This window comes from Lepisma saccharinum, chromosome 1 (assembly GCF_977018435.1).
Source record: "Lepisma saccharinum chromosome 1, izLepSacc3.1, whole genome shotgun sequence".
NCBI lineage: Eukaryota > Metazoa > Arthropoda > Insecta > Zygentoma > Lepismatidae > Lepisma > Lepisma saccharinum.
In genome coordinates, this window is record NC_139229.1 from 111,999,771 (window position 1) to 112,065,386 (window position 65,616).

Genomic DNA, 65,616 nt, shown 5'->3' on the forward strand with positions numbered 1-65,616 from the left:
GGTGTCCCGGGTTCGATACCCGGTGGGAGCACATAGTGGTTCGGATCCCACTTTAAACTGTAGGCCCAGTCCCGATTAGCCTTACTGTGCATAAAGTGGACTTAAAACACCAAACCAAAATCTTGCACTCCGTCGATCCCTTCAATTTCATTCAATCATCATCATCCTCATCGTCGCAATTAGCCTAAGGAGGCATTTAAAATAGCAACAATTTTTATTAAATATTATATATATATTATATAATAATATATATAATATATTAAATTTTTATCATTAGGAAATACATTATGCGCCCAATTTATTACGTTTTAACGTATTTAAGCCCAGTAAAAATTTACAAAAAAAATATAATTTTCCTGAATATATGTCACCTTAAAATTGTAATTAGTTATTGTATTTCACATATAGGGATTTGGTAATTTAACTAACCTTTACGCCAAATATAAAATAGAATTCCACGTAATATTTAGGAGTAGGCTATAATAAACGCGATTGACTTCGCACATGAACTCGCTACGTCTGTCTCATCTCAACTTCATGCTGCGTATATTGCAAATAAAGCATATTGGCACGAGCTAGAGTATTTATTAAGGACATGGAACATATACATTTCTCCTGCGGATAGTTTCGGAAAGGACAGATTTATGAGATCGGATTTTTTTGTCTGGAACTAACGAGGACTTGTGACCGTAATCGCTTTGTTTCGCATCTCAGAAATTCGCCCACAGATGAATCAATTTTCCTGAGATCTCTCGGTACACATGCACCGAGAACGCACTGGAGAACGAGCAGCCCTATGCTACGCCAAAATCGACTAACTAGCATGTCGACAAGGTCGAAATTCCGCTCTTAACATGCGCAGAAGCAGACCTTAGTGCTGTGCTTGTAACGGTGTTGCACCGAAACAGAGGGAACACTAGCGCCACGGCGGACGTAGTTTCAGGGCACGAGAAAGTGTATCAGCTGAGTGAACGTCAGCTGTCTGCAAAGCTACTTGGAATGTAACGCGTTAGAACTGTAACTCTGTGGTGGTGTCTTTTGTTTTGTGAAAGCTCTTTGTTTTGATGTGTGACGTTTAGACATTAAAAGTGGAAATTGTTCAACAATGGACGTGAAGTGCTGATCAACGCTACAAGATATTATAATCAAGGTAATAGTGCCTTTTTTAAATTTCTGTTATTGTTACTAAAGTAGTTCGTTTTTTTTATTCTTGACAATGACAAAGAAAGCGCATTGCTATGTGTTGAGGTAATACATTGGAAGAATGTTTGCATATTCCAAATAATTTGCTGGCAACATGATATTTGAACTGTAGTAAAATATTGGCTGTTACTCTATGTTTGACAGTTGACAGAACAAGCATATGGAATTACAGCGGTGATTGTTTTTTTTTGTTTCAAGCATTAACTTGAAATTTGAGGGTAGTGGATTCAAGCTTAGGCCAGCTGATTTGTGATTAGGGGTTCTTTTGTTTTATTCAAATTTATCAACCGATAAGAAAAAATGTGAGTAGGAGAGAAGTGTATGCTCGATCCTTGGGGTATAAATGGATATGTGGGGAGATTACTTGCAGACTTCAAATTGTTAACAATGAAACAGGCAGGGGGTGCTTTATGCATATCCCCACACATCGTTTCGAGCACTGACCTAGTAGACGCCATCATAGACGCACCCAGAAAGATTTTAAAGGGGTGGGGAACAGCTGCTGAAAAGCATTTTTGTTTTTGAATGCCATTGTTAAGGTTGTTAGACGTACTGTATTCTTTAATCTAGTTCTATGTCCTGTGAAAGTTTAACTTTATAATATATAATAATTAATGAAACATACTGTGTGTTATAAATATAATCTCCCTGCTGGGGTAGTAGTAGCGTCGTCGCCTTGTAATCAAGGGATCCCGAGTTCGATAACTGGTGGAGACACAAAGTGGTTCGGATCCCACTTTAAACTGCAGGTCTAGTCCCAAACTGCGTAAAGTGGACTTAAAACTAAAACAAACAATATTATATAAAATGTACACCATATATAAAAGCTGTTTTATACAATCCTGTTCATTGTGTCTTGTATCGGCAAAGGAAGAATATGCATCAGTAGCCATTATTGATAGTAAAATTAAACTATCCTGATCTAATATTATCGAGGAAATTAAGTTCACAGAGGGTTCTGATCCCCATAACCTCCCTTCAATGTGGCTATGCTTTCCATTAACATACTTTATTGTCACCCCAGATAACAATACTCATGACAACACAAATTAATAAGTGGTGACGTAATTCTGAACTGTATATACTACAATAGTCATAGCATCCTCTTTTTGGAGAATATTTTTTCATTATTAAAACAGCGCAGTGTGAGCTGCAATGTCGTGCATGCACATGACCCTGCAAATGTCATGATACACGATACCATGGAAACGTTACAGCACGGAAATTTAATAAATTGTTGTATAGCTTTTTGTTTTACTTGTTGGTATTCTCTTGCCTATTTTCACATATTCCGTACTTCATATTCTACGTATTTTATTTTTGCAAAGTCAGGGGCGTAGTCTTCAAGTCTCGAATGTAATTTAGCCCAGGAATTTGTCCACAATTTTCCATTTGGGGTTGTAGTCCAAATTTAGAGGGTGTAAGGGTAAATTGCGAGCCAAAATTACCATAAACTAGGCCTTAGTGAAAAATTTTAGGGATGCGTTGAGGAAATTTGGGGGGGGCGGAGTAATGGAGTGTGTGAATAGATCAATGATTTAGCCTCTTCATGCTCCCCCACCAAACTTCATTTTGTAAAGTTTGGCACATTAAGGGGATGTGGGGTAGGGCCACACACATTCTCGATCTCGGCAATTTTTGGAGTTGATCTGATCAGCACCACGCTTCGACCGCCTTTACCCCCCAAGATTGCCCCCAGGCTGGGTGCCGCTTTATGCGGGGACAAGGCCGGAAAAATTCCTACCTTAGATCACCCATCCAGGAAATCAAACCCGGGTCTCCAGCTTGGCAGTCAGATGATGACCTACCGACTTTTTTATATATATATATATATATATATATATATATATATATATATATATATATATATATATATATATATATATATATATATATATATAAAGGAATACCCGTATACGGTAGTATTCACCGACAAACACAAAACATCCATATCCTAACCGGGATTCGAACCTGGGACCCCTGGCGTCGTAGCGCGCTGAGATAACCACTCCGCCACGGAAGCCGACTCCTACTCTATCCCGAACAAGAGAAACTAGACGAATAAGTGATCTTTCAGCTCATATGCTCGTTTGTTTTGTATTGTTAGGGGTCGCCATTGACTGCTTGCCAGAGGAGATTGCTGGAAGTCGAATAGAATTATTATTTAATACATCGGAACCTTGCACTTCCGCATATTTCTGCGTCGCAGGAAATCCATCTAGCGCCAGCTACGATAAGTTTCTGTTCAGCAAATTGTCCATGATTATTTTCATTATTTTTTTTGTCTTGCACCCTACATGTATCGGTATCGGAAAATATCGGTTGAAATTTATTTACCGATACCTGCTGATACTTCTCCGACATTTTAGTCTTTTACGTACTCCCCAAAAAATGCTGCACGATACTTTCGCGGAGTATCCTGGACGTTATGTAAAAATCAAAGTTCCTTTATATTCTGAATTTTGTGTTAACATAACATGTAATTCAATAGTCTGATGTAATCATTGAATATTTTAAAGTTAAAATCTTGTTAAATTGAGACGAATGATTAGAATGGAATACTAACACACTAATATTAATTAATATTTTGAACAACATTTTAATTATTACAATTTTCAAGCATCGGCATGGGTATCGGAGGGAATCTGTAGAATATCGGCAATGGTTCAAAGTGGTATCGGCTCAATCCTATATAAAACTTAAGCTGTTGCAGAGGTTGCAATTTTTTCCTTGCTTGTTGTTTTGTTTCAGTTCCTGAAGCTATCATTGCGCAAAATATAGAGAATAAACATTGATGGACAATTTGCATGGCAATACTTTTGCATTACACTCTATGTATGCATTATCGGATTTAGCGGGAGGGGTACATGCCCCTCCCAAAAGGTTGACTAAGTATTATCACAACTATTGATAGTATTATATTACAACAAACCAAAACAATATCTGTGAGCAATCCTTTTCCAGAAAATAAAATACTAAAACAAATCTTATCACATATACAGGGTGAGTCAAAAGTCAGGTTACATTGGGATTTATAGTATATCTTCAACGTGTGCACCTTGAACATCAATGCATTTGTGCACGCAACGTTTCCAGTTCTCCAGAACCTTTTGCAGATCGTCCAGCATAACAATGGGTTCCTTCAGATCTGGATGTTCTGAATCTTAAATTGAGTAGACGGGCGCCTTTAAATGATACCAAAAGAAAAAAATCCACTGGTAACAAGTCTGGAGACCGCGATGGCCACTCAGGAAAATCACCTCCACCCTTTCGTCCTTTGTCAGCATTTCCTTCATTCACAGTCAGAAACTTCCTATGTAACCTGACTTTTGACCCACCCTGTATTAACCGAGGCTTACTACACACATAAATAAGCGACACTGGAAATCGAACCCGGAACTTGTTGGTTTTAAGGCAATAACGTTAACTGGCGGAGACAAGCGAGAATATTCGGAGTTAAATATTTCCTATGTTTCATTTCATCCACTCTATGCATTGTTTCTCGCTGTTAAACAGGCAATGGCGAAAGCAGCGTTTGGGGAATTTTAGAGGTAAAGGGGTTTATCCAGAATTTGTCATTTTGGGTATGTAAGTTAGTGTTTAGGGTGCGTAAGGGTATGTTTAGAGCCAAAATGAGAATATATTGGGCCTTTTGGACCTTTGTGAAAAAAATTAGGGGTGTTAAGAAAATTTTGAGACGGGTTGGGGTTGTGTGCGGCTTCATCACTCTGTAGGTGACGGCCCGCACACCTTTGTGCCAATTGTTCTTAAGCAAGTGGGTCAATGTAAACAATTTGTTCTGTTTTCCTGTTCATGTTTGACGCCAGGGACCCAGGTTCGAATCCCGCTCGGGCACGGTTGTTTGTGAATATCCATTCATCACTTTCATCACTATTCCCATCTTCGCAAATTAGCCAAGAGGCACAAAACGCGAAGTAAAATCAAATCAATAAATAAACCTGTTCATGTTTGCATTAAAGCAGCTTTCAGATCGAAGTCATAAGCAACACGCGGGTTCCACACAGAAGTGACAAGCAACACGGAAAGCTCCCAATCTGTAAACAATACATTCACTGCGCAGGACTCCCTGATGGCATAGTGGTAACCTCATCGCCTTGTAATCAAGGGGTCCCGGGTTCGATTCCCGTTGGAGGCACATTACACAGTGATTCGGATCCCACTTTAAGCTGTAGGTCTAGTCTCGATTAGCCTTTGCATAAAGTGAACTTAAAACAAAAACTCAAACATTGACGCCGGCTTCCGTGGCGAAGTGGATAGCACATCGCCCTACGACACCAGGGATCCCGGGTTCGAATCCAAGCCTGGCCATGGGTGTTCCTTCATGAATCTCATTATATCATCACTGTCTCATCTTCGCGATCAGTCAAAAGTGGCAGAAAACCGAAGCAAAATAAACTAAGTCAATCAAACAATTACTGCGCATGCGCGACCATCAAACCAGAGGCGACACGGTGCATTCATTTCTGAAGCCTTGTTTCCAAGTGCAATATGTCGCTTGTTGGTTCGGTTCTGAAGTGTTTTTCAATGGAAGTAATTCCACCTTCTAGGAAATCCTTAGTTCACATATGCGTAGTAATTTCGAATATTTTTGCCTGTTCTGAGATTTGGCAAATCCTTCGGTATTAGCATCCATAAGGACTTGTAAATGTCCCGGAATCGGTCGCAATGAAACTTCTCCAAATTAGTCGTAACCTCGTCTCAGAGAAAATCAATGTAGAGTGAGGGTCTGTGGCGTAGGACGGACCACGAAATCGCACCAGTAATCAAGCAGAAGCCTTTCTGAGGGATTGGGGAGACGATATCCCGTCACGTTCAGTCAACGGATGGTGGGGGCGAATTTGCATCACATACAAGCCGCCCACCGGTGGCGCCAGACGCTCTGGTGTGGGTGGTGAGCCACTGAAGGATTGTCAAAGATTGGATGGGCCACATATTCATCATTGTGGCAAATTGGTGGGCCTTCATCAGCCACCATCCATCCTCTTCGTTGCGATTTGCCGAAAGTGTCAGGAAAGCGACAAAGTGTTCAATGCAGTGTACTCTTTTTAATTCGAAACCCAAGGTGACGCGAAAAAAAATCGAATCAACAAAACAATGCATTATTAAAAACAATCAATGAAACAAAACTATTGTCCTATAGAATAAACAATGTTTATTGTTTTATGTTTTATGATAGGAATTTTTCCGGCTTTGTCCCCGCATAAAGCGACTCGGGGCTCACCCAGCCTCAAATCAATGGGTATCTGGAGGTGACTGGCGATAAGTGATGATTCAATGACACAGACGAGAAATGAAACCAGTTTAGAATTCCTGACTGGAACCCGGGCCAAACAACGAGCTCATCAAGTCCACCTCCCCCCCCCCCCCACCTTCATTATCATATTCAGCCAATCACACTGTTAGAAGTTACCCCCCAAATTTACAGTATTCTACCGTTAAAATTTAACAGCCTGTTTAATTTACAAAACAGGAAGTTGTCGTTGTTTTAACTATTTAAATTTGAATGTTTTATCGTGCATAAAGGTTGATTTCAGTTTCGAGTGCCACTTGCGTACGGAGGGGACAGGCCACAGCCCCTCTCGAAATTTTGAGAAAATAAGAAATATTCAAATAAAAGCAACACAGAGCCCGGGAAAAAACAAATCGGAAAATGGACCCCCCCCTTAAAACGACCCTCATTACCATTTTTGTCTTTAAACAATTTTTAAAGCGACGACTAAAAGTGGTAATTACTAAATATTTTATTATATATCCCGCCCCTCACAGAATTCAGCTACGTAATTTCCACCTTTACAATTCCAACCCCTTAAAAAATTTCCTAGTGGCGACTTCCATAAATATATATTTTTAAAAACAGAATCATTAAAATGACATTAATTTGGTTTTCTATCAATGGCTGTTAATAACTTTTAAAAGTCATTTTTACGGTAGTTGTATTGTAGCGGAAGTTGACGATCTAGACTATCATTTCTCCAGTCAACGTTTTACAGTGTAAATAGATTTTAAATTTGTACCACCCTCCCATCGAAACACACACACACCATCTAACTTGTAACGAAACAAAACTGTTCATAAACTAACGAACATAAAAAGTTGAGGGTAGCAACACTGCATTGACTGGGTGAACCTACGTGAGCGTCTGCATACAAGTGTCCAAAATATTGCTTCTTGTCTTTTTTTTTTAATGGATTGAATTTGTATTGTAAACGATTTCCTGCATTGTGAGAGAGGAACCTAAGAGAAAGTAATTATGCTGATTTCCCCCTCTCGTTCCGGTAATTAAGTATGTTCATTTCCTACCATCCCAAGGTCTTATGCAAGATACACGTTTCACTTCTTTCTTTATTGTCTCCTATTTCCTCTGGAAAAGTTAACACCAACGCTTCGTTGTCTTTTTAATAAAGCACGGTTTCATGTAATGTATTCGTAGGATGTTTGCAGACCCGAAACTGGGGCAGATGAGGCAGTGGAGACTCGTGGCTTTTGCGGAGTGTAGGAATATGTTATGGTAAACCGAGGAAGGTTTAAAAAATGCGTTCTATTACATTCACACGTATTGCTTGTACGTACTATCCATTGCATTTAGAATGTTAGCTGCAGGCCCATGCTCCAGGTAGGGCAAAGGACTCTTGCTCTTCATTATGAACTATGATACATTTAAATGTGAACCTATAAAAACCGACGAAAATAATAAAATAACATTAACAATATTTCAGATTTTGCAAGAATTTCGATTTTTCCCCCCTCCCTGTCGTCGTTGGATTGACGATAATAAAAAGTGCTGCTTAAACTTCTAAATTATGCTAAATGCTTCTAAATTGTGCTAGGATTTATTATTAATTTTTTTTCGGATAATTGTACTTTTGCATCTACTTTTCTAGAGTTTTTAACTTGCGTTACTTATTATTAATACTTATTGTTTACCACCAACTTTCTACCGATTTCTTACTCTAAATCTCCTGACGAACTAAATCGGGCAGGATGAAGAAAAGATGGAGGATGGATCGTGGCATGGTTGTAAAAAAGCTTTCCTCTGGATCGGCATACCCCTTTCGCTTTAAACATGTCCGCTGGTGAAGTAGAAATAAGATTTGGACACAATTTTATTTTTATTTCCTGAAAATTCGATTTCCCTCTCCCAGGGATTAGCGTTTGCAGATTATGCTAGATTTTACCATTATGCCAAAAGCAGGGTGCTAAGTACCAACAGAGATCAAACTGTGCTTGGTTTAGTACCTGGCATCGCTGATTGTGAGGAAAGTCTTGCTGGTTCCTCGGTCCTCGCTGATCTTAGCAACCTTACCCCCTCTCCCTTCACTACCCCTTCCCACTCCTCACCCATCCGTCCATACGAAGACCGCCGAGATTCCTTAGCGAGCAACAGAAAAGCCTGTAACCATACATACTCTTTGAGCTGAGGCTGAGCAAGAGAGAGCAGCCAAATCTTGACAGTACCCAACTTAGGCAATTGTTCGTACATTGCGCTCATAATTTTATAACACGCATTAAACTCCTAAAAAGCAGAGAACTGGAAATAAATACAAAGGAACTGTAGGAAGTTCCTCACGTTTTACATGGAGGAATCGCCCCTGAGATGAGGTATAGTTCCAGCCAAACCTAAGGAAACTCAGTCCTTATCTTATGCACCAGTAGCGTACGCAGGATTTCATCAGGGGGGGTGTTATTTAGAAAACTTTCTACAAATACACATTACCATTGTTTTATTATACTTTAATTAATAATAATAAATTAATTAATAATTATTATAATTAATTAATTAGTTTAATTACTACTAATGTAGCTGCTATTTATGAAAGAAATACAACAAAATTACATTTCTTTTGTTTCTTTGTTACAAAATAATTGTCTAGTCAACGGTTGTATATGATAAGTGAGACATTTTAAGTGTGAAGAAAATCCATAAAAACAAGCAAATATATTAAATTTATTGAAATAATCGAAATATGAAACTCATTCAAGGAGCCGCGCTGGTCTAGTCTGACAACTCTTGGGATATCCGGGTTCGATTCCCGGAATTGGTTGTAATTTATCAAGCCTTGTCTCCGCACCCAGCCTCATAGCAATGGGTACCTGAGAGCAACCCTGGGGGATGAAGGCTGCTGGAGCACGGTGCTGATCACATCACCTGCAAAATAGTTCGAGATCGAGAATCTTTGGGGCCCACCACACCACTACGTGTGCCTTCATGGCACGGTGCTATATGCACGGTGGAATTTACATTACCTTTACCTATGGAACTCGCCCAGGATGATGATGATGATGAAGCGCGAGAATACATGTTGCCAAATTCCACTGAGTCTATGTTTTCGTTGAAAAGTAAGTTTATAGACATTCCAACACATTTATCACTTCTAGGTGATTCACAAAGCACTTCTTCAACATTATTTAATGATGTGGATGTAGACTCAGCATCACTTGAGAGTTCACAAGGGGATGTGAAATGAAGAAATAAGGTCGGCACACTGCGACGAAGCAAGTAATTTTCACAATTCTCGCGAGAGTCACTGCGCGACTTTTTGCAAAAAAAATTGGAAAATTGCAAAATTGAACTTTGCGGCCGCTTAGATTGTGTTTGGAATGTTGTGTTTTTCTTCATGCTGCATGGGAATAATAATTCAGATTATTATTATTATTATTATTTCTGTCGCAGATCTTTGACTGTGATAAATTAGCCATTTTTAATTTTTTCTACAGCATTTTCCATAATATTTCAAAAGCTCAAGGGGGGGTTTAAACCCGGTAACCCCCCTTGCGTACGCCACTGTTATGCACAATCTTGACTAGGCGTAAAGAGCAGTGTGGCCACCACGTGTCTCTTGGATGTTGCCAACTCTTGTAAGGACACCCACGTGGGCATGTGGTGGCCACAATGTTCCTTATGCCTTGGCAAGATTATGAGCAATGTGAAGTTTCTTTAAGTTTGTCCGGAACTATAGCTGCCGTTTTCGCAAACAAAAGTAACAAAATGGATGTTGCTTCCAGTTGCCATGGCCGTAGGCAGGAAAAAATTTCGGGAGGGGTTCATTCATAATTGTTCTCATGGGTGTTGCCAGAAATTTGAATAATAGAAATAATAAAAATTATACAATAATAATTAAAATTTAATAATAAAACAATTATTTTCCATAATAATAATACTAATAATAATAATTATTATATTATTGTTATATCCTTGAGGGGGCTTACTCAATCCAGCAGATGAGTGAATATCCAGCACAAGTTTCTTTTTTTCTCTCTTTTTTTTTTTTACTTTTCATACAGTGTGTACTGAAATGCACAATTATTATACTTCGTCATTAAACTTTAGATACCTTCAAGAGAAAAGCTTTAAAAGTTAGATGGAAATTTTAGTCAATTGGAATTTTGAAAAGTGTGGAACCAATTATTCTTTTTAAAACTTAGCCTGGTGCATGGATTGTATAACCTCAATCTCGAATGTAATGCGCTACGAAACTGGAGATCCTACGTTTGAACTCCTATCAAGGGGGATTTTCGACTTTATCGGACAGGGAATTTAAAAGTTGGAAAGGGAATTTTGGGACAATCGTGAGGAAATTTTCAGTCACTGAAAAAGGACAGCACAAGTAAAAATGGAGGAGTCGCCGGTGGGCTGCGATTTCGAGAATAAATCCTGTTTCACTCAAGTTTCAGAATTCCAAATGTATGAAAATTCTAGATGGATCGTTTCAATATTGTCTCCTTGTATTTTTGTGATGCTTCGAAAAAATTTTGAAAATGAGTTACAGATTTTGGTTTATGAACTTCCATTACTCCAACATGTCAGAAGTTTCGGGGGGGGTTTGAACCCTAGAAACCCCCCCTCTAAATACGGCCATGCCAGTTGCTAACGTATTCGGAGGTTTATAATGTATGTTCTTGTTTTGCGTGATAAAAATGGCACCAATATAATATTGTATTGTTGATTTGTTTTATTTTACTTCGCTTTTCTGACACTTGGCACTAATCACGAAGATGAGCATGAATGGTGATACGATGAAGTTGATGGAAAGACAAACACAAATGGACAGCATATAACACAAACCCCACAGATAAACGCATTATAGTACTTTTATCTGTGATTATACTGGCTGTGAGCCCAGTCGCCAGAGCCTCGTTAGTGTGAAACAATGCAGTCTAGGGTGCATCTGTTTGGATCAAGTGAATCTTGTTGTGGTATGTCTATTGTCTAGATACCTGTGTTAGAAAATAGGCTTCACCAAACCAGTGGCGTAGCAAGGGGTGGGCGAAGTGGGCGATAGCACAGGGCCCCGCACCTGAAATGCAACAATAGAAATCAGAAAAAAGATGGAAAGGGCTAATTTTCGTGGGCACTCAGATGAGAACCTTCTGTTTTTAAATTCTAGTTAAACGTTATAACTTGAATCAATGCCTCAAATCAGGGGCGTAACATGCAGGTGGGTGGACCCTAAGGGACCGAGAGAGTAAACATTATTGCCGTATTTCTCATGTGAAACATTTTACGCAAAAATTCACGATAACTTGCTGGGACATTTTTACTCATTTATTATTTTATTGAATAAAAGCACTTTGTCTTGTCTTTTCTTCTTTCTCTTCACCTTGTACTCCCGATTTTGATATATTAACAACAAAGCAGCACCAACTGCCACGTAGCAAGTGTGAGGCATTTAAATGCTTGCCTTGTTTTCAACACAAAGAGGACATGGATAATATTAGCAGTTCTTCCATCCTTCATACAAATACATATTTCAGCTCCCGGAAAACAAAGAGAGACATCTTTAGTGAGTGAAATGATTAATTATCATTTCGTCAGTAATTTATTATTATTTAAGTATGATAAATTGCCAACGTATCTCTGAAAATTGTGTATCGATTCACATTGAGATTTCAAATTTAAAGAACGGATGTGGGCCTCGCATTCTAATCTCGCCCAGGACCTCGCGATATGTTGCAAAGCCAGTGCACCAAACCATTACATATCATGTTTAGATAACAGCAAGAGCAAACCAAGTGATGATTGACTTCATTTCTGTGGAAGAAATACTAAAAAAATGTATTTTTTTTGTAGAATGTGGAATATAAGTCCAACAGCACGAACAGCGCCATATCGCGTGTGACTCATGTTTCCTTTTCCACGTCTGGCATGAGCTCGTTTCTATCAAGCCAACAGAATGCAGTGGTTGGTGGCACAGTTCTCAGCGTTTTTATTGTAATAAGTTTAAATGAAAGACAGATTTATATTTGTAATTATTGAAGAAAATGGCTCTTATTGGCTTTCTAGTGTTATTTCTGCACCAATTTGGATAATATACGTACAGTCACGGACACTTCTGGGTTGTAACGACCCTATTGAAGAAGCACTGAAGCAAGTCCTCGATGTCTGACCACCAAGCGCCTTGTGACTAGACAACCCAACCAACATTTCAATTCTGCGGCTTGATACCTGTCACGGGTATACATCACTGTAAATTGAACAGTGATGCCAAGGAGAAATACGACATGAAGATTGTCGGAAGTAATGTCTCGTCTTCTCGATATGGAATAATATTCGGTCCACGTCACGTTCCTTTATTTAATGTTGTTTCGAAACATGGGATATCAATCAATAACACTACATTTTATTTTCTCCAGTCAGTCTGTTTATTTCCTCAACTCCTGAAAACACAAGGGCATCTCAATTTCACTGATAATTGTTTCATTGTCTATTGATAGAAACCAGGTATGTCAAAAATACATGCATTCTTTCTGTGAAATATCCCATGTTTCGCGTATTATGCTTCTCCCTCCGTTTGGACATTCACTTGGAAGTTAAAAATTAGCTTTGTCTGTGTGTTTTCACGTGCATATGTATGACAAGAGTGGTGTGAACGTGTGTTGGATGTTATTCTAGGTATAATTTTTTTTCAAAGCATTAATATAATAATATTGTAAAATATAGAACTTACTGTAATGTAAGGAGTGAAAATATAAACCCAGTCCGTCAGGTTCGTTCCCAAACAACATTAAATAAAGGAACGTGACGTGGACCGAGTATTATTCCATATCGAGAACACGAGACATTACTTCCGACAATCTTCATCTCGTATTTCTCCTTGGCATCACTATCGCCGGGTTCAAAAAGAACTAACTGAAGTGTTATGCGATCTGTCATTTCTAGTCTACCTGATGAAAGTTCGATTTTACAGAGATTGTCTGGCTTCATTTATTGCAGTTTTGCATATACTCTGTCCCAACTAACTCTGGAGCAGGCGAATGAAAACAGGTCTCTGCGCAAGTAGTGACGCGAGCGAGACGGCTTCACCAATGAACACGTGAGAGGGAACTGGATTGCTTGAAAGGTTGGGGGAAGCGACTGGAGTTACCAGGCTTCGAGCAGCATGCACTGCTTCCCTCTGGCCACTGGATTTCCCTCGCTTCTCGGACGCTATGTGCGGTCTTCCTCCACAGTTCGCTGTGACAGGGTATAGATATGACTGACAGTGCTTTGACCTCGTCCTGCAAAAGAATTCGCTGCGGGAATCTTCCCAGAAGGGAAGTTTCGTACGAACGGATTGTTGTGGATTGATTGATTGAAATTAAAACTTAGGCTATTTTGCACCCGTCACATTATACAGGCACCAGCCCCTTACCTTAACTAAAATAACTTGTTGTGTCGCGGGGGGGAGGGGGTTAAGTTGTGGGTGTGGGTGCACACAAAACGTTTTTGTGGTCGAAAAAAGATTTTTTGGCATTGTTAGGGAAATTTCAGTCAGAATCACTGAGGCTGCATGGTTTGTGCATCGTCTTCCATTTCCTTTTCCTTCTGAGGTGTACTTCGCAGCATGTCAAAGCCAGCAGTAAATAATTTAGTTTATTTCTGCAAGACTTGATGCTTCAGATGAATTTCGCAACAGGAAGTGTTATGAATACTGTGAACATTTACTACGATATGTGGAAAACCATCAATGTTATTTTAAACTGGAAAAATAATTTAAGAAAACAATTTTTGAAAATGTTATTGTCAGAGTGAAATGTTAGAAATATGATTGTGCTCAAAGATTTGGGTGTTATCCTGCAATAAACATTTCTAGTTTTCCAAATGCAAGAAATCTGGTCATTTCTCACAAAGGCAAGTCTTAAATGTATTTATTTTTGTCATTAAAACTATAATTTGCCTACATTTTCCAGAACCAAAGCAATGTGAAAGTCTTATGCATAGAAAGAAAACAGTAAAAAAGCATGTAAAAGTAACACCGAATTTTGCCATAAACCGCGAGAAGCAACACTAAATTATTGTGAAAAATAACACCGAAATTTAGGGAAATACTGTATAAACGAAAATTTCGTCCCTACCTATCGCTAACCTCTTGCTCACGCTCTAGGCTTTTGCTAGGCTCGCTATCTGGACTCGCTCAGTCAGCTTAAGGTATTTCTAATATAATGTGACTCTACACTTTATATCAGTTTGAAAGTTTCTATATTTTTGAATTTTCTCATATTAATTTCAGGTTCTCTATTTATTGAGATTGGAGCATTCCATCGTGATCTCAAATGGCGGACAAGAGAGGGAGCTTCGTCCGTTTGTCCTGCAATTTGGAAAACGACGTGGTGACTTACACCCCTCCAACCGAAAGTCTCAACAATGGCCTAGTACTTAGGTAAGTTAAATTCATTGTTATCGGAGCTGCAGCGGCTTGGCCGTTCCTTGCCTGTTATATCGTACCTACGGCTGTTTCTAAGCCGAAAATAAAACTAATGATAGTTTGCATTAACTAAATAAATGTAGATAGATTATTACAGATTTCTTGCATACGGTGTGCACTTAATTTGAAATGAAGGGATCAAATATTGCTCTACTTAGATGAGCTTAAATGGCTTCTAATATGACACGTGGCATCTGGCGTGCACGATATTGTAAATTCTAGACAAAATCATTGAAATATTTATGCGACAGTCTGCAGGTTAGAAACGAAATGCACGAACACACAAGTCGATAGTCTAGAAAATTTCATCTGGGCAACTTTTCAAAATCTGTATGCCTGTCATCTTTCAAAGCTGACTATTGTTGGAATGCTACATACAACAGCTTTAAAAAGGCAGTAACAAGAAACAGTATCTCTGTATAAAGTCGACGCGCTAGCTTCGTTAACGACCGGCTGGCTTTGGAGTCCACAGAGCGTGCGCTCACCTGCTTCAACAATCACATTCAACGCACAATGTTGCCACATCTACTCTCCATCGGCAAAAGGAGAGAAAAATGAATCACGGTCTTCACATTGAAGTTGCAAACAACAAATTGACATTACGGCAACAGCGTATCCGCGATCATGTGACAGACTCCACGTGGAGTAGACGAGAAGAATGACAGCTGCGCCCATTGGCTGAATGTTGAGTGTGATTGGACGAAAACAACTCGCCCGCTGTTTAACCCCACCCATGTTCATGGCGGCGGCTTCCTTCAGTTCTTGGACGTTAACGAAGTAAACACGCGGACTTCATATACGACTAGGTTCAGCATGCTTCGTTTGGAATCGAAACATTCCAGATATGACCTTGAATATTTTTTAAAATATATTTTTATGTTAGTTACTGAAATATTTAGTAGGGATAAATGTAATTTAATATTTGTATCTATAGAGCGACCACAAGGAAAAAAACCTTTGACGAAAAGTCCCCGCACAGCTTTCCCTTCTTCTGTTCAGCTCGGGCCGTAAGGAAGCATGGTCCACTCTCCGCCTCCCCTCCGCGCGGGAGTATTGTGCACAGGAGTCGCGGGTCTGCGCAAGTTTCTTTGCTTGTGGTTCCACTATATCAGGATCCTATTTATTTTGTTTCATTGTACAAGTTTTGCGGTTTAAGTGGTAGAGCAGCAACAGGCTGGGCTTCGCCTTTGAGTAACTAATTTCTAATTCTATTTTTTAGTGGCAAATGACCATATATGAATATGTACTGCAGAATTTTCAGTAGCTGTTACGATTGACGTATCATTTCTGTCACCGTATCAAACCGGCTTTTATAAGGAGTACGGGAACATCTTTTTCCAAAAAACTATGTACAGTCACCGGCAATACAAATGGGACACCTAGATCCTGAAATACTAGCTTCCCTGTAATGAGTTATGTGTGTTGCCTAACTCTACGGCGATAATTCTACTTCAGTAGCAACTTTTAAAATAGGAAGTTCTATCGCCGTAGAGCTGGGTAATACACACACAATGCATTGCGGGGAAGCCAGTATTTCAGAATCTGAGTGTCCCATTTTTTATCGCCGGTGACTGTACATATTCTAAATTATACGTTGTGCACAAACGTATTTTTATTTTGAGTCTAATATACTGTTATCTTAATTCACCATCCATATTATGATAATAAAACACCTTAGAGCCCACCGATAATGCAGTGGTAGGTAGTACTGTATTGGCACCAGTGGTGTTGAATTTTGTTCCATGGATGAAAGCTTTTATAAGTGATAGTGAAAGGGTGCAAATGCTCAATGTCACAGGAGGGTCATCAACCGACTTTTCCCCTTATAGAAAGTTGCGTGTGAGGACATCTGGTGAACATCGTGTGAACTTCCAGCGTAAGCGTTACACGGAAGTGTGCGAAAAATCCAAACAGGAAGCATGCTTTATTGTAGGCTTTGTTCCCACCAAAAACGAAAGAAATATTTCGACACTGGGGTTTTCTGCTCTTCCTTAACCCCCCCCCCCCATTTTGGGGTTAAAATTGCTACGTGCATTCTATTTTTCACGATGAACTGCAGGGTGAGGCAAAGGCGACGACTTCAAGGAAATTCTGGGATGACAAGATCAGTGGCGTCCAGGCACGTAGGGTAAAAGAAGGGATGTTCGCCATGCTGGGAATTTCGCCGTACTTGTGGTCTTTGTAATCGTAGATATAAACTATATGTTGGAAACACTTACTGATGCCTGTAAAAAATCTAGTAACATATTTCCACTGAAAACTACAGTGTGGTGACCGAACTAGCAAGCAAGCAGTGCAGTTTAGAATGCCCAGTTGCGTCTACGCAGAAGACAAAGAAAGGTGCCGAATTTCAATACTACGTTGGAAATTGTCATTTCGTGGCAGATAAGAATTATTTTTCTTCCATTTAATTATTGATATCGTAACCTCAAACCTTAAGAATGTCGTGAAAAGATTTGCTTTGGAAAGCGTGCATGTACAAGTAAACATAAGTTGTTTTCTTTCGACTATGCACTTGCTGGTAAATTCGCCAAAGTAATTCGCAAGTCGAATTTCCCTTGTTACAGGCGATCTTTCACAAACAACTTGTTCACAATGCATATGAATATTTAGGCCTATGTTTCTTGGTATCTTTTTAAGCAGTTTTGTATTGTCATTTGTAGGTCTTTTACACTTTGTTGTCTAACTTATTGACAACAACTTGGTATTTCTTACACTTAAACTGACGATAAAATGATAATAAGTTATATGGCGAATTTCCCAGCATGTGGCGAATTTCGCCCCTTTTTCTCATTTTAGTAATTTTAATATTACGTCATACGTGTAAGTAACACAGTATTTATGTTATATGTTATATTTCTCATAATTCACTACTTTTTGTATTGTATAAATTTTGTCCTTCTCTCCCAATTCGTTTAGAAGGAAAGAAATGAAAAGCATTTTGGTGGCGAACTTCCCCTCCTTTACCCTATCTAAAAACACATTTCGGTGGGGTTGGGGTCCGACCAAGTGTCTCAGTAATAATAACAAATTAGAATAATTGTATTAAATTAAATAATATTATTTAAAGATTTAAATTCAATAATGTTTTAGTGGTGTTCGTTATCTAACTTGCGTGTAGTTAAGATCGACAAAATTTGCATAAAACGTCTGCCCTGGCAAGGAAATTTATGTCAAATAGATTAAGAATTGAATATTTATTGAATACCAAGAAAGGAGTTAGATCCAATTGACGAAAATTAAAGTTCCTGATTAATATTTTATGCATGTTAAAATAAGTAGTAGTGTGCATATATATCTTTGGAGCTGTCCTTCAAAGCCGTATGATCCCAATTCCTTGCCTTCCAATATGTTCGGCGGAAATATATAACCATCGATTATGTACTTGGTTAGTCTTACGGGGGGAAGGACTACCCCCTAAATACGTCCTTGGCGGCGTGCTCAGGATTTGCGAAAGGGGGTGAGTGGATTATATCTTACTTTTTAGTAGTCAGCCGCGGCCGTGCGATCAAGGCGTCATCCTTTGGGCTCCTGCTACGGAACACGATCAGGCTCGAGTCTCCTGTGGGAAACGTAACAAATTTTCTCTTGAGATTTCTTTCGGCCTGTATATGGGACTGGTGGCCACCCACCATCGTGACAGACATAAAACGACGTAGAAAACCTAAAACAGAAATAGAAATAAGCTTATTTGAGAATGAAGACCGTGGTTCTCTATAGTTAATTGAATTATAGTTATATCGGAGATGGTGTGCTTATTGTTGTATTAGTAAATTAGGAATTGTTCCATAACATACATGATTGAGACTTTACCTGCTTATAAGACTCCATAGTAATGGAAATGTAGAACCAAATGCAGTAACCATAACATTGAGTATAATGCACATAACCTGACACTTGTGTAACGTCACTGTCATTATTATAAAACTCAAGGTCACTCTTGTTATCCTTACGAAGTTGTTGGTATTGGGCGGAAACTGTCCAATTATCAAGCGTCCCTTTCTCTGTTAGCCCCTCCCCCAAGTTTTCCTTCCCCCATTGATCGTCTTTTCCTAGCTGAACGAGAATGTCTTTCGCTTCTCGAAAGATATCTTTTCTTCCGATGCTCGACCACTTTAGCCAGCGGAAAAGTTCTTTGAAAACTTGTCCGTCGATGCGACAATAGGCGAAGGACTTGGAGAACCCAAGCTTCCATATTCTCCCAGACATTGCAAGGAAAATCAACAGTGTGATCCAAGTGCAGAGTTTAGAAGTAACTAGTTGAGCAAGTCTAACTGTAACCACCTCTACTTTTAACTGCAATAGATACTTTTTGTAATAGAAGTAAAAAGTTACTTTTGAAATTACTTTACGCCATTTAAACTGTTAACTTGAACGTTGGGGATGAGCTAAATTTTGCAACTTTGTGTCCAAACGTGTCTCTTCTCTGGATGTTAAGGTGAAATAATTTTCGTTGCATGCTAAATTTAGAACATTCACTCTTTATTGCAATTCGTCATTTCTAATTTCACTTCTAGACTTCAGTGTTTCGTTCGATCATTTTTATAATTTCTTGCAATAATATAAATATATGAAGACGTATTGTACCATAAGAACATATTGAACCTAAATAAGACACACTTCTGTCTTCACGTATTTAATAACCTGTGGCTCTATAGCCCTGGAAGGGCCTTGGCCTATCTCCCGACTGCCACTCTCTCTCCCACAATCCTACCTAAAGGTGTGGAGATCTTCAACCGGTAATGGGGTGACGTGGGGTCAGCACGTCAACCCTCAGCCGTTACAGGAGATATCCGTGACCGGGTTACGATACTCACTCGTAGCTCCCCAATTTTCTCACGATGGTGGGTTGCCACCGGTTCTATACACAGATATACACAGGCCGAGAACCCAGGCGGACTCGAACCCATGTCTTCCCGCATTCGGAGCCCAAGGCTCAGCGCCTTAGACAGTACGGCCACGGAGGAGGACCTTCATGTATTTACTGTATTACAATTAATGATCATTGATTGTATGTAATTTGTTTGTAAGAATATTTCCGGTAGAGTCATCTAGTTTGCCCTTTCTGTAGAACTTTTGTTTCGTAGTGAAAGCCTTCTACCATTGTTTGAATCTCCTTCACCAACTGTAACGATGCTGCTTTTGTTGATTTATGGCCGGTGTATCTGAAAGTGGATTTATTGAAAGATTGACCTGCCACAGTGTGCTAATTCGACGGTAAATTTAGAAATAAACAATGGATATTGGGTATGCAGATGAGTCGCGTAACGCAGGGGAAAGTGAGTAAACTTTGATGTATCGATTTTGCGTCATTTGATGTCTTTTCAGCGTTAATAGCAGCTGCAAAATGCTTTCATAAGTTTCTCTGTATGGTATTACCCCATTGCCAGTCTACAGCTTCCCATGCAATGTCTCTAGTTTTTAGGTTTTTGCGAAGAGCTGCAGGTCTCTTTCACTGTCTGTGAGGAAGTTTTTATAGAAAATTCTTACCTTTTAATGTGTTGTGTTTGTCTTGTTTACAACCTTGCACTTTTAATTTTTCCCAAGGGGCTTTTTATACCCCTTGCTTTAAATTTTTAAGTAAGCATTTTAGATTAGGAGTATTTATTTTCCCGTATATATTGAAGGGTACAAAATAGCCTAATGTGCCGACACACCCAACAATTTAATTCAGTCAATCAATCTTCTGTCTCTGAAATCAATTTTTGAATGATGATGCTATCCTTAAATCCGGTAGTTTATTAATTGATCTAGTTTATTTTACTTCGCTTTTCTGCCACTTTTGGCTAATCGCGACGATTAGCATGAATGGTGATGAGATGAAATGAAAGGACATCATAAATACAAGGACAAGCACGAGCTCCGCGGAGGATTATATAGGTTGTGAGTCCAGACGCCACAGCCTCGCTAGTCTGCAAAATGCAGTCCAGGGTGTACTACATGGAAGGGAGGTTCCCGAAACACCATGGTTTATTGCCAAAGTAACTGAAGTCTTCAATCTTTCCTACCTTTGGCAAGATCAATCCACTCTTCGAATTCCGCTCTGAGCAAGAGTGTTCTTTCAGTGTGTCCCTTCATCAATTTCATCATATCGTCACTCTTCATCTTCGTAATTAGTCAAACGTGGCAGGAAAGCTACGCTAAATAACAAATGCCACATTCTCTGCCACCTTGAGTCTTCTTGACTTAAGTATATTAATACTATCGGGGGATTAATGTGGAGTATGCAGGTTAGTATTACGTAACATTCACTCACCTGTTGTTTCATCTATTATACCCAAATCTCTTTCAAAAGATTTTATTTTAACAACTTCCATGTTTCGATTGAATTCCTACAGTATGGCATGAAATATTACTAAAAAAAATATCCCGAGCTTGCCACTTAGGTTTAGTGCCGTAAATCAAACGTGGGGGTCATGATTTTACCCCCCGGCCCACGACATCACCCCAGCCATAGTATGTTTTGTGCTATGCGGACTGTACTGCAGCGATGCCAGTACAAAACTGTGCTTATAATGCTTTTTCCTGCGTAGGAGAAAATCGAAAAACTCGGAAAATCTACATTGTGTGGCTGATGTTTATTGAAGAAAGTATACACTTTACATCAAAACAACTAACAAATATACAGTCACCGGCAATAAAAGTGAGATACCTAGATCCTGAAACACTCGCTTCCCTGCAAGGTGTTATGTGGGTTGTCTAACTCTACGGCGAATTTTTAATGGCAACTTCTGCCGCTGCCGTAGGGTTAGGCAACACACATTACGCCTTGCAGGCAAGTGAGTATTACAGGATTTAGGAGTCCCATTTTTGTTCCCCTGACTGTACTTTTAACAATCAAGATTCAAGAAATAAGTATGGATAGTAAATTCACAAAATAATTATTTGCAAAAATATAAAAATTTCCCTTGCATGCTTTGGCATCAGTAAATTGCTTCACAATGTGTTCAACGTTTAGCCGTTCCGTTTGCCTGTGCTCAGTGTTCAAAACGGATAATTTTTTATTAACCTAAGTTTCAAAAGTGCATGTTCTGCAGAGGCCACAGTTGCGGTAAAGCTATAAGAAGATCAATCAAGCAGTAAATAAATCCGGAAAGAAGTTTTTCAGATTGAAAGATTGAAAGACGCACGGCTTGCACCGCCGGTTTTTATGACACTGCTTATGATGGTACAGATGTGTATATATCACACGAGAAAACCTAATTTTATTTCGTGTAAAAAGAACGACTCAGAATCTAAACCCGAAGCAGAAGTAATATATATATAGTTTCTGTATGGTTGAGCCGTCACCTCTAAGATACAACTTTGAGCAAATTCCTTTGAAGTAGAAATGGAAAAAATCGTACAGAGAATATTAGCAAGTGTAGAAAATTCAGAGTTTATGAAGCAGAAACTAGGACAAACTTTCGTAGGAACTTTACATCCTTGCAATGATGTTCCTTCGGTACCCACGGAATGGTCTTGCTACAACCATATCAGTGCAGTCTGAAACAGGCTTATTCATTTTAAAATGATTCTATTGAAGTCTTCATGTGAAATGAACCGCATGATTCACCATTCGGTATCGAATCGAATGTTCTTAAATTCGTAGCTCTCGAAGATTGAATCTCACGACCTTCTGAATGTGATAATGTATCGAGCCAGTTTTCCAAATGGTTGCACAGGAAACAGTGATTTATGTTAATTACCAGAACTCATTTCGTGGATATTTCTTTAAGAATTGAGTTTGAGTAGGGGGTTATTAACACACAGGACCAGATCTTGATGATAAGGCTGCTAGCTTGTACTCCAAGCGGGTGTTTTTCCCTTACTCTTTGAAGATCCATCTTCACCACAAGGAAATGTGATTCACTTACCGAGAGAGTGGTTGCTTCTTCCTCCACTTGCGAAGTGTTGAAGGACTCCTTCTTCGCCACATCTGCCGTTGAGGATTTAGCCGTTTCCCGGAGTCAGCTGGCCCAAGGTTTTTTAAAGGGGTGTTATTTCTGTTGGACTTTCTGCCTCCTCGGCTGTTGAGAGGACCATCCATTTTCTTCAACCATTGGAGCCGTTGATCAGTAGTTTGCCTCTTACCTCGCTAGAATACTCTGCATGGGAGGCCGGTATCTATGCCACCCCCGGTATAGCCTAGCGGATCATAATGAGCACACAAGCTCATGTAATCATAGGGTAGTGAAAACACGTTGTATTAGACTTTCTGGTGAGCATAAAAAAATGATAGCCTTTACTAAATTTGTAATTTTGACCAAATTAATTGGCAGTTCTAAACAAATTTGTAAGAGGTTTGTTCTGCTGAACACTCATTTGTTTGTCATCAATTTATTCAAATATTTGATTGCCAGGAACTACCTACTTTGGTCGTCTCAAATAAATTTCTGAGTGAGTTCACACTACCTTGAAGGGATGCAAAAGCTGCTTGGCAGGCCCTGGTCCATTGACGGCTGTTGCGCCAAGAAGTTTAGGAGTCCCTTTTTTGCCTCTTTAAGCCAATCGCGTCCATGAGGATGAATGCTGATTGCGTCAAAGGACACTCACAAACTAACACCCATTCATTCCCACGCCAGGCCTCGTCCTACAGGATATATCACAGCCCCGTAACCGAACATAGTAACAAGGTCTGTCTTTAATGTAGACATTTGATCATGATTCTGGTTCAACGTTCCGAAAGAGATTCACAAGGAATTATTGTTGAATAGAACCCGGGAACCCTTGTTTACAAGGCGATGACGATACTCATCCGGGAGACCCTAAGAGAGAGATATTCAGAAGGAAAGAGATGAAAAGGGAACCTTCAGCAGATTGTAATGCCTTTCAGTAGATTCCAAGGCCGTTCAGCAGATTTAAATAGGTGTATTTTACCTTGTTTGTGAAATTTTAATTTCTTTCAGAGCATTAAAATGAGTGTGATTTGTATCGTTCAGGAGATCCTATTGCATTTTAGTGAATTCAAATTGTGCATTAAATGTCGGTCAGTGTTTTCTATGTTACTGGGCTTGAGTGCATAATTTATCATTTTTTATAACCAGTGTGTCGTTTTCCACCGAATTCTTTCAGTTTCCCCCTCCTTTCAACATTTTCTTATGGCAGTCCAGCATAGTACGTCCCCTGTTTTAGCGCATAGTAACAGCAATACAGGAGTTGGCAAAAAGTCAAAGCGAAATGAAGTGGATTGTGCAGACCTCAATTACCACTTCTATTGAGTGAACCGACAATTGCCCCTCCACTGACCTGTGGTTCGGTCCTTGGCCCTTTTTTAAAAAAGCAGCTTGTTCACTGTCTGAGCACTTGCGGAAAAACCCTTTGATTCGATTTGGTTCTATCTGGATTTTGCTAGCTCCGATGAAGCCGCCTGTTGCTCCATTTCTTCTACCACTGCGACAAAGAAGAGGATCGCATTTATCGTCCCCTTCTTCTGCCTGTTCCACATTTTCGGCAGCGCTGTTCCCTTTCTTTTGCAATCTCAAGTGTCCGTCGCCCTCGTTTCTTGGCATGCGTGCCTGAAGCACATCAGACTCCTCGTAAACTATATGTAATCGCGTGTGTTGGAGCGATATCACGGAGCAACGGCCTTTTGCAATGCGACTCCGAACATGCTCTGTCTACAAGTTTTCCCTCTAATTTTCAATTTTTGTACTTACTCAGTTACATACGGGCAGGGGGCGGGGTTAGATAAATTGAAGGCACTACTTTCATTGTCAGATAGCACAGACAGTTTCTCAACACTGACCAGCGCCTTTGGAAATTTTACACCATGTTATATTTTGGTTCAGCCGTGTAAGAAAACCTCATTGTCATTCATAATTTAATTTAATTTTTTTAGCGTCGCTTTTCTAGAACTTTTGGCTAATCGCGACGATGATGATGAGCGATGACAAAATTCTGAAGTGTCACTCACAAAGAACACCCATGCCCAGACAGGGATTCGAACCCGGGACTCCCTGGTGTCGTAGCACGCTGTGCTAATCACTCCGCCACTTATAACATCGTACATACAATATGCATATTGAGGAAAAATTTTGCCAAATGATAGAATTTTTGTGCAAGATACTGGCGAGCCATCCAGAAACGCAGTAGGCTATATATAACGTGGTAGCCAGTTTTTCTGTACTTTTATTATTTCACATCGCTTTCTGCAACTTTTTGGCTAATCGCGAGGGAGAGGAATTTTGATTATTAGATGAAGGTACACTCACAAATAACCGACTTTTTGTAATTCCAGTTTTGAACAGGTAATTTAAAATGGACGATTCTGTTAAACATGTTGATGAAGCTCTAAGAAAAATCATATTCTGCTAGTCGAAGGTTTAGCATTCTTATTCAAGTATTATATTCCTTCAGTTGTGTAAGGCTGATTTATTTAGCCCAATCAACAACTTACTCTATTCAGTGATAAGAAAAGCAAAGGTTCACTCTACATAATTTATGTTAAGTTTCTCGAGTTCATTCGAGAAAAACTTAATGAAATTTAATTGAAATCCATTGACTGTTAGCCAAGACAGGAGAGGAAGCTGTCTGTGTTAACTCCACTTTGAAATTCACTATTGTTTTTCTTACTTAAATACTACTTACTTATTCGATTAAAGACGGGAAAATGTTCTTACCTTAGAATTATAGTGCAATATTTCAATACGTATTACTGAAGCTGGGTGGAATTTGTTATGACATGACGTAAGTGAACTTAGGACCACGTGCTTTTACTTTTTTCCTTCTCTTTGCATCACTTGTACGAAATAGGAAACAGTAAATAAATACTTTAAAGAAAAGCGGTCTCTTAGGCAGGTGCCGGAACATCTGGATCCTTTATTTAACCATTCGTCATGGAAGTGGTCGATAAGCAAACGAAATGTCAAATGTTCCTTGACTTCTTGAACATACTGTGTTTTCTGTTCTTATTTTCTTTTGAAATGGTGGCTTAGCAGGATTGGAAGTTTTCGTCAGCTTGATAACATAAAACACCAAGGTGTAATGTGCTTGACGTCATGATAAATAATATGGGATATTTTTTTTTAGTTGGAGCTGGTATTACATGAACATATAATTACATCTGCTAGTAATAATTTACTGCCAAGGTGAGATGTTTACCGAGCATTTGCAGCTTTAGCAACTGTGGAATATAATGTCAGAGTAACTTTTCCAGCGTCACATACTTATTGTCTGCTGTACACGTACTGGTAGACAGCACAAAACCTTTTTCGCTGAGAACACAAAACCTAACCTACCTAACCTACTCATATGTTTACTTCTGCTTTTATGCTTACGTGAGTAGGTTAGGCAGGTCAGGTTTGGATTTATTTTTCGTTCTTCTTCGAGAATATTCTCTCCGGTAACGTTTGGCTAGCATTGTTTGTCAGGTGCTCATGTATGGCACTTATAGGTCTGTTATTATTGAGCAAGAATAGTTTACTTGGTATATTTTCCGTAAAGAGATCGCTGGCGGATTAAGGATTTCTCTCTGGGCTTAGCTTAATGATTTTTATTATTAGCTGTCACTCTTAACGTTAATTGAAGATTTATTGTTAGACGTTAACTTGATCGCGACTGTTAGGATGGACGATGATACCTTTACTTTTTTACTGGTTGCATACCCAAAAAAGAGTTTTCTGTAGATGAGATGAAAGAGACTAAGATTTAACTTTCAAGGATTCTTGTGCACCAACGGCCGACCTTCGTGGAGGTGTTAGTTAGCACAGAGCGCTACGACGCTAGGGATCCCGGGTTCGAATCCAGACCTGGGTGTTCTTTGTGTTACCCCTTCACCAATTTCATCACTCACCCTGATTGTCGCGATTAGCCAAAAGCGACGCTAAATAACATAAATCAAATCAATTCGTGCAATATGACGATTCAATAGAGCTGTAGAGTGTAGGCTTGAGAGAGATATTTGTGTGAGAAAATAAGTGTGCAGTTTTTATATTATTTTAAAGTTTCTTGTTAGTGTTAGTTATTAATAATAATTGTCATCGCAATAATGTGCATTTATCTCCTACTTGAAACGAGTGCAAATTTTGTATTTCCTCTTACAAGCACCTACATACATGCCTTCCTTAACAATCTGAAAATGTGATTTATGAGAAATGAAGGTTAGTATGGAAACTATCTCCACAAATGACAGTTGGAGTGTATTTCACTGTACTAGATCTTCTCTTCCTCACGTCCGCTGTCCAGGAAGCAGACACAACATTGCGGTCAATCTGCTCTTGTTTTATCGGAGGAAGTTGCGGAAGAATCCTAATGGTGCTTGGGACTTGCGAGCAACAATATTAAGGCCGAATCACACGGAACTGGATGTCCAGTAGGAATGCCCTAGTTGGCGCTGGACTGGCTGCTTCACTGGTTTTGACGATCAGGCCATGTTCTAATGTCAACGGGCTTCCCCTGCTAGATTCCGTGCAACAGCCAATCAGACTGAAAGTCTGTACATGCTGTGAGTTTGGCGAAGGAAAGTTTTTGTCTGTGGTTCCGAGTGCTGGTTGTTTTTGTTCGCTTCTCGATATAAGAAAATGTAAGAGTAATGTAATGTATTCGTGTTCAGTTCATTAATATTTACAAATTTATCCAAAGCGATGAGATTTGTACGGACAAATGTGATTAGCAGATAATGAAAATCTACAAGAGTATTAATGTTGGACGTGTTTAGTTGAACAAATGTTTTTATGAACGAATCCTGCGAATGAATATGCATATCCGAATTCATTGAAAAGCTTGTTCAGTACGGTACCATATTTTCTTTCGAGCCAATTTCTAGTCCATGCTTTTCTTTTAATTTTTAATAACAGCAGTAATTCTCCTACAACGTTCTTCAAATCGCTCGTCCATCTTTTCATCTTGTCTGTTCTGTGGAATGCCTTGTGGGAACAAAAGTATATCGACAAGTACGATAACAAGTAGTGTCTAAGGTGAAAACTAACCACGCAACTAGTCCAGGTCCAACTGGAAAATCCAGCAGGAGATCTAGCTACGTGTGATTCAGGCATTACTGTTCACTTGGCATTGGCAGCTCGGTATCCACTCATTCCAAGATGGTTTGGTTATAATATGAGTGTTTCCGGTAGCGGCACCAGAATTCAGGTGTGTCTGGAGACCAATGAATGACTGTCAAGGATTTGTATGGGTGTGTTACATCGTTCACGTGATCCAAGCAGGAAAGGTTCCCAACGTATCGATATCTACGCCGACCTCCGTGGCACTGGTTAGCACAGCGTGCTACGATGCCCGGGATCCCGGGTTCGAATTCTGACCTGGGCATGGGTGTTCCTTGTGAGTGCCCCTTCATCATATCATAGCGATTAGTAAAAAACGGCATAAAAGCGACGTAAAGTGACCTCTTTCAACAATCAATGAAGCTTGAGTTCGAAACTACGTATTGAATGGAACTTCGCAGGGCTTTTGTGAAGGACGATCCTCCTCCCTCCCCCCTCGCTTGGAAGCTCTTCAGTTCAGACACAGGCATCGATCGCAGCTGGCCACGGTAATAACATTGTGCGACTCTTCGGGGAAGAAGGCGGCAGAGGCACAGAGCACGCTGCAACAGAAGAATGCACAATAACTGCCAGTTTCCATGGCGATGACTGTTTTATTTCTTAAACGTCGAGTTTATTAAAGCAGAGGAGTGTTCGGCACAGACCCGTAGCTAGAATTGATCTCCAAAGGAAGGGGGGGGGGGGCTCACGGGTTACCAGGGGAGCTTTGAAAACCAATTCTATTGTACAAAAATTTAACAGTATTAAATTAAGGTAAATTATGTGTGGGGGGAGGGGTCATGTTACATAAAATTGATAAATATTACACAAATACTACATTTTTTGTACATCTTTTAAAACATCCCTTGAAGTGTTAATTGACTGGTACTGAAATCATCCCTTACACACTCCATACGGCTTTAGATGATACATATATTTATATCACACAAAAAAATGCAGAATATTCAATCACAGTGCCTACAGTACATTCCACCCCCATCCCTAGCAATGAAACTCCTCTTCGTTCCCAAAACTTGGGAGCTGTTAACCTGTGACGCAGATGCGGAGGGAATTTGCATGATGACATCAAAGTCACAGATTTCTGTCTAAATGGAGGCCTTAACAGGGGCAGTGAAGGTACAGATAAAGAAGCCCCCCCATGAAAAACTTACAAAGTCTAGATAATCTTCTAAATACTTGCAGCTACTTAGACTTCAGATCATAACCAAGATGAGCAAATGTAATAGTAATAGCTGCTGTTCATGTTCTGTGGATTTATTGTGAGCTGTCTAAATTTTCACTCTTTATTGCAAACAAATTATACAAAATAGTTTTACCTAATGTCAAGGGGGGCTGATGGCAGTGTCAGGGGGCTGAGCCCCCCTGGCCCCTGCCTGGCTACGGGCCTGGTTCGACACACAACCTCTTCAAGTGGCGGAATAACGTTTTGGATTTGGGAGGGGTACAAATTTCAGAATCCATACACACGAATATCTCTCTCTCTCTCTCTCTCTCTCTCTCTCTCTCTCTCTCTCTCTCTCTCTCTCTCTCTCTCTCTCTCTCTCTCCTTCCCTCCCTGTGTGTGTTTGACGTTTTGTTTTAAGACTACTTTATGCACATACAGGCTAATCGGGACTGGTCTGCAGATAAAAGTGGGATCCGAACCACTGTGCCATGTGTCTCCACCAGGTACCGAGCCCGGACTCATGAATGAAATCACAAAACTGTTTAGATTATCATTCATTTTTTGGAGGTTAAGAAGCGAGACAGTTCTTTTTTTAATAGTGACGGCATAAAAATAAGAATTTAGTGTATTTTTTTTAAAAAAAAACATGTAGACTATTACTAAGAGAAATACTACAACAATTCACATGGATTAGGATAGTTTTTCACACCTGCTAGCTATCGATGAAACTTCTAGGTATCAATATAGGTATTGATTAAACACCGCGTTAACAAATAATCAGACTTCTCTAGTAGTGCGAAGAGAAAGTGACAAATATGTAATATTAAACATGAAAAGCGAAATGTTCCTATTTTACGCACGTAAATAATCATACTTCTATCGACCTAAAAAGGTTAACGTACACTAACTGACACTTCTGGGTTGTACAATATCATTGACTTTCAACGGGATCGTTTCAACCCACAAGTGTCCGTGAATGTACATATGCAATTACGTGATTATCAAAGTCGCACACTACAAGACTCACTGGGTGCTAACATTACAATTTAAGAAACTTCATTTGATACTTAGATACTGACTGCAATTTAGAAAACAAATTGAACTAAATATTTACTTGTAATATATCTAGCCTAGATAGCTTTAATGTGTAACCACACTTTCCACTTTGAAATCGGTAAATTGAGCTCTTGAGCACCACTTGTTCCACTATTCATGGCTTCGATCCCCTGACAGCCATGCTAGATCAATGTTACAATGCTACGCACTGCAGAATCTCATTGAATTCGCAGTGGCTTTGGTCGACAGATTAATGGCAATAGTTTCACTTATGATATAAAATGGCAACTATCGAGTTGAAAATAGTTGTGTAACGAGAACAAACGCCTTTCCTGGGGCCTCATCGATGTCGTCGTCTCGTAATCAAGGAATCCTGGGTTCGATACTCGGTGGAGGCCAGTGGCGGATCCAGAGGTTACAGTTGGGAGAGACGAATTTCGGTCTGGTATACCTCACTTCACGGTGAATCAATTCTAACCTACACTCCGACAGTTTTATGTAAGCAATACATAGTACTGTAAACAGGAACAAAGACAAGACAATAATTTTTCGATATATTAATGGTCATCCCTAAATAATTTGATTGATTGATTGAGTTGGTGTTTTAAGTCCACTTTATGCACAGTAAGGCTAATCGAGACTGGATCACTATTTTCCTCCACCGACATCTCTAAATGAAAACAAAAAGGTTGGCATAATGTCTGAACAGAAAGTTCTTGTTGCAAACTGATGATCAATATATGCGGTTTTTTTTTTTTATTTCACATCCTCATGCAGACGCATGAACGTCCGCAGGATTTTTTCCAGGGAGGGGCAAGCAAGGTATTTTTTTCCAGGGGAGACAACGGAGGCATATTTTTTCCCATAATAGTGATGCCCCCTCAAAAATCACTGCTTTAGTCTGAAATTATAATGTTCCTTCAACACCCTTACTGTGACTGAAGTGAAATTATGTGTGAAATATATACTTTTTAGGTGGACCTTCATTTTCCAGGAGGGGCGCGGCCCCCCTTGTCCCCCCTTCCGGACGTCCATGTCTAGACGTACATAATAGTGGCGGATTCTAAAAATTTGACCCAAAACAATTCTTATTTATTGTATATACGATTTATTTCTTATACACCCCATCTAGATTAATTAGATATACGAGAAATAGAAATAGAATAGAAATAGAATAGAAATAGAAACAAAACACCATGCAAGTAAAAATAAAGTCCAACACTTTCAAATTTTCTGACAGTTTCTATACTATATTTTTAATAAAATTCCCCGTTTTACCTAAAATTGCACCTGGATTTCTGTTCACCAAGGGAAATGTCCCTTCAAGTGGCAACACCACTTCTGCCAAGCGCGGCACAGAAAGCAGAAAGGAACAAGCAGTGTTCTCTCACCAACGCTTTTTTCAGCTGTGGAACTTACCCCGTAAGCCACTTGCTTTTAAATAGACACTAGCGCCGGCCCCCGTGACGGAGTGGTTAGCACATCGCGCTACGACGCCGGGGGTCTCGGGTTCGAATCACGGCCTGGGCATGGATGTTTGTGAGTGCCCATTAATCAATTTCATCATGTTATCACTCATCCCAATCTTCGCAAATTAGCCAACAGTGGCACAAAAAGCAAAGTAAAATAAAGAAAATCAATCAATCAATCAATGGCCACTAGCCTCATCCCCCTTCAGACATGTCTTGTGTGACGTTCCCGCCCGATGACTGTGTTGATTCACCTTTGCAATTCTGACATTGTCTGTGGAAGTCGAGGAACGTAAACATTGTCTTTGATGAAACCCCACAGGAAGAAATTGCTCATTGTAAGGTCCTGTGACGGAGGAAACCACCATCGTAGACGTCACACAAAACATGCTTGAGAAGGTTTGGTGAGAATGGGAGTACTGTCTGGGCATCTGCCCTGCCACACGTTTGGAGAACATCGAAGGTATTTAAGGTCTGTGTATAAAACTTCTAATATTGCTCTTTCATTCTGTTCATTAAAAGTAAAAAAAAGTAAAAGTTCTCTCCTGTGCCACAACGCCATGAAGACGTATAGGGGGTGTGGGGTTAGGGCCCCACACTTTCTTGATCTCGGCCGAAGCTTGGGGTGATGTGATCAGCACCACGCCCCTGGCCGCCTTTTCCCCCAGAGTTTCCTCCAGGTACCCACTTTATACGACGCTGGGTGGGCGCCGGAGTCGCTTGAACAGGTTGAGAAAGTTCCGGTTCTCCCCCGCCGGGGATCGAACCCGGGTTCTGTTCATTATTGGTGAAAATATAGTCTTACACAATCGACCAATCATTTGTGTACACGTACATAATGAACAAGTTACATATAAAAAAAAAAATATGAAAAAAAAAAACATGGGGAATACGCCACTTGCATACAACGAATTCTATTGTTAATACATCTTCATGTGAGAAAGAGGAAGCACTGCCGTTGCTGCGTTGGTGGATGAGGAGGAGGAGTAAGGAAAAACCTAACGAGCTCCCGCCTGATTTCAAATGGCGAATAATGAAGCCTAGACTCAACACACACGTACTGGAGACATGTTATTGTCGCCGCTTAAGGAACGGACCTACAAGGGAGGAAGAACAGGCGCCAGTTGATCGCAGTTTGCAGAGTGAAGCGGTAGTTGCTGCTGCGGGTGATGTTGCCAAACGGTGGCATGGGGAGCAGGGACCCTATATTCACTATATCGGACGGTGGCTGTTGGGGTGGAAGTGTTAACGAGGGCTTTTCCCTTCGTTCCAGTTCGGGGTTGGTGAAGAAGGTGCCGAATGCGTTGTCGCAGACGAGGGTCCTCAGTCACCTGCTCAAGAGACCACCGGTGGACATCGAGTTCAACAAACTCGCCTACTCCGTTCCAGAGGGAAGGGGCAAAGGTAAGTTGTGGATAAACTTACTATTCTTTCGTATTTTTATGTCATTACTCATTAGTAGAGCCCGGAAGTTTGGCAAAATGCCTCTTTTTCCTGCTGCATTTATTGATAATTTATTTGTGTTGTTACTAATGTTTTAAAAGTTGTTTTTTTTTCATTTTGGCTGTTTTTAATTTTAGTGTTTTTTTTGTCATTTCAATGAAATTTTTTTTATATATACTTTATTTTTCTTTCAAGAACCTTATTTCATTAGCACATTATCGTGTTTCCAGAGGCAAAATTACAAAGCTGGAAAAAGGGGGTTTGAACCTCTTATAGCATCCATGAAAGTCTTCGAGAAAGCTGATGGATGTTCTAAAAGAAAAGAGATTAACTGTTTTAACACATTTGCAGGAAAGTGCAAATGTGGACTCGGAAAAATTGAAACCAATTTGTGATATTCTTAAAGGTCGAACTTTACTTGATATGTATCTGGTCACAATAGCCTGTTTCATCTGTGGTCGAATTACTGATTAAAAACAATGTAGCCTTTCATCAATAGTTATAAAACTAAAATTACTCAATATTGCAGACTTCGGACTTCTAGAGCCTGCCCCTCCTCACAACAAACCAATTCGTTTTCGGCATGCAAGAACGAAATCGAAATTCTTTCAAAATCTGAAAAATCGTTAATGTTATTTTCGTAGGATTTTATAGGTTCACATTCTAATATTTCATAGTTCGAGGGGGAAGAGGCATGGCTCCCATGACCCCTCCTATGGGTGCGGCTTGCTTTCGTACTGGAGGGTCACGGCAAGTCGCACCTGTCGCTCAGACTGGACCTTTTCCTCAATGTCGTGAATCATGTCGCGTCAGTCTGGTGGTCGGGCAGGTGTAGTAAATGCATGCTGGAGGTACTCGTCCCGCTTGCCACTTCGGTGTGAAATCCCCGTGGTGCTTGTCGCCTGTCCCTTCGGTCAGAAATCTCCCTTGAACTTATCGCAGAGGCTTTTGTGACCACTTTTTCGAAGCTGAAATATGTAAATGCGTGGTTGAGCTGCTTATGTATTCAAGTATTGGAAGCAATGATCACAAGCGTGCGTCTAAAAAAAGAATAGGGAAGTAGGCGGTAATAATTGTCGCATGGACTGCACGTGGTGAAAATTTCAAGTGAGAGGTTTGTTGTCTTCAGTGCAAGGTCAGTCATCTTTCGGTTATGACAATGGTATTGCTGTGCGTGATGTTTGTTGACATCATGGGTGCTATATGGTAACCAGATTCCCTATACTCAGTCGTTCGGTATTGCTAATAATGTTGGGAAGAAGTTATATAATCGTAATTATCAATATCTAATCTATTAGTGGTTAGTGTAGGCATAGGAGGGGTCTGTGGCTGGCTTAATTTTAGTAGACAGGACCTCCTCAATGGCGTAGTGGTTACGCTGCCACCGTGTAATCAAGGAGTCTCGGGTTCGATCTCCGTGGAGGGACATACATGGATGTATCCAAATGTTGGCAGAGCTCCCCCTTCCTCCCCCGCAGTAGGAAATGAGAATGAGTTGTCCAAAATTTTATGTAATGGCTAAAGTGTTTCAAAGTAATTTGTTGAATGTGATATTTACATGGAACATAAAAAATAAACGTAATTGTCCTTTTCAAAATAGAAACACCATCGGAACTGACAAAATAGGGTATCACCAGGCACATAGACAGGAAGGGGGTTCGGAAACTGAAGCCCCCTCCTCCGAAATGCTACAAATTTCTAATTAAAATACTGTTGGTAATTAATTTTACTTTCTTAGCAGGATTAAACATCTTGTATAAGTTGCATACAGGCACAGCCTGTCGTGCCGCTACGGTGTGAAAAGTTTCTCTTGATTGGGTCACTCATTGCAAACGACGTGTGTGTGCCTTCGGTCTGAATTCTTCCTAAATCTTGAAGATCCAAGTCACAAGGATGGAAAACGTTTCGAAGGCAGGCGACAACACCATAAAGGATCATATCCAAACCTGGGAGAACACATTCGAATGGGCCGGACCCTGTGGCTGAGTGGTTAGCACATCGCGCTGCGACGCCAAGGGTCCCGGGTTCGAATCCCCCTCGGGCATGGTTGTTTGTGAATGTCCATTCATCAATTTCATCACTCATCCCAATCTTTGCAAATTAACCAAGAGGCACAAAACGCGAAGTAAAATAAAATAAATCAAATCAAATCAAAACATTCGAATGGATTGTTCATTGCATAACAGCTTCGTGAAACGGACACATACACATTCTGAGATAGTTTCGGCACAAACACAACGTTCGTACATTGCAACAGAGGAGTCGAGTGATAAAAAATGTCCCGATATCACGTTCTGAAAGAAAAAAAAAACAGCAGCTTAAACAGTGGTAGATTTAGGAGACAGTTGCTCTTGCTCCCCATTTTTGGCCCCTCACTATGGCTTTTTAATGCTAACCTTTGTCTACCAAGAGAAAGTAAACTTTTCTTGCCCCCCCCCCCCCACCGTTTTGGAACTGAATCGCCACCATCGACCTTAAACCTTGCGAGGTTCTATCTATACCCCTGTAAAAAATGATGTTTAGCCCCCCCGAAAAGAATTTCTGGATATGTGCCTGAGTTGTAATATACTTAGAAATTCATCTTCAGGGCTTCTACCCCCCACTTTTTCGCCTTTAGATGGTGGCTGCTTACACATGGTTGAGCCCCCCCCCCCTATCAATTTCAGTTCAGGATGAAGGCGTGTTTTTGTCCAAGGGGTGGCAAGGAATATAAAAAGGGCACCAAAATGATCATAAATTAGGCCTTAGAAATTTTAAGGGGTGTCTTGTATCATTTCAGGGTGTTGGGGATGTGTGTGGATAAATCAGTGGTGCTGACCGACTGAGAATCTAGTGCTACTTGTGCAATATTATTTTGTAACCATATTATAAATGCTGTTCAGAGATGATTAAATTTGATAATTTTGTCTTATTCAAATAACATTTATGATTTTTGTTGCATGCAGATGTATTGTTAACTATTTATTACATATTTCTTTTTCAGTTCGAACACTTGAGATTTTTGAACTCTCAAGTGAAATAATTGTTTTTTTTATTTTTTTATTTTAGGCTACAAAACCATCTTAAAGACCATAACTGGGAAGTTTCGATGTGGAGAACTGACGGCAATAATGGGACCTTCAGGAGCTGGCAAGAGCACACTTACGAACATTTTGGCTGGATATACGTAAGTATTGCTGTTATTAATGTGCTGCATTAGTGTTAAGAATGCAAAATTGTAGTAATATTCAAGATTATTAATAATATATTGATCCAGTTTTTTAAAAAACAATAAATTTTGAAATCACCCCTCCAAATGCTAATTTTTAGGATGGCCTAGCAAAACTTGCAAGAATAGTTTACAATGTTGCCAATTTTCAGCATTTCCTTTTATCAGTATTTGCTTCTTTTCACTTTCATGATGTTTCAGCTATCATTGTTTTCACCTTTTTCTCTGCTACAACAGGGGTGGATTAAAAATGTTCTTAAATATAAACATTGCACCCCTCATAGCAAACGCCACACACCATATGTACCTGTAGACTCCAGATTCTGGCAGTGCCTACAAATATGTGGCGATTTAAAAGTATGAGGATTCTGTATCAGAGTGGCAGCCTGCTGAATGAGCATAGCATAGCTCTTTTTTAAAAGAGCAAATAAAATATATTGAAAAAAATATAAAACAAGTGAGACTTTTTTTTTTCCTGCCCATAGGCCCAAATCAGGTCCACTTCGTACACAGATATTCTGTTCAGGACTGGAACTAAAGTTTAAAGGGAACATGGCCCACTGTGTCTTACTGGGCATCAAATAACCTTTGATGACATTCACCACTTTGCTGTAAGGGGTATAAAGAAATCCCTACAAACTGATTAGTAGATCGACACACTAAATTCAAGAATTGAATGATAATGTTATAAGAGACCATAAGCATATTGATAAAAATAAAAATTACGTCTTTAAAGAAATGTAATTATTAAGAGCAAAAGGTATAGTTTTGTTCATGAATTATGAGGAGCTGGATTTCCAAATGGGCGGTTATGGAAGTATTCAGTACACTAGGACACATTACTTATTATAACTGCACAAAATTCATGGACGAAAGGATGAAGGGTTGTAAAAAAACTAGCTGTTACGAAAAATACCTAAACATTGCTCTAATTAGTGAAAACTTTTTAAGTTGAAGAGCATGAATTTTCATTCTTAATATATTAATTATAAGAACTACATGGGAGTCAGAACACATATTAATCATATTCTTTAACATGTTTGATCTGGCTTATTAGTAGAAGTACAGATCTGCTTGTGACTCCAAAATGTGGATAAATCCATAACCTAAAACTTACTGTTCTCTTCTTTCTAATATTCCCATGCATTTTAACAGAATTGAAATAAAATGTGCAGATTTGGCAAACCCGTACCACATCCCTTTAAGTGACAAAAAAAATGTGATGTGAAAGAAGTTCTTATTTGTTTCGAGGCAAAAATCAAAGTACATCTTGATGCTTGTTACTGCTTACAGAGTGAATAATTGGCAAAAAGGAGGAAACTTCAATTATTATTTTATTTTTCCAGGACAAACAACTTGACAGGATCAGTAACGATCAATGGCAAAGACAGGAACTTGAGACGCTTTCGTAAGATGTCCTGTTACATAATGCAGGATGACCAGCTTCTGCCCCATCTCACGGTGCAGGAGGCGATGACAATATCAGCCAACCTGAAGCTAGGAAAGCATGTGCCTCCAAGTGACAAACGACTTGTGGTAAGTTCACTTGCCTTTTACCAGAATGTATTAGAATTTGAAGTGCAATATCTGAATGCAGTTTCTGTGTATAGAACTTCCCTTTTAATGAATTTATTCATTAACTAGCATCCTTGCTGCAACTAACTTTGGTTGTAATATGGGTATTGGGTATTCGGTATTCACATGCCAATATGCTGTGAATAACAGTACATTGTGACTTGTCATGAGGCCAAGTGTAAAAATTCATGAAAGATGTCTCCACTATTGAATAAAGACTTAAATTTTAAATAGTGCATGCAGGTTTGTTTCTTAAAGTATACATTTTTCATATCTTTCATAAAATTATGAACCCAATTCAGGCAGAACCTATTTTTCTCCATTTGGATTTAAATTAAATGTGGATTTAGTTTACTTTTACATAATATGTATTAATTTTAGAATAAGAGCATATATAATTTTGCCAGAAATATTATTATTTTTGCATGTCCTCCCTGTAGTTTTTTGTACATTCATTTAATTCTTTTGTAACTTTTGCTTGTGGTATGTAAGATTTCAAGGTAACTGCAACTTTTGTGCTTTTAATTCTAGGTACAAGAAATTCTTGAAACTCTTGGGTTGGTTGAGTGCTGTAATACTAGAACATCCAACCTTTCTGGTGGTCAACGGAAAAGGTTGTCAATTGCACTTGAACTTGTCAACAACCCACCAGTAATGTTCTTCGATGAACCCACAAGGTAAATAAGATATTATCTAATTTGTGATATAATTAGTTAACATTGCTGTTTCCTTGGTATGACATTCACAAAATGTGACATTCATGGAGGAATAGTAATTGTGTGCATTTTCTGTCCAATTGTAATCTGACAACTATCTTACCTAGCCTATTCATGTGTAAAGCAATAGTTGATATAAAAATTCCATGAGAAATGCCATTATATTATTGATAAATGGATTATATATGTAAGGATACACTAAGAATGATGTATTTCAATATATTGATATAAAAAGCATGTGACAACAATTCCATTATGATTTATTTTCTATTTTACTTTGTCTTCTTAAAAACTAATAAGTTTCCATATTAGAATGCATGTCACTATCGGCAAGAGTTCATCATTTTTTTTGTCCTAGGCTGACAAGAAATATCTATGTATTTTCACATGCACACTGAATTACTTTACAAATACATTTATAGTGATGTTGTAAGTTATACTGTAATATTAGAAATACAATAGTTTGGGTAGTTTGAATCCTTGTGGGACAGATAAGCCTTTTTGCCAACCACAAACCTTGCCTGTGTATGCATAATTTTTTTCATTTTTTTTAAATGACTGTTACTTATTTGTAGCACATACTATGTAATAATAATAACCGATAATTTTATTGATGCTTTATTTTCAGTGGTCTGGACAGTTCTTCATGTTTCCAGTGTATATCTTTGCTGAAATCTTTAGCTCATGGTGGACGAACTATAGTGTGCACAATTCACCAGCCCAGTGCAAGACTTTTTGAAAAATTTGATCGTTTGTATATGCTGGCCGAGGGACAGTGCATTTATCAAGGAACTGTGGTTGGATTGGTTCCATTTCTAGCATCTATGAACTTAGAATGCCCAATTCATCACAACCCTGCAGATTTTGGTGAGTAATTTTTCTCTACATGTGTATTTATTTATTTTTTGTCTTACCAGTTTCAGTAGTTAATGTACAAAAATTGAGATAAAATTATTACCATGACATAATGCTACATGTTCAACTAATAGTCTAATAGAAATTTCAGCGAAAAATGCAAGCTTGACCAGGACTCAAACCCAGGTCACTGGCATACTGTGCCATTGCTCAATCACTGAGCTACAGAGCTGATATTTCGCTGAAATTTCTACATAGTACATCTCCTGTGTGTGCCTCAGGGGCGTGCGGTGCCTGCTACATTATGGTAGGCTCTGAACCAGTGGCGGCGATTAGGGGGGAAGGGCAATTGCCCTCCACTTTTTGCCACCTTTGCCCCCGCACTATGCTAAACCTTATTACCAAGGGAAAGTAAAATGTCATTGTCCCCCCCCCCCCCCCAGTTTTGGAACCACCACTGCCACCAATGACTGAGATATTTCGTGTTTTGTGATAGCCATGGACGTCAGCAGGATTTTTTGCAGTGAGAGGCAAGCAAGGTATTTTTCCAAGGGGAGGGGGGTGTGAGGCAAAAGAGGCATACTTTTTCCCATAATAGTGATACCTCCTCAAAAAACACGGTTTCAGTCTGAAATTATCATGTTTCTTCAACGCTCTTATATAATTAATACAAATTACTGTTTAGGTAGACATTCATTTTCCATGGGGGGCCATGGCCTGTCCTTGCCCCTCTTCCAATGGTTGGCGAGATTATTCAAGTTGTAACCTTCTTTACTTCACTCACTCCGTTCATTAGAAAACAATAAGCAGGGACAGCAAAATAATTTACTGAGTTTACAAGTACCTACTAACCAATCAGTCATTTCATATTGATGTGATGAACATTAAAATAGCAAAAATATTCCCTGCCCTTTTCTTTATGTAAAAATTTCAAATTTGGAAGTGCTGGCACAGGTCTCCCTATATTTATAATATCACGTTTCTCACTAAAAGTGTGAATGATTTCTTCCAGGGCCGCCATTAGGAGTGTGCGATGCATGCCACCGCACAGGGCCTCGCACTTCTAAATCAGTAATTCATTCATTTCTTGTGCGTGCAAGCGAAAATGCATTCAAATAGAGGGAAGAAAAGGAAGAAAAACATAATTCCTGTGAAACGAAACATTCCACCATAACAAAGTTGAATTTCTCGTAACAGACAACTGTGTGTCCATTCTTGTCAAGCCATCAGTCAGAATTTGCCGACAAGGAACAGCGACGTATTTGTGAATCCAACTTTCCTCGATTTCCTGTCATATATTACTGCTCGACAGAGGACAGACACCATAAAGTGGTTATATGTCTACTCTTAAATTTAATCGTACCTATTACGGTGTAGAGGGCTCAGGCAAAGCATTTTGGTTGGCGCTCGAGCTTTGGAGCGAGCAATCTCAGTCCCAGTGGGAACCGCCAAAATTTGGGTGTTGACCCAGTATCGTGAGGACATTGAGGAACTACTTGAAAATAAGATGTGGCTTCAGTGTTTCTCATTTCATTGTGAGTATCCATAAAATTCATATAATGGTGGACATGGGCGTTTCTCTGCGAGTATCCCTTCCTCAGTTTCATTTACCCATCAGTCATGCTCATTGTTATGATTTGCCTAAAGAGGCAGAAAAGTGACGCAAAATAAGAAAAGCAGGAATAAACATACGTTTGAGAACAGTCCTTTTGCTGGAACAATCAATCATTTGCCACTTACTTTGTGACTGCAGCACTCAGTTTGCAAGAATTTATTTTTAATTTTGTTTTTGTTTGGTCTTTTTTGCATGCATGGAATTTTGGAGTGAACAATTCGCAACACAGGAATCCATCTTTATTTAGTTCATTATAGATGGTGATATTCGAAGCACCTCCGATTTTAAATAGCGCTCGTAATATACTCGTGAAAAAATAAAGGGCAAATTTACAATTTCCTACCTCATATTTGTCTTTTCAATAACTTTTTGCTACTTCTTGTCGGAAGAAAATGGAAAATAAATATCAGTTTTTTAAAATTATATTGTAGTAATTTTAACATGTACTTGCGGACAGACACAAACGAATATAACAACAAGAATTACACAAGCATATTTCACTTCAAGCCCGTAGCCAGATTGATCTCCGGGGAGGGGGGGAAGGGGCTCACGGGTTATTACCGGGGCCTTTATCAACCAAGTCCATTTTCAAAAGTTTAACAGTATTATATCAAGGTAAATTGTGTGTGTTTGTGGTGGAGGGAGGGGTACATTAAGTTAATATAGGATGCAGAAAATGTACATCATTCAAATGCATACAGTTTTTTTTTTTCCAATATCTTGCACACACCTCTTGTTCCCACTCGTAACTGAAGGCGAGAGAATATTCTACTTACTTCCCGGTACTTTGACTTCGGCTCGTAAATCAGATGAACTAATGTGATATTTGTTCTTTTTTTTCTGTTAATTTAATCTTTATTAAGTTTTAAGCAAAATAACATCTGCTGTCTACATTTTCACCCGTCACTACAAACAAATTTAATGCAGTAGTTTTACCAAATTTCATGAGTGGCTGACAACAATGCCAGAGGGTCTGAGGCCCCCTGATCCCTGCCCGGCTGCGCCTCTGTTTCACTTTCTAAGCAGGTATGCGTATGTCCATAGTAGTCTTATGTTTTCTGCGGCGACCTTTCATCCCTCTGAGATCCAACTTTACAGCTCCATCCATTTCCAAAAAGAGGCTTCGTAAACAGGCCTCTCAAGGCAGGCACTGAGCAGGTCAACAGCCTTTGGGTCGCCATATCCCTTCCCCCCCCTCCCCCCCCTCCCCCCAAGACGAAATAGAAATAAAGATTTGGAGATATTTTTATTTCCTCACAAACCCTTACAACTAGTTTCAAGTCCATTAAGTCATTCTTGTTTGACACAGTAGTGTGTTTGGGTTTGTAGAATCGCGATTATGGGAAAAAATGAAATGTCTAGGGAATGGGACAAATTTCGTAAATTTTAATCACAATTCCAAAAGGCTTTAAAGGGAAAAAAGGGTGCGCGTTTTTAAAAAGTCAGAAGGATCCCTTCAAATTTTTTTTACTATCTAAAAGGGTGCGCGTTTTTAAAAAGTCAGAAGGATTCCTTCAAAATTTTTTTACTATCTCTAAATACTGTTTTTGCTTCAAATTCTGCCACGATCAATAAACCGAAATAATGGTGAAATCCTGGAGTTTAGTGTTAAATGTTGTTGGTGGTGACAAGTCGAAGCTGTGAGTGCCAGTGGCGATGGTTATCTTAAATTTAACTCTTCTGTGAACCAAGTGGGAATGTTGGAACAAACTGCGAGAAAGAGTTTGTTTCATCTTCTGCCCCAGATGATAGATTAGTTCTGCTTCTGCTTCTAAACTCAGGTGAGTGACCGTCGGTTTTAAACAATAAATTTGCAGTACATGGCTGCAAACACCAAGGATATTTTCTTTTACAGCTAATAGCACAGAAACACTGTCTCAATCTGCAAAAAGTCATTAAGAAAAGTTGTTTGCCTTGATGGTTACCTTTCTCTGCAGCGTGTTAAATTTTAAATTACATTGGTGGTAAAAGGGAATACCACGAAGATGCGAGTGTGTAATAATTACATAATACTAATACCAATGTTTGCTTTAGCGTAGAATTTTACAAGAAAAGGATGATGTCGATATTTTCACTTTTCATAATACAGGGGCCTCGCAGCTATAGTTCGCACAGAGCCTCGTGTTCCCTAACGGCGGCCCTGGTTTCTTCAACACATCATCAATTACAAATGCACTTTCTACCATTGCAATACAATATCTTTAATTGTAAATACACAGAGAGAGCAATACACAAAATAAGAGCGTCGTATCCCGTCCCCACAGATTCCCGTCACACTACGGCGTAGTATGCTGCACTTACCGCTGTCTGCAATGCATTCAATGGAGAAGCACAGCGAGTCACAACGCATGTGCCAACTCGCCAATGCAAATAGGTAAAGCATGTTCGCACGCTCACTACAGGACTTAGTAGGTGCAGCACTCAATGAAACTACACTCAGTGTAGGGCCCCGGGTCCGATACAGGCGGCGCTTCAAAGGCTTGCGAGCTGTCGGAACACGAAGTGACAAGGATGGAAATGTTTTATTTCCATCACTCGTTCGTGTTACAATTTCATATACACTTATTGTTATTTTACCTGGGTAGGCAGAGCTTACCTAGCCTACCCAGAATGCATGCCACTGGTGTGCCTAATCTTCATGAATAGTCTAATGTTGATGAATAATGAATTTGCATAGAGAAAAGAGAAGAATAATATGACTGAGTATTAAACATCGTTGTATCAATTTTTATGCATTAACTTCTTTTGTTTTTCTGTGCAGTGATGGAGGTTGCTTGTGGAGAACATGGAGAGTGTATTCATAAGTTAGTAACGGCAGTCAACAATGGAAAGTGCAATAATTGGAATCAGGATATCCTTAAGTCTGTAGCTGACTGCATTTCAAATGACATTTTGAAGGAAAATAGTACAAAAGGTAAGCTGCCATATCAAACTTACTTGATGCTTCTTGCCATACATGTTGACTTCCACAATATATATTATAATGACTATTATTTCCTCAGTTATGCAGAGTGCATTTATATAATCAACTTGGGAAATTAGGATCTTCAATCACCGAGCCATGTTCAATATTCAGCTTTTCATGTTAATGAGATGAATGAAGTTTATGCAGTACTGTTGAAATTAAGTGAACAGAAATAATATATACATTTTTACATGAGAATATGTACTATCAAAGTGTGTTGAAGAAAAATTGAAATGTCTTTCTTTAACTTCTAATCCTGGAAAGCACAAAACCCATCTTAATTTCCCACACTTTTGAATATATTCATAAAATTTCCTGATTTTTCCATGATCTTTTCACTCTTAAGTCAATTCCCCTGACTTTTCCGGGATCTTTTCACTGTTAAGCCAATTTCCCCAACTTTTTCCATGATATTTTCACTCATAAGCCAAGTTTCCAGACTTTTCCAGGATTTTCAGATCAGTGAAATTATAATGTGTGAATTTAGAGTTTTATGTTGTCCAACACACAGAATTAATCTTAAACATGCTATTGTTATGCTTAGTTTCAGAGTTGCATTAAAACTTTACCAATGCTCATTTAAATAAGTTTTCTACCACTTGTGGCTAATTGTTTTGGTTTGGTTTGAGTTGCTGTTTTAAGTCCACTTTGTGCACAGTAAGGCTAATAGGGACTGGACCTACAGTTTAAAGTGGGATCCGAACCACTTGTGCCTCCACCGGGTATCGAACCCGGGACCCCTTGATTACAAGGCAATGACGCTACCACTGCACCATGGAGGAGGCCACTTGTGGCTAATTGTGATGGAGGATGAATAATGATAAGATGAAACTGATGAAAGGACACTCACAAAGAACACCCATGCCCAAGCTGGATTCTAATCCGGGAACTTTGGTGGTGAGATCAAAAGTCAACCACTTAAGGCACTCAATCACCAAGTATGTGATATTCTAATCAAAATTGTAATTTTTATGCATAAGGGATCACAATCAGCTAGCGTTATTAGATAATCATTTTTTCCCTTTTCTTTGTTTTTGTAATAAGTTTTTCTCTATTTTACCCCCAGTTGTTTCAAATGGAGTTGACACTCAGGTGACTATAACGTCTGCCCTGAATTGCACAGCATCCCTGCTGGATTCAGACGAAAGCATCGATCAGCATAGAAACACTTTTCCTAACTCAGGATGGGTCCAGTTCTACATTCTTTTGAAAAGAACATTCGTCACCATCATAAGGGATCAGGTAAGTTGAAGTAGATAGTTTGTTGTTATAGTTTTATTCTATACGTATATAAAATGCTTCTGTCTCTTTGGGCTAAATGAGGGTGAAAGATGATTAGATTAAATTGGTAAATGGATACTCACAATGGAAAAGAGGAAGATCATGACAGATAATTGTTTAGCTGTCATTTTTTTTTTTAAAAGAAATATTCAATGTTTGTTACAATGGTTACACATTTATTTCTTTGTTAATGTTTCTACATAATATATTTGCTGTGTGTGTCAAATTATAAGGCAGTGTGGAAAAAGAATTAAATTGTAAAATGTATAATGTATAGAAGTATGGATTTGATTGTGTTTTAACATATAGGAATGAAATAAGTTGCAGTGGATGCATCTAAATTTGTTCTCTGTTTCAGACTTTGACAAGACTACGCCTCTTCTCACACCTTGTTGTGGGAACTCTGATTGGAATGATTTATTTTGGAATTGGAAATGAAGCTTCGAAAGTCCACAACAATGCAGGATGCCTTTTCTTTTGTGTTCTTTTCCTAGTGTTCACAGCTATGATGCCAACTGTACTAACATGTGAGTAATGTGATGTTTTCATTGGATTTTTGTTTGTCATGTATGGGCCACAAATGAGAAACTTAATATTCATTAATTACATGTTAAAGGTCTCTAAACAAATCAAGATGATTGATTTCATAGTTGTAAATCATCGTTTGTAGTAACTATCTTGCTTTGACTTGGTAATTGCTATTTCAGTTTCCACTCCTAGTAATACTGCTCTAGTCCTTTGTGTTTCTATTTTAACACATTTACTGCCACAATAGAAAAATAATATTTTTCCCTGGAGCCATATTTTATTAAGATAATATAATAAAAATGTTGAAAGCAATATGTTTCTTGATGATTAGATGAGAAATTATTATTTTTAATTATTTTATTTTATTTTATGTGCGTGAGGCATGCAACTCACATGACAGGTAAAATTATTATGCTGCTTGCCACGTGAGTTATATTTGGCTCACAGCATATTTATTGTTCTTTTTTTTTCAAGCATTCTTACTGTTTTTTTTCTGAGTATTGGTATTCCTTTTTCAGAGCATTGTTACTGTATGTTTCGGAATGTTTGAGTCTTTTGTTATTTGTAACATGACTCTGTCGCATACTATTGTATCAATATCATTCGAGGAGCTGGCCAGCAATAATTCAAGGCCAAACACACAATCTGAAATACTTGATAACAGTTCATGAGAGAAAATGTTTTTTTTGTTTGCTTGTCATATTTAGGTGAAATTTAAAGTAAAAAATAAATATAAAGGAAGAAGTTAATGTACATCTATTCATTTCATCCATGCTTGTTTGTATTAAATGTAACAATAACAGCATCACTAAATAAGATTTTCACGAACCATCTGCATAATTTTGTCCATGGGCCCGCGCTTCACGTAGCATGTATGTATAATGTGCCAGTTACTGGGACCGAGAAGTAAAGGAAGCCATAGCGATTTCACAGGAAAGCACCAATCTCAACAGGGACGTGGGACTCCAGCTCAGTCACGCCAGGAACCCACTCTCCGTAAAAACATGACAGCAGTCAATAAGAACACCAAGATCCAGAGTGAGCCTATAGGAAGACAGCATCCAAGATACGCCCCATCATAGTCGTGCATTTAATCATACACTGGTCTCAATTTTTTACATTCCCTGATGAGAGCAATGTATGCGCTTGAAAAATTGGAAGTTAATGTCGATTTTACCTTGCTGGTAACCCGAGAACACTTGTTCAAATCATGTTGCCAGGAAAGCTACAATTCCTAAACATCAACTTTCATAATCACTAAGTGAATGTAATTAGGAGGAAAACAATTTGTTAAGCAACACATCATTTCAATTAGTTTCTCAATATGTCTACAAACAGCAACATGCAATCTCTCTAATTTAAAAAAATATTAAACTTCCCATGTACAGAAAATTTAAACAAGTTTTAAAATATAGGAGATGTAGATGGTGAGATATATTATGTGATGTAATATGTAGAAATTAGGCAAAACACCACATGCTGTTTTCGTTTAGGAATCCTTACAATTTGTCTTATGTTTTCAGTCCCTCTGGAGATGGCAGTATTTATGAAGGAGCATCTAAATTATTGGTATTCTTTGAAGTCTTACTACTTTGCCAAAACAATAGCAGACATTCCATTCCAAGTAAGTCTTTGTTTGTTTTATGTTAAGTTGTTGTATTGGCATTTTATTTAATGCATTCAAATAAAATATCAAACATTCTGGTGTATCAAGCAATGTGTTGATTCAATCTGCAAGGAATAATTCTTTGTTGATTTGTAAATCAGATATGTACAGCTGCAATACCACTGCTGAGATTCAAAGAAATGCCAGTCCTCATTTAGGAAGGGCAAAACTATAAGTCTTGTTTCCGTATTAACCAAACACTCCATATGCTGACCAAGGCAGAATTTATTTTATTTTAAAACATAAACTAAACGTTACGTTTCAACCTTCTAGCAAGGTCTTCTTCAGACTCTGTACCAAATACAAATGAAATAAGGTACAAAACAGGAATATATATATATAATTATATTTACACACACACACAAACATTACTCCCCTCCAGACACAAGATTATTAGAAAGTTGTTTATCTGGAACATTCCTTTACAGGTGTTCCAGCAGGTGGCCTTATTTCATTTGTAATTGGTACAGAGTCTGAAAAGACCTTGCTAGAAGGTTGAAACGTAACGTTTAGTTTGTTTTAAAGTAAAATAAATTCTGCCTTGGTCAGCATATTGAGTTTTTAACTATCAGTGCTAGACTAGCATTTCAGTGTTGGCAGTCTTATGAGCACAGTAGAACTGTTGTCAAGTCTAGTGAAATTAGTAATGTTAATAATCATTTTACTACCAGTGGCCGAAAAGAAATTTGCTCTTTATGTCAAAAAAATTCAGACAGCCTGCATATTAGGGCTGAGCCGCTAATTATGTTGATGTATTGGTGGTATTGGTATCGGAAAGTATCAGTTGGAATTCATTTACCGATACTTTTCTGTCATATTGGTCTTTCACGAGGTCCACAAAAATGCCACGTGACACTTTCACAGAGTCTAATTTTCCTGGAAATTATGCAAAACAATTTATTTTGCACCAATAACCATATTTTGTTAATATATAACATCTATTTTAATATCCTGATGTTCCAAAGCAAATTTTTGATTATTGCAATTTTCAAGTATCAGTATCGGTGGGAATCGGTAAGAGTAGCGGCATCGGTATCAGTTCAAAGTGGTATTGGCTCAGCCCTAATTTAAATAGTGAAAAAATAATAATATTAGTAAAATTATTGTTGTGAATGATTTCCTAAATAATTGCAAAAACAACTTGTATCTAACAATTTCTGTGTTCTTGCCATTTGCAGGTGGTGTTCTCTATTATTTATGTGCTCATAATTTATTTTATGACATCACAACCTTTGGAGGCCACAAGATTCTTCATGTTCCTCACGATGTGTGTGATGACTTCATTTGTTGCTCAAAGCTTGGGAGTTTTAATTGGTGCTGCCATGAGTGTGGAGGTAAGATTCTTTAAAAAATTATGTTCCGAGATGGAAATTGGATCATTGATCATATACTCTGTTTGCCATACCTTAAACTAACTAACTAACTAACTCACTCTCTAGCCTTCTTAAACCCGAAGGTTCATGGCTGCAGCAACACAGGCCTTCCATCTGTTCCTATCTTGAGCAAGATCTATATACTCTTTTCCATCCCTACCGATTTGCCTTAGGTCCATCTCAACGTTGTCCCTCCATCTTCGTCTTGGCCTTCCTACAGGTCTCTTACCATCAGGTTTCCCAACAAGAATCCTGTAAACTCCTCTTTCCTCTCCCATTCGTGCCACATGGCCTGCCCACCTAAGTCTTCTTGATTTAATTATTCTAATAATAACTGGACATGAGTACAAATTATGTAGTTCTAAATTATGTAACCTTCTCCACTCACCTGTCTCCTCATCCCTTTTAGGTCCAAATATTTTCCTAAGGATCTTATTTTCAAATACTCTCAATTTATGTTCCTCTTTCAATGTAAGGGACCACGTTTCACACCCATATAATACTACAGGCAAAATTACTGTTTTGTATATTTTAACTTTTAGTTTCTTAGATATTAAACGAGAAGACAAAAGTTTATGAAGAGAGAAGTAACATGCATTTCCTGAATTAAGCCTACTTTTTATTTCCTCTTTAATATAATTTTCATTTGTTAATATTACTCCTAAGTATTTGAATTTGGAAACTGGTTCAAACGAGTTGTTATCAATAATTAGATTTTGATTATTACCTAACACTTGGTTTCGGCCTGTAAGCATATATTTAGTTTTCTCTTTGTTAACTTCCAAACCTATCTTTTTAGCAGTTTTGAAAAATATATTAGCATTATTCTTAATTGTATTCACATCATCCCCCAGTAAGTGTACATCATCTGCATATGCTAACAACTGAGTCACACCATTTAATTTTAGTCCTTCTTTAGTTTCTTTTACCTTCCTTACAGCATATTCTAAGGCAAAATTAAAGAGCAATGGAGATAATGCATCTCCTTGTTTTAACCCATCATGAATTGTAAATTTGTCAGACATATTATTACCCACACGAATTTTACTTTCTGTTTCACTGGTGCATATTTTTATCATACTAACAAGCTTCTTAGGTATTCCAAACTCTACTAATATATTATATAATTTATCTCTTTTGACCGAATCATATGCTTTTTTGAAATCAATGAATAGCTGATGGACATTTTGATTATATTCCCACTTTTTTTCAAGTGTGTGTCTGATGTGAAAAATTTGATCTGTAGTTGATCTGTTACGTTTAAATCCACATTGATAATCACCTATAATTTCATTAGCATATGGGGTTAGTCTTGTTAAAAGAATGTTAGACAATATTTTGTATGTTGTTGAGAGTAGAGAAATTCCACGGTAATTATTGCAGTTCATTTTATTACCCTTTTTAAACACAGGAACAATTATGGATTCTTTCCACTGTTGAGGGATTTCTTCTTTATTCCATATTAAACAAATTAATTTATGAATTTGACATATTAATGAATTTCCACCATATTTAATTAACTCAGCTGGTATTAAATCAATGCCAGGTGCTTTGTTATTCTTAAGCCTTTTAATAGCATCTTTAACTTCAGTCAAGTTAGTTGCCATACCTTAGAACGAACTTTGATTATGATATTTCTTTATCTTGTGCAGGACATATATTGCCTCTACATTAACTCACTATTTCTTCATATATGCTCATAGCATTCTAATTAAGATTCCAATGGACCTTGGAGTGACTTTTTTTCTTGGCTTAAAAATAAGTTCATATTCAAAATTCTCAAGAATTTTTGTGTTTTGTATATTTAGAAATCCTCTTAGAACATTCACAAACATTACATACGTAAAGTTTCGTGTTTCCGCCAATTAATTTCAAAGGCTCGCTGCCTTCATTCACTAAGGGTACGGCATCCAGAACAGAGATGGTAGCACGCCACTTCTTTGTTCCCAGGCAGTGGTAGTTGCATTTTCTCCCGTCTGGCAGTACTGTTGTGTGTTTCTTGTCTTGTGTGCAGAAAGACACACCAGCGCTGTCAGACGGGAGAAAATGCAACTACCACCACCCAGGAACAAACAAAGAAGTGATGTGCTACCATCTCCGTTCCAGACGCCATACCCTTAGTGAATGAAGGCAGTGAGCCTTCAAAGTTCTGCACTGTGGAAACCCGAAACTTTATGTACATAATACTTAAACTGCATGAAAAATGAATCCATCATGAATTCACAAACATCTTTGTATGTTTCATATGTTGTTCTCGAAATATTTGTAATAGTTTCGATTACAGATACAAATACATAGATATCAACTAAACCAGTCTGCACAAATGCTCTAGGAAGAATTCTACATAAATCCAATATGAAGAATATCGATCTGGTTCTTTCAAACTAGATGCATTTTCATAAAAAGTTGATATTGAATTAGGCAAAATATCCAGCAGAAAATAGACCATGAACTTGTATGTGTATTTCATAGTATAATATGAATGTTGTTCAAAATTAAATTGCTACTATTTTCCAGAGTGGAGTATTTTTGGGTCCAGTAACTTCAGTTCCAGTTCTTCTTTTCTCTGGATACTTCGTTACTTTCACCACGATTCCCAGCTACTTACAATGGCTGTCGTACGTAAGCTACATGCGGTATGGATTTGAAGGAGCTATGTTGGCGATCTATGGTTATGGACGTGAAAAACTGAAGTGCTCTCAGCCATATTGCCATTTCAAGTCACCAACGAAATTTCTCGAAGAACTTGACATGGAAAACTCAGTATACTGGTTGGATGTTGTTGCACTAACAATATTCTTTGTACTGTTGCGTGTTCTTGCTTATATTATTCTAAGGTGGAGAGTAAGATCAAAGCACTGATTGTTTTATATTCTGTGTGTTCTATTTTTTTATTGAAGTGCGACAAGGTGACAATTTTAGCACTTTTGGTTGCCAATGAAACATACAAGCATAACGTTAACAATGGCGTAATTGCAAGTGCCATACACAAGAATATGTTTTTGCTTCATTAAAATTAATGCACTTACAGACCATTAGTAATACAGTTTGGAATAACCTGATAGTATATTGGGCACTTGCTGGTACATGACACGTCTCGTGTGTCCTGTTATTCACATAGTCATCACGATGCTGAGGGTGTAATCTCGACTTGTACATGACGAATAAGAAAGCAGAACCCTTGCTAGGATAAATATACTCCTTGAAATAGCAAAGAATAGTTTGCTGGGAGTTAGCCAAGTTTGTAAATGTACAAATCTGTTCGAAACGGCAGATCCAATAGAATTTAAGAAGTGCATTTACTAATTTTATTTTCTTAAGCATTGACGATAATGCTGCTGTTTTATACTTCTTTCTACAGCATATGCTCTTAAGAGATCCTCCAGTTTATTGTTGACGTAGGAGTTGTTGCAAGGAAATTGCACAAAAATGTAAAACAAAATGTTTAAGTGAAAGCTGCAATAAACAGCAAACTGTTTGTATTTGTAGAGGAGGGAAAATGCCAGCAGAATGTTTTATATTTTAAATTATATGTAAATTTTTAAACTAGTATATTTTAATATTTGAAGCAGAGGAGCATTCCAGTGATAAACTGCAGATATTAGTAAGCATAATTGATGTTTTCTTTTGTTACTATTACATTTATGTACTTTTTTGTGCTTTGCTGTCGTAACGAAAAGGCACGCACATACACAGATGGCTGCGAAAATTCTCTACTCCTGTTTTCAATAATAAGTGTTAGTTCATTACAAGATCTTATACATATACTTGTGTGCTCTCTCAAAATTTGAGAGCGAAAACTTGACAACATGTCCAAGGATATTAAACTAGGAATTAACCACTTTTCCAGTATCTCCAGTCATCTCAATGGTGTGTTAGCACCAGACATTTGAATTTGAGTAGGGAATTCAGCCAGAACTTTACACCAAAGCCTAGAGTATTATTTGTTAGGCTATGTAGGGTCTCTATTCATATATTTATACATTATAAATATATATATATATATATCTAGTTAAGACTGAAAATGTTTGTGTGTTTACATTTGCTTTCTAGGATGTTTTGCAATGTTTTTGTTTTCATATCTTCCCCTTTTTTCAATGTTTTATTGTTTTCAAACTTTCAAATGACATTGTGCTTTCTGCACTGCAGACGTTAAAGTCAAGTAACAAATGCAGTCAAGTGTTTGCTTAATTTCATGCTTGTTATCATGTAAGCACACATGAAAAGTTTATGGTTCTGAAAGATTCAGTTTACTATTAGAACATAAGTTTTTATACTTGAACTAATATCACCATCAGGAAGAAACTAATGAAACAAAGGTGATAAAATTTAAACAAAGAGGAGAAAAGTGTATTTACATACAAGCTGCAAGTTTTTCGTGAAACTTTGAATCTATGAAGCGTCAACTCTCTATTAAAAAAAATTATTATTGTATTTTATTCGATAATAGCATTTTCATTTAAGTTAATTTCATGTAGAAGACAAATTTAACAAAAAAGTATTTATACTAAAAATGGAAATGATGATAAGTAAGGTAATGGGAGAAAGAAATATGTAGTGGAAGATTTAATTAATCCATAACAGTGCATTGCGTATCGATTAGGGATGTGCACTCGAATCCGGAATTGTTACCCGAATTCATCAGGATTCAATATTCGAATCTTAAAAGATTTTATTCCCCCATCTCTAAAATAACATGTTTTTTCTTATTTTGTTATTTTTTTATTACACACTTTTAAAAGAAACTTCCTGAAATATTATATCGATAATGGAATATTGCATATTTCCTTGTCTTACTCTCACAGTTGCTCAGAAAGAGTAAATATCAGTATTAGAAATCAAGTAAAAAAAATTAACGTTTTGAGTATTTTCTGACTGTGATAGCCAAAGTGTGTATTTGATATAGGGTTGGGGAAACATTATATATATATAATATATATGCCAAATGTTTTTCTGTTTGTCTCTGAATCTCTCAACTTTTATGTGAAGATAAATTTTCCCCTGAAAATGTAATGCAGAAAATGTTCGGGAGTGTTCAGAGTGTATTTTCTGATTTACACAGGTAATATAAAAATCTTATCTTGGGCACTTCAATTTATACTTCTACTACATTTTACTGTGATCAAGTAAAAGGCAAACTTTGGATAAAAACTGCCATAATTCCAAACATATAAACCTAGTCTACATATTATGTGTATGCATGAATTTTCGATGATTTTAAATGCAAGAAATTGTCTGGAAAAAGTGTGAAATGAGAGCTATTATTATTTTTGGATTAAGAAAATTAAAATTAATTTTTCTTTTATGTGGTCCCCGCTAATTTTTCTATCATATAAACTTAATGTGTAATAATCTTAATAACAATGCAGCATTATTTCTTCTCAGAGTATCATTCTATTGATTTTGCACATGAAACATGCAGCTTTAACCAATGAAAATATTAATTCATAGGTCCACTATTTAGTTCATTGTAATTGCTGAAATTGAGAACACTAATAAAAAACAATACAGTGTTGATTTACTATGTTTAGCTGATAATTTAGAATACCTAAATATTCATATCTTTTCGAAGATAAATTGTGAAAATTTAATTTGTACTGTAGGTTGTTGACAATTTCACTCATGCTTTCTACATTTAATTCGGTGTATAAGCCACTAGATCTACTGTGATAAATTAATTACTCTACATAAATGTATTCTTGCAAATTACAAATAAATCAAAATGTAAATGTTGCAACAAATGTTAAATGTTAGAAAAGGATAATGCCAATCCAGACTGCCCATGATTTTTGCAACTCTATTAAACATCTATTGCACTCACTGCTGTGTACAAGTCCTTGCACAGGCAATGTTTTTTAAAAAATAAGTGTCTTCCTTCAGGTCTCTATTGTTATAGTATTCATTTTTAATGTTAAAATGTTTGTGCGATAATTGTATCAAAGTTGTATGTCTTATATATAATTTTTTTATAAGCTGAGAATTAATAAAAAACACGTCCCAAATATGTAGCGTATTTGCCTGCGTATAAGAAGTACTTCTTTCCTTTAAAAATAAGTCTGAAAAACAGGATGCATATTACATGCGGACACTCAATTTTTGAGTACTTACATCTGGAAATTTTCTGTTTAGACAATTTCCTTGCGGTGTTTTTGCAAAAAAGATTAAAATGTAGGGCTGAGGCATTAGTATCGGAAAATTATCGGTTGAAATTCATCTACTGATACCAGCTGATACTTTTCCGGCATATTGGTGTTTCACAGGGCCAGCAAAAATGCTGCGCGACACATTCCCGGAGTCTAATTATCCTGGAAATTATGCAAAATTCAAATTTTCTTTTTATTTTGCACCAATTTTGCAATAAAAACTATATTTTTCAATATTCTGCTACAATTCTTGAATATTCTATAGCAAATTTCTTCGTAAATTGATGCATATAATTGGAGAAGAAAATGAACTCACCAATATTAATCAAAATTTTCAAGAAATTTTAATTATTTCAATTTTCAAGTATCGGTATCGCTGTGAATCTCTAAGAGTATCGGTATCGGTTCAAAGTGGTATCGGCTCAGCCCTATTAAAATGTATCCTTTGCTAGTAGACCTGTACATTACTTTATATTTGAAATATTGTACATTAGCTCTAATATTAAGCGATAAGCAAATACGTAGTTTTCTTTACATACCTATGAATAGAACAAAATAGTTTTAACAAAGAATGTCATACAGCTTTATTGCAATATCCCAGTAAAAATGTACTTTACAATTTGTAAATATTTCACAAATATGCAATACAGGCAGCCTTTCTATTTTCAATATGAAATGCATTCTGATGATGTGTGTTGGGAAAACACAATCATATACCCTATGAACAGTAACAATAGATATAAACTAAGATGGAAACCAAATTATTCTTATCTTGAAATTAATTTTAAATCTACTTTATGCATCGTAATAAAACAAATTCCTCAGTTTTTCCATGTTTTTTAAGAAATCACTTACTCCTGTTGCAAGAAACACCACACTTTTTTTTAGAAAATTAAGAGTTTAGAAATATGTGAAAATTCCATATTAAGTGCAAATGAAACAACCACATAATACATTCTACAATTTTTCCAAATTTTCTGAGAGTTCTTTCATGTGATTCCCTGACTTTTACAGGATTCCTTGGTCAGTGGGAACCCTGTAGAGGTTGGTTAGGACTAGACCTAGAGATGATGAAATTAGAAAGTAAGGCTCTGAAGTGGCTACCCAAGATACCTTGTTCTTCTAGATGATAAGAGGAGAAAAACTGTGCAGTGGTATAGTGGAACCACAAGGAAAGAAACCTGCGCAGACCCCATCGCGCTGGCGGGTGGGGGAAAAAGACAGGAGGAAGGAGCCTTCAGAGTCGGCAACGTCAGTGTTGCCAGACCTATTGATTTCTCGGTAGGATTCCATAATAAACTATTGCTATGGCACCTCCGACGGCCAGCTCAAAAACACGTTTCCTGCTCATCTTTACTTGAACATGGAGGGGAGATGTGGAGTGGAACTCCACTCAGCCGTGAAAAGTGCTGTTTGAACTGTGAAATTATGTCAAACGCTACTCAATTGTGCTAGGACATTATTTCATTACTTTTACTACATTACTATTTTTAAATGGCTGTATTTTATCCCACCCTAAACTCTATTTCTATTTTAGTTATTTTACGTCGCTTTTGTGCCTCTACGGGTAAGTACAACAATATGAATGAATGAAAAACTGATGAAATGGATGAAGTGACACAGACACAGTGAAAAACGTCCTTGCCTTACTAGGTAGAAACACTGACTTCGTAGCGTGGGCAAATTATGTTATACATGTATGTGTTTGTGGGTGTGTGTGTGTATTTCTAGCAGATGGGGAGGATGGGTGGCACCCTAGCATAAGCGTTGCTATCTTGAATTATTGAAGAAGACATGCTGTCTAATTCACCAAATATATTTCACATACGTAATGCATTTTTTCATTATGGTGCAGGACGCGTGCCACCCCTATCGATAGCTGCACACGAACACCATCAGAAGGCAAATTGATTTGTTATTGTTAGCATTCGACTTGAAAGATTGTGGAAAATCGCTGACAACGAAAGGCGGCACGTTAGCTTCATCTGTGAACACAACTTTCTACCATTTCCTGTCATAAAAATTCCTCGCGATAATAGAGGCATCCCAACCCCTTGTGTCGATGCTGAGAAAGGGCAAATTTGAGGATGTTTTCCACGCACCCTCTAACCGGAAAATGCGGAAGAGATGAAAGATGTTGGTCGGTTCCTTCGGGCGGTTTACTTTCTTTTGTTTGAAACATGTCCACTCCTGAAATGGAGATCTTCGGTATATTTTCGCCAAACACAGGGTGCTGGGTTTAGCACCATTGTTACAAAAGTATCTGTGACGTTTACACCGTAAACAATGCGCGCCACTCCCCCTTGCCCCCCCCCCCCCCAGTGCGCACAACTATGCCGCCCTTCCCCTCCAAGAACGTCGTTCATCCTCTTCTATTAGATCATCGGATTTTGTAGCAGAACTTCTGGTTTCCAAGGAACAATCTCCCGAATTTTTCAAATCTGACCTGGCAACACTGCCCCGAACACCGATAACGGCAGGGAAGTTGCGCGAACGCTTTGGACGGAAGGTTTTTTTCCTTGTGGTCGAGCTATAGAGCAAATATCCAGTCAAAAAAAGAAATGCTGGCAAGATGGATAATGATTAGGCAACTTGCACAGTGATGTAGAGACCTAGTGTGTTACGTAAAGTACGAGACTTATCCTCAACATTCTAGTGGTAACTGATTAAAGATATGAAAGACCTTTGTGGGATGAAATGTACAATGTGATGAATGGCATGCAGAGAAATTTGCTTGAATATGGGTAGTTATGGTGATGAATTAAAATCAGGAATAAACTAAACTAAAAAGTAGGGATGGGACGATATGAAATTTTGGCCGATACCGATACAGTACCGATATAAAATTTACCGATACCGATAACCGATATTCTACCGATCCGGTATAAAATTAGAAATGGTCCTTGAAGACCCTGAAATTTTCATTGATCTCCGTAATAAATGTGTGTTTCGAGCTGATTGCAATGCAAAAAGAAGTTGAATATTTAGACATTTACTTTTTCAGAAAGTAGGGCATGGAGATTATCCATAAAAATTACAACAAAATGGCAGAATTTTGCACTAAATTATAAGATATTTATCGATATATCATATCGGTAAAATAATCGGTAATTTTACCGATAAACCGATACACCGATATGCCTATATCGGCCGATACCGATAGAGTACCGATTAATCGGTCCCATCCCTACTAAAAAGATTCAGGCACCAGCCCATTTTCCTCAAGAGCCAGTTTATTTTTTCCAAATATAGGCTAAGAAAGCAATGAATCCAAATAACAAGGGAGGTCATCTAAGTGTCCCCCTCCGATTTCAATGAAACGTGGCAGGTGTATAGAGGGGCCCAAAGGAAGAAATATATGCTTTTTTGTTTTGGCTAAAAAACTGTTTAGGGGCAATCCCCCCCCCTCAAATGTCAAGATGAGGACAAATTGAAGTGGGGATCTGACCCCTGTGTCCCCCTCCGATTTCCATGAAATTTGGCAAGTGTATAGAGGAACCCAAAGAAAGAAATACGTGTTTTTTTTTTGTTTCGGCTAAAAAACTGTTTTAGGGGCAAAACCCCCCTCAAATGTCAAGAGGACAAATTGAAGTGGGGATCTGACCCCAAAACCACATAAATCTGGCATAGGAAGAGCACGCACATATAATTGGAACACACACGGCACAGAACTGTAGGATTGTCGGTAGCAAATGCAGTGCAATTGTAGAGAGATGCCGAATTCATAGACACCATTGTTCCCGGATAGGCATGGGCATAACAATAGACGGACCAGAGCAGGGGAACGGAGCATCAAAATAGCACTCGGGGAAACATAACCCTATCAAGCAAGACCTTGATATCGTATAGGTGATATCCATAGCCAAGGACACAAGAGGATACTTCCATAGATGAATACACAGCATGTATAAAACATTTATTACCACCAGAAAGTAACACAAAACAACGTTATGGTAACCGATCTGCCCAACACAAATTAAAGACAAGCACCCATGCATCACATTGAAAACTGCCCCCATTGTGTACATACTCCTCCCAGTAATGATACTCCTCAAAAAAATGATGTAAACATTATGTTCGGTTACACCATGCACATCTGATTACTGCGACTGCACCACAAACATCACATATCGGATTAATGTCACCACCAAAACAGAATGTCACCAGATTCTCAAATGGAGAAGATACCCACTCTTATGCCACACGTATTGGAAGATGTGTTGAAACCTGGGTGAGGACAACTGATTATGTGTGAGGGATTGTAGTTTGATAATGTTATTGCGTAGGTGGAGATTAATGTCACTGTGTAGTAACAGAACAAGATCGGAAAACCGTCGCACAAAATTTTTCTAAATCCTAAATCCATACACATCTAATGGTTGGAGAGTGCCAGTCAATCCTTTAGGTATTGTCAACAGAGTAATGTTTTTGTCCCGTGGTGTCACCTCTCGCATAACAATATCACTATGTCCACTCCACAAATCCAATAGCAGAGCACCGAAATCACCTGTATTTGGGAAGTACACCTCCTTGAGCCAGGTCTTAAAGTGATTTGTTGTCAGTTTCCCCGATGTAGAGGCTTCAAAGAACACATTTGCTGGACAGAACAGTGTTCGGTGGACATAGGGTCCAAAGGTACCTCCAGGTTCCTTCAGAACAACAAAGAGAGGAGACAACACTTCTCCCGCGGCCGAAATAATTGGTTGAATGGTGCAGCTGTGTGTTGTGGATGCAACAGATTGCACGATAGTTTCCACTTTCTTTGTTCCCTTAATAGCTAGGGTGCGACTACTGTGTATTTCTAAATTGAAACCACTTTGATCAGAGTTAAACACATTTGCAACAGAGTACTGTGCAATACATGATTTAACAGTATACACAAAACCGTCACATTCGTTCTGAACATGTTCCCCCTTGCCAGCAGATGTGCGTGTAATGAATTTGGTGACCTTCCAGGACAAGATGTGATGGTGTTTTCTTGAATTTCCAAAGCCAAAACCGTGATGCTATAAACCGAGAAATGTCCAATTCAGCTTTAGCTTGCAGAGCCCAACTCTGAATATCAATGTCATGGATTGCAACCTGTGCTTGCACGGCATCACTAAAGTTTTCTAAAATGTATTTGGAAACCTGACACAGCTTTTCTTTCCGTGTTCCTCCTGCACATACCTGCTCTTCCCATCTTCGTAGTTGCCGTGTTGAAGTAACCTTCTTATACTGATTTTGCACGGTGGTCAGAGACAAACGTCGCTTCTGTCCACTCCTCCAAAAGTCAACTGCTCTTCATTTATACCCAATGGATACAGTATGTAGTGAACAATGGTCGGTATAGTCTTCTTCCGTGTCATCATCTGTATATTCCAAAGTGTGTTCATACGTATCATCTTGCTGGTCAAAGTCCAAGGAAGTAGCAAATTCCATGTACATCTTCCAATGACGTCCTTCACAATGTCTGCGACATATGCCTCCTCTGCTGTTAAAGGAGATGGGCTACTGGCATTAAATGCCTGTATTAACAGTGTGACCACATTCACTACATTCAACATGGTACCTCCATGCAGAACTGTTGTCCTTATTTTCTTCTGTGAGCCTTTATATACGGGGTATTTGACATTCTCTATCTTACATTTACCATGAAAGAGGTAATAAATACTTTTAATTTTAAAGAATGTTCAATATTTAATATTTTCAATCTATAGTTTTTTACATCATACGTCCTTGTTTGTTTTATTCTAAGGAACTATATTCTTGTGCGCAAGATTCGGAAACGCGGCTAGGCTGGGCTCGTTGCCAACCCCTCAGTATTAACAGGTTGGATTTTTTAATAAATTAAATTTAAAACCCTAATATACTTCTTGAATCTCAACAAATATTAATATCAGAAATAATATTTCTCTCACAAAAAAACACTTTTCTGGAATGTCCTAACCTAATGAAACTCTTCTCTAATGACTCTCTCCGAAGGCATGCAGTGACAAACAAAAGTTGCAGGGTTGCAATGCTGATAATACTTCACTGTAAAGTAAGCATGACAAGGAGTGTAGTCCATAACACCCCTTCACCACACAACCAACATCCCCCGGCCCACAAATGCAACCATCCTAGATGGAAATCTGCCACATTCTCATCATCTCTATCAGACACTGCTACTGGCAAATTCACCCTCCACCCCTAAAGGAACCAGCCACACCTCAAACATAATATACATCCTCAGCTGCAACATCTGTGTTGACTTTTACCTAGGGGAAACATCAACTACCCTCAATCTCAGAATCAACAACCACCACTCCTCCACCCACAACCTCTACTTTTCTGTCGCTGTCCAAACCAACCACCACAGCATCCCTTTCAATGACTGCTTTTGGGTAGCAATCATCCCCAATCCACCAACACCTCAGTATGCAAAAGATGGGAGAGAGAGCCTACATATTAGCCATGAGTGGAACCACACCACCTGGCCTGAACAAGGCCACCCAGTAACTTTTCCAATCCCTCCCGTTGTCCCCACATCACCCCACCACTCAACTTTTGACATGCCTGGTGAAAGAACAATGATTTTTCTATACTTCTACATCTTCGATCTGGACCTGGGAATGCTTCAAGTCTCTCAAGCTTATCACCCACTGACATGCTGGAAACGCACCACACTGAACCTCCGAGTGGAAAATCCCATGTACCTTTCCAAGGGTAGTCCACCCATGTATCCTGCAGCCTCAGCAATACCCAATGTTTAAAAAGAACATCCCCCCACAATTTCGACTTCGAGCACTGATCTTTACACATTTCTATTCTGAAAGTATGAACATTTCATATAGTATGGCATGGTAGAAGAAAATTCCCTTAGAGAACACAAATACAATGAAGAGAAACAATCTAGATTACCTCTCATAGGTATGTAATTTATCTTGCTCCATTTGCATAACGAAATTGACAATCACATCTCCGAAATCGAATTTTTTTGTCACATAACTATGGCCTGAGAGTAAGGTTTCCAGTGAGGGGAGGGAAATTTCAGACACTGCTCCTGAATCATTGCGATATTTATATAAATTGCATATATAGTCCCCCAGAGCCAAAAATTAGCAATCAGAGAGGGAATGCAGAAACTTCCTTTGTTCTCAAATACGTCTTGATTAATTTCAAACGAGAAATCCTCATTTTGGCATTAAGCTATTAGCTGATTTTTCTTTTCTTATCGTAACCTGCAATTATAATATTTGGATACTACTGGTTCAATTTATCATGACTTGAAACTTGTTGGAAAAATTTGCAAGCATGGTTTTGTGTTTTGAAAAAAATATTTCCAGTTATTTCTTTCAATTTTAGCAGCAATTTTGTTCCATACCAATAGGAATATGCGAACAGGGACAAGTGTCTCTGCCATGATCTACTCCCAAGGTCCTTTGACCTGTGTTTGCCGCCTGGGTCTACCCTCATCTTTTCTCAGTCCAGCCAAGAGAGAGGGAGGCAGCATGCTGTACCCTCTCGAACAATAAAGTTTATAACAGGAAACTGGTAGAACGTTTGGGTGGATCACAAACAAGAAATTAAATTGTATCTCGGGCGGTGGAAATTTTCCTTTAACCCCTCAAGCCGGTTCAACGTACACGTGTACGAACCCTCATAGTGCTTCTAGAGCCAGTTCGACATACACGTATACGTTCCGTGTAGTAGTGACGAAATGATGCACATTCTGTCATCTGTTGTTTTCCCACATGAACGAAAATGCATGTAACTCAAGAGTAGACCGCAATGGGCTGCCATCTGTTGGTTTTTCTTCCAATTACATGAAATTATGTGCGATTGCATCACTTTATTACGTAAAAAAAAAAAGCTGAGAAATGGCGTCGCACGAGCGGGTAAAGGGCATCGAAGCAGACGAAATTTGTGCGCTTTTAGAGGAAAGTGACAGTGAAGGTTCAATTTATTCATTTCTATCTACAAGTGAAAGTGAAGTAAACTATGCAGAACAGGAAGTAGATAGTGTCAGTGATAGTGAAAGTGAATTAGATGGCATTACATCCTCACCTGTTGCGTCATCGAATGTAACCTCGAACTGGAAAGAAGTTGACGACTCTTTCAAAGCAAATAAACTTGCATTTTGTGGATTGTACGGTCCCCAAAAAGCAGTCAATAATGTCCTTGATGCCTTTTTGTTATTTTTTGACAAAGAAGTTGTAGAACTCATGTCAGAGAAACTAACTTATATGCCGACACTTATATTCAACAATGCACATTAAAACCAAGTTCACGAATTTGCAAATGGCAACCAGTTACCGTGGAAGAAATATATCTTGTTCTGGGAATATTTATGGTTATGGGTATAGTTCAAAAGTATTTATTGGTGTTCAGATTGTGAAGTAGGACTGTTTCGAAGCATGTTTTAAACTGTACCACACAACCAGAGCGTATAGAAGAGAAAGTGTGTGCACTTCGTTTTCTTCCCGTAAGCCAAGTGAATAGAGCGGTGCCCCACCGAAACACTGGCAGCACCTTCGCTTGCGAGCGTATTCTGCTTGCAGTGCGGCCGCGCTTTACGTAGAGCGTTGTGTTTTGTTGTGCTAGAATAACATTGTGTACTTTTATTAATGACAACGTTGTTACGTTATTGAGTTTAGTGTCGTTAGATTTGTGATTGATATGTTGTGACTAGTTTGTGTTGTGTTCAACGCATTATTATTGTGCTTGAGGCAGCAGCGAGCGAAAACTACAAGATGCCTACGTGTTTCGTACCCGGCTGTAGATCTGGATATGACCGCTGTTCTTCAGGTAGTAGACATTTTTTTAGGCCACCTAAAGACAGTAATGGTCTCTCAAAATGGGAGAGTGCCATCCCTAGAAAAGATAAAAAACTAAGTCATAATTGCTATGTGTGTGATATTCATTTTTCCACTGACCTTTTAGTGAAAGTGGATTCGTTCATAGTGGATGGCGATACAGTACAAATTCCACGACAAAAATGGAAATTAAAACCAGAAGCAGTTCCTCATATATTTCCTAATCTGCCCAAATACCTCTCTAAGACAGTTAAGAAGCGAAAATCTCCCATGAAAAGGCAATCCTTGCGGACAGATGATAATAAAGTAAGTACTCGTCGCAATGTATCATTAAGCTTATCAGTAGAGGATGATTTGCTTCACACTGCGGATGCTAGCAATACAATAGCATTGCTAAAGAAAAAACTTAAGAATCAGAAACGAAATTTAATTAGAACGCAGAATAAACTAAAGGTCGCACAGGCTAAAATAAATTTGCTTGAAAAAGGCGTTAAAGATGCTAAATTAAAGACAACGGTCACACAGTCAAAACAGTTCGCGTCTCTTAGCTAAAATCAAAAAATTGTAATTGATACAATCTTAAAGAAATGCCAACTGAAAAGTAAGACAGGAATGAGATACAGTTCTGAGTTTATACTGGATTCTCTTCTATTAAAAATTAAGTCCCCCAAGGGGTATAGACACTGTTTGCATCACGATTTGCTACCTTTGCCTTCTGTAGCTCACTTGAGAAAATTGGTGAAGGGTCTTAAATGTCCTTACGGCGTAAATTCCCATGCCATCGACGCTATAACACATTCTTTTAGTGAAAAGAAGGAGAATGAGCGTAGCGGAATGCTGATTTTTGATGAAGTTAAACTTAGGGAAGCAATTCAGTTTAACTCGAATTCCTTAAAAATAGACGGCTTTGTTGATTTGGGAAATCTTACTCCAGACGAAAGCAAGAATCAATTAGCAAATCATGCTCTAGTTTTTATGTTTGTTCCTTTTCTGTACAATTGGATTCAACCCATAGCAGTATATGCTAGCAGGAATGCCACCCCTGGTGACATTCTCACAAAAATACTTATCCAGGTAATCATACATTTGGAAAAAGCAGGGGTGAGAATTATTGGTTTTACATCTGACGGTAGCCAATCTAACAAAAAGTTATGGAAATGCTTAGGAATTTCCGGAAACAGAAACAATCTTAAGTGCTCTATATCCAATCCAGCTGACCCTAGTAGAAAGCTTTGGGCATTTTCAGACACACCACATATATTTAAATGCATAAGGAATAACTTCCATGATAAAGTTCAGGTGTACTATAATGGTGATATTGTTGATTATTCATTTTACAGAAAAGTGTATGAACATGATTAATCTACTGAATTTTCCGGTATGAAAGCTTGCTACAAAGTGACCTCTGCTCATTTGGATCCTAATTCATTCCAACGAATGAATGTAAGACTCGCAATGCAGCTGTTCAGCAGATCTGTGGCTAATGGAATAAAATTTTATCGGAGTATTAATGCAGAGGGGTTAGAAGGCAGTGAAACAACGGAAAATTTCACAAGGGACCTAAACTGCCTGGTTGACGCATTAAATTCATTCACTCCTGCACAGGCACTATATAAAGGATCAGAAGCACATACAACTTTAATAAAATGGAATGCTGTCCTTAGAGATAATCGAAATTCCTTCGCTTCAGAAAAAACTCTAGAGATCATGTGCTGCGTACGCTACCTAAACTCGTATTTCACTATCTGAAATGTCGATTTTTCTTCCGCACCAAGCAGATAAGAAAGGAATTAAGTGCCTCGAAGACAGCAAAATCATCTCGGAAATTCTCCAAACTATCCAGTTGCTGAGCTTTTCTCCAAACGTAAGTAACATGCATTTTTGTTTATTATGTA

The 65,616-nt window shown here is 38.3% G+C and overlaps 1 protein-coding gene across 1 annotated transcript; it reads left to right on the forward strand.

The window, feature by feature from the left end:
- Positions 1-954: 954 nt before the first annotated feature.
- Positions 955-54,803, forward strand: LOC145999347 (ATP-binding cassette sub-family G member 1-like). Its single transcript, XM_083136288.1, is given in 14 exon segments — positions 955-1,150; positions 14,712-14,861; positions 32,850-32,980; positions 36,068-36,185; positions 37,574-37,763; positions 38,334-38,479; positions 39,147-39,385; positions 43,750-43,902; positions 45,020-45,195; positions 45,593-45,761; positions 47,286-47,386; positions 48,607-48,762; positions 51,319-51,481; positions 51,484-54,803. Coding segments are annotated over 13 exon segments (1,917 nt in total). The 5' UTR covers positions 955-1,150; positions 14,712-14,754; the 3' UTR covers positions 51,552-54,803.
- The last annotated feature ends 10,813 nt before the right edge of the window (positions 54,804-65,616 follow it).